Source organism: Pristiophorus japonicus, chromosome 15 (assembly GCF_044704955.1).
Source record: "Pristiophorus japonicus isolate sPriJap1 chromosome 15, sPriJap1.hap1, whole genome shotgun sequence".
Lineage (NCBI taxonomy): Eukaryota > Metazoa > Chordata > Chondrichthyes > Pristiophoridae > Pristiophorus > Pristiophorus japonicus.
The window spans coordinates 3,347,622-3,419,710 of NC_091991.1; the positions used below are offsets into that span (position 1 = coordinate 3,347,622).

At 46.5% G+C, this 72,089-nt stretch overlaps 1 protein-coding gene across 1 annotated transcript; it reads right to left on the reverse strand.

Annotated features, from left to right (window-relative positions):
• Positions 1–991: 991 nt before the first annotated feature.
• LOC139281342 (epiphycan-like) lies at positions 992–45,900 on the reverse strand. Its single transcript, XM_070901499.1, has 6 exons — positions 45,694–45,900; positions 17,282–17,426; positions 14,532–14,690; positions 10,958–11,160; positions 4,718–4,813; positions 992–1,237 (listed from the first exon to the last, which is right to left on the reverse strand). Exons 1-6 carry the CDS (start codon positions 45,898–45,900, stop codon positions 1,070–1,072), a joined length of 978 nt encoding a protein of 325 aa, XP_070757600.1. The 3' UTR covers positions 992–1,069.
• Positions 45,901–72,089: the final 26,189 nt, after the last annotated feature.

Sequence of the window (72,089 nt, forward strand, 5' to 3'; positions counted from 1 at the left end):
CGGTATCAGATGGAGGTGAGACACTCACCACAGAATACCCAGCCTCTGGCCCGCTCTTGTTGCCACAGTATTTATTTAGCACCCTGGTACTGAAGCCGTGCTGTGTTTCCCCCCCCTTCCACCACCCCCACTCCCGATCCTGTGGATTTCCCATCCCCAAACACTATTTGCCCATTGCAGCTTTGCCACTCTGGGCCAAACAGCAGTCTATTCCAGATGAAAAGAAAGTAGTTAAGTGAGGCCTAAAAGTTAAACAAAATGTGTTATACTTTAATTTACATAAATAAATGAATGCACTGTACTTAACATTTTAAGCCGGGTTACACATTAGTAACTGGTGTGCGGTACTTTTCAAAAATGCAATACCATAAAAATGGTTATTGCAGACAGAATCTTACTTGGCTCTAGCTTGATTGCCCCTCCTTAATCAACATCTAGTTATAAATAACTTTTTTAAATTTGTCCTGACTGATGGCATACAACAAGATTCAATTTTCTTTTTATAATAAGAGAGTTTTAAAATAAAACATTAATGACGCATTTATTCGTGCTGCAAGTACAGTTATGAATCATGGTTACAAGGCAGGTTGAAATAACTGGGTCCATCGGACTCTAACACACAAATGCTTCAAAGGAATGGAAAGGCAAATGAGATTGTTCTGTTTATAGAGTCAGGCTTAAAACATGGAAGAAGTTGAAAATGCATTGATATATCGCTTAACGAGCAACGAGAATTTATTAACCACATCATATTTATTTTATTATTTGGGAAGGTCAGTACAGATTGGATTCCAAAGTAGTTGTTTCTTTTTAAAACATTTACAACTTTTCTTTTCTCTTACTTTTTATTACCTAGCATTTCAAATAGAATTATTTTGAATAGCGTTCTTCTTTCACTATGATTATTCAGTTGTTTACGAGAGTGTAGGAAATACCGTGAATGTAGTGTTTGAACAGATTCCTTGAAAGAAACAGGATTTGCCGTTGAAAATCCTAAGCACAATAATAAAAGACCTTTGCCTGCTGACATACGGTGTTTTATGTGTGCAGTTAGCAGAATTGCAAATCTTTAATAATTGCCATGGGGCACCTGGGGGAGACAGATATAGGCATCAGGAGTTTTGCTTAGATTTATGGGATTTCCATCCAGGCGAATGAGTTCCAGAGCCTTGCGAACATAGTGTATGTCCTTTGAATTACAGAAAGTGTCATTGTCAATCTGCTGAACATTGTTGTTCTGTAAACATGAAAATAAAACAAATTGGCATGTTAGTTTAATAGGATAGAAGCAATGTTATATTTCCACCTTTGTGTTTAAATCCATTGATGGCCTTGCCCTTCACTATGTCTGCAACTTCCTCCAGCCCTATAACCCCTGTCTGCTGCCCCCACCCACCTCTTTACCATACTCTCTGTTCCTCTGACACTGGTTTCCTGTGGAACCTCCCTCTCTTTGCCCCACAATTGGCATCCGTGCTTAGGTCCCATTCTCTGGAATTCCCTCCCGAGGCATACAACTGTACAAGACAGGACAGGAGAAGGCTAGCTCGTGCACGAGCATGTCCCATACTATCATGGTGCAGCTGATGCACACCAAGACCACCCCCCGTGTCACCCCTCCTGACCCCACCCCCCACACCCCGCGCACCAACCAAAAAAAAACTTTATGCCAATTTAGCGAAAGAAACTTGGGAAATGTCTCCATGACACCAACCACCCCCAAGTGCCAAGAGGCTACAGTGACTGGAGATACATCATCCAATGCCCCACCTACCTGCTGTATGTAGTTATGTCGGTTACACTCAGGAACTTGTCCAGGTTGCTTTTAGATGTTCACCATGAATCTCCACTCGCTGTGCGAGCTGGTAACATGTTCCCAAATAAACCCCTCCACCTCTCTCTCTTTCTTTAAGACCCTCTTCAAAGTTCACCTCTTTGACCCAGCTTTTGGACACCTGTCCTAATTTTTCCTTCTTTGGCTGGCCAACTGTTTTCCCCTACACCTCCAAGAAGCACCTTGAAACATTTTTCCATGTCACTGTTCAACCTGACAGGCAGACTAAGGGGCCGAAATTGGTGAAACACAAGTTCCGCCCGTTTTTCGGCGATCCCCGGACGGTGAGTCATTTTTTACCACCTGGTACCGCTGGGGCTGAGTGGGTGGGAATTTCATCCCACTTTTCTCAGCGGTGAGCGGAGCAGAGCGCAGCGGGCGGCGGAGGAGGCCTTTTGACTCGGGAATCTTCGGCTCCCGAGTTGTGCTCATGCTCACATCTGTCAAGCTCCTCCCCATGAGAGGCACCGACGAGAGGCCAGAGACTGCACTTTTGGGCGATAAGCAGGCGGCAGTGGGCGGTATGTCGATGAATTTCAGGTCCTTAGTATTAAGCATCTGAGATTTGTGATGGATTTAGAGTGCCTTTATACTGCAATTATAAATTGTAACTGCATCGAGTGGTTAGGATATGGAATTCACTGCCTGAAAGGATGTATGTAATGTATGTACATGTGAGCATGCTCACAGGTTTCTGGAGCTGTTGCACTGTGAGTGGCTTAGCCCGTCACGTGATGTTCACAAGACTCAATAAAACCTCATTTAATTGAGTTCAGGTTCTCCACAATGTGAGCCTAGTGGTTACCACTGCTCCTGGGCCCCGTCGCCCCCCCCCCTCCCCGCTCCTGGGCCGTGACCGACCCTACCTCACCGCCCCCCCCCCCCCCCCCCACTCCCGGGCCATGACCCCGCCGCTCTCAGGCCACGACCCCGCCGCTCCCTGGCCACGACCCCGCCACTCCTGGGCCCTGAGCCCCCATTCCTGGGCCATGACAGCCCCACTCCTGGGCCCCGACCCCCCTGCTCCTGGGCCACGACCCTGCCACTCCCAGGCCACGACCCTGCCACTCCCGGGTCACGATCCTGGGCCCTGACTCCCCCCCCGCTCCTGGGCCCCGACCCTGCCGCTCCTCACCTTCGACCCCGCCGCTCCTGGGCCTCGACCCCGCCGCTCCTGGGCCCCGACCCCGCCGCTCGTGGGCCATGACCCCTCTGCTCCTGGGCCATGACCCCACCGCTCCTGGGCCCCGACCCCTCCGCTCCTGGGCCATGACCCCGCCGCTCCTGGGCCCCGACCCCGCCGCTCCTCGACTCTGTGTCGGAGTTGAGAAGCGATGGCCCAGGAGCGGCGCAGCATTTAACAACAGAGGGATCAGGGCCCAGGGATGGCACAGCAGAGCTTGGTCTCCAGTTGTCCTGGTTAACCCTTGCCACTGGACCAAGGCCTTGCTCTGTCAAGCCCGTGTGGTGGCTGCTGTGCAACGGCCACTCCATGTTAAAAGAATTCACACACAGGCATCTTCTACCCTTCAAAATGTAGTTCGGGATCTGGAATGTCGGGTCCCTCATTGAAGCACCTGTGAACTCATCTTTTTTTGATGTGGAACCGGGTCATCCTCAACAAGAGGAACTGCCTAATACTATACTAATATACTAGGATGAACTGGTTGGATTGTTAAACCTTTGCTAATAAACCAGCTAGTTCATTACAGCAAATGTGTAGCTATGAATTCTTAAGCAAATAACCCATGAAGCAAATACACTACAGTGGTGGAGGCAGATTCAATTGTGGTTTTCAAAAGGGAGTTGAATAAATACCGAAAGGGGAAAGGGCGGGGGAATGGGCCCAGCTGAAATGTTCTTGCAGAAAGCCGGCACGGGCTCGACAAGCCAAATGGCTTCCTTCTATGCTGTAACCATTCTATGATTCTATAATTGTTGGATTCCAGCAAGGCAGAATTGCATTTGCATCGCTTGGCTCCTCTCTGGCTGAACCAGAACAGTCTTGCACAGTTGTGTGCTGCTTGGGCACTGTGATATATTCTTACGACATCACTAACAAATACACTCTACAAGATGGCTCTTACACAGAAACTGTCATCATATGACTTTTCCACATGACCTTTTTATTATTTACATCAGTAGTGGCTACTACAGTAGTCCACTAGATGGAACAGTAGGCCACTAGGGGGAGCTCTATAACAGGTACTCGCATAAGCAGAACTTTCTCCCAACAGATAAAATATATATGTGGGTTTGCAATTGGGGAAGGGAAGAAATGCCACTCGCTGAACATTTACATTGAGGCTGGTTAAGTTTAGAAAGTGTCCAGATTATCCAACCAATGAGCAACAAGCCCTACAAACCTCCGCGATCTCTGCGCTCCTCCAATACTGGCATCTTGCACAACCTGGTTTTAATCACTCCACCATTGGTAGCCGTGCTTTCAGCTGCTTGGGCCCTTGGCATCAAGGAGCCCTAGTAAAATTGAAGTCAGTGGGAATCAGGGGGAAAACTCTCCACTGGCTAGAGTTATACTCAATACAAAGGAAGATGATTGTGGTTGTTGGAGGCCAATCATCTCAGTCCCAGGTCATCACTCCAGTTGACATACTGCATTGGGAGAATTGTTGGTCACTGAGATCTACTTTAATGAAGGAACGCTGAGCGGTCTTGAGCAGAGAGGGCATTTTCTCTCTTTCTGTATGTACATTGCCATGTGGATTCACACTGGGCTATACAATATTTCGCAAAAAAAATATATAGACCAAACCAATTAGCTCTTCAGATTTGGCATCTGTCCCTAGTTGTGTTATTTTTGGAGCGGCCAGTGACAGCAGGTTAATCACAATAAATATGCAACATGGAGGATGTGTCTTTTACCTGTAGGTTAATCGAACGAAGACTCTCGGGCAGAGGAAGTGGGACATAACTCAGCGCATTTCCAGCCAGATATAGATACTCAAGGTTGCTCATATCCTATCAAGGAGGAGGAAAAAGGAACAGTCAGAAATCAATACCCAATATCATCAGTTAGCACAGCGCTGTGGTAAAATGGCTGTGGCGGTTATCCATGTTTACAATTGGTACAGAGAGGAAAGAACGTTCCCAGGTGTATGATTGTTAATGCTTAGCTCTTACTTGTGGAGTTTTCACCAAACATCAATTTTGCTGTACAAATTCATGAAAGTGAAGGAAAAGGTTATTTGAGGCTTTTTAAATTATTTTTATCTGTCCTGAAGTGGAGAGCTGCCATATAGTGCTACCTAGAGTGATACAGCCTAGAGTCAGCAGACAAATGGAGGGTAATTTTGATTGAAGCTCATCCAAAACGCTGCCGTGTCCTAACTCGTACCGAGTCCCGTTCACCCACCCGCCCTGTGCTCGCTGACCTACATTGGCTCCCGGTTAAGCAACACCTCGATTTCAAAATTCTCATCCTTGATTTCAAATCCCTCCATGGCCTCGCCCCTCCCTATCTCTGCATACTCCTCCAGTCCCACAACCTCCCGAGATGTCTGCGCTCCTGTAATTCTGCCCTTTTGAGCATCCCTGATTATAATCGCTCAACCATCGGTGGCCGTGCCTTCTGTTACCTGGGCCCCAAGCTCTGGAACTCACTGCCTAAACCTCTCCGCCTCTCTACCTTTCTTTCCTCTTTCAAGACGCTTCTTAACATAAGCATAACAAAAACAGATTATCTGGTCATTGACATCAATAGAAATAAAAATCAGGGAAGAGATATAAAACGGGTTGCTGATTCGCACAAATCAGTGGGCTGCGTTGTACCCATCAGTGACCTCCGGCATTTGCCCCTCCAGTGAGGTTGTGGAGATCACCCTAATTTGCATTATTCAGGTGGATGCCAGTGCCATTATCGGCACCTGTCAGAGGAGGTAAAACATACAAATGCAGCTGGAGGAGCTTCTTCAAAAGAAGCAGCCTCACTCCCCAAAGATTTACGAGAATGATCAGCCACGATCTTATTGAATGGCGGTGCAGGCTCGAAGGGCCGAATGGCCTACTCCTGCACCTATTTTCTATGTTTCCATGAGAACGGTTCCAGGGATGAGCGACTTCAGTTCCGTGGAGAGACTGGAGAAGCTGGGGTTGTTCTCCTTGGAGCAGAGAAGGTTGAGAGGAGATTTGATGGAGGCTTTCAAAATCTGGAACAGAGTAGAGAGAGAGAAACTGTTCCCATTGGCAGAAGCGTCAAAACCAGAGGACACAGATTTAAGGCGATTGGCAGAAGAACCAAAGGCGATACGAGAAAAAACTTTTTTACACAGCGAGTGGTTAGGATCTGGAATGCGCTGCCTGAGAAGGTGGTGGAGGCAGAATCAATCGCGGCTTTCAAAAGGGAATTGGATAAGTACCTGAAGGAAATACATTGGCCAAGGGGAAAGGAAGGGGGAGTGGGACTGGCTGAAGCGCTCTTGCAGGGAGCTGGTACGGGCTCGACGGGCCGAATGTGGCCTCCTCCTGTGCTGTAACCGTTCTGTGACTCTCTGAGATGGGGCCTGAAGAAACTTCAGAAATGTTTGAGATTTTCAGGGATCCAGACTATGACCCCGAGGTGCACCCCCACCCCCACCTCCCCATCTCCCCACACCTCCCCCACCTCCCCACCTCCACCCCCCCACCTCCCCACCCCCACCTCTCACCCCCACCTCCCCACCCCCCCCCCAGCCCCACCTCCCCACCACCTCCTCCCCAGCCCCACCTCCCCAGCCCCACCCCCACCTCCCCATCTCCCCACCTCCCTCCCCCCTCTACCTCCCCACCTCCCCAGCTCCACCCCCCCACCCCCACCTCCCCACCCCCACCCCCCCATCTCCCCACCTCCCCAGCCCCACCCCCCCACCTCCCCACATCCCCAGCCCCACATCCCCATCTCCCCACCTCCCCACCCCCCACCTCCCCATCCCCCCCCAGCCCCACCTCCCCACCTCCCCAGCCCCACCTCCCCACCCCCCCCGACCTCCCCACCCCCACCTCCCCATCTCCCCACCTCCCCACCCCCACCTCTCACCCCCACCTCCCCATCTCCCCATCTCCCCACCCCCCCCCAGCCCCACCTCCCCACCCCCACCTCCCCATCTCCCCACCTCCCCACCCCCACCTCCCCACCTCCACGTCCCCATCTCTCCCCCCCCACCCCCCCACCTCCCCAACCCCACCTCTCCATCTCCCCACCCCCACCTCTCCATCTCCCCACCCCCACCTCTCACCCCCACCCCCACCTCCCCATCTCCCCACCTCCCCACCCCCACCTCCCCACCCCCACCTCCCCCCTCTACCTCCCCACCTCCCCACCCCCACCTCCCCATCTCCCCACCTCCCCCCTCTACCTCCCCACCTCCCCACCCCCACCTCCTCACACCTCCCCAACCCCACCTCTCCATCTCCCCAGCCCCACCTCCACCCCCCCACCTCCCCAACCCCACCTCTCCATCTCCCCACCTCCCCACCCCCCCCAGCCCCACCTCCCCAGCCCAACCTCCCCACCCCCCCGACCCCATCTCCCCACCTCCACCTCTCACCCCCACCTCCACCTCCCCACCCCCACCTCCCCACCTCCCCACCCCCCACCTCCACCCCCACCTCCCCATCTCCCCACCTCCCCACCCCCACCTCTCACCCCCACCTCCCCATCTCTCACCCCCCACCTCCACCCCCACCTCCCCATCTCCCCACCTCCCCACCCCCACCTCTCACCCCCACCTCCCCATCTCTCCACCCCCACCTCCCCATCTCTCCACCTCTCCACCCCCACCTCTCACCCCCACCTCCCCACCTCCCCACCCCCCCCCCCCCCCAGCTCCACCTCTCCACCTCCCTGGATGTCAGGCTGGATATGAAAGAAAGAAAGACTTTAATTTATATAGCATCTTTCACGACCACCGGACATCTCAATGCGCTTTACAGCCAATGAAGTACTTTTTGGTGTGCAGTCACTGTTGTAATATGGGACACGCAGCAGCCAACTTGCGCACAGCAAGCTCCCACAAACAGCACTGTGATAATGACCAGATAATCTGTTTTTGTGATGTTGATTTAGGGATAAATATTGGCCAGGACACCGGGGATAACTCCCTGCTCTTCTTCGAAATAGTGCCCTGGGATCTTTTACGTCCACCTGAGAGAGCAGATGGGGCCTCATCCGAAAGACGGCACCTCCGACAGTGCAGCACTCCCTCAGCTTAGATTTATGTGCTCAAGTTCGCGAAGTGGGACTTGAACCCATAACCTTGTGACTCAGAGGCGAGTGTGTACCCCTTGAGCCACAGCTGACAGAACTCCTGGCCCATGAGCCCCCTTTGTTGGCCTTGCGCCCCGCGACATAGGGGGCAAGCAGAGGCTGTGCCCCAAACACGTCTCACGGAAACAAGCAGGGAAGGCTGGGACATGAGGTATCCGGGTCCTGGCCTAATGTATGGCCCTTCTACCACACCATCAACAGATTTACCGCATGGGGACTGCAGATTTTCAGTCCCGATGGTCTCTGAATTTTAAAATAACTTTGTTTTGGCTTTTAAAGGAAATGTCCATCTTCAGTAAAACAACACGAAATCTATGGCCAAATCTCACAGAGTTTTCATCGGCACAATGCTACCTGTAGATGTCATTTTCTTGCCAGACACTTTCAAAAGCTGCCGTTGTTAAACAGCGTGGAAAACATAAGAAAAATCAAGATAATCCTTCAACCAACACCACTAAAAACAGATCCATGGTCATTTATCTCATTGATGTGCACAATGTAGCTGCTGCATTTCCCGTCAATTTTCTTGGCTGTGAAACACCTTGGGGCATTCTGAGGTTGTAAATTAAGTTCTTTCTTTGGGTGACGGTTCAGCTGGCCTCAAAAGTGAAGTATTTGTAGCATTTCCCAGCCCACCGGGATCGTAATAACATTGGGTAAGCTGTACATTGCTGTATATTTTTATTTTAAATAATCTTCATGGCTAAACAGTGAAGTAATAGCAAACTGGTCTTAAGCAAAATGCGTATACTGTTGGCTAGGTTTACTCACCCCACATCCTGGGCTGGGAGACAGACAGGCGAGTCGGGCGTGTGGGCAAGAGACTCTGTGGCAGCCTTATCCCTGACCCGCTTCACGAATAGGATTATTGGTTATTTGACTTGGGGGGGATTTTAATTTTAAGCTACATATTTCTGACATGGGGGTAATTTTGACTTTGGGTGCTACAGGTACGACGTCTCAAATCCGACTGTCTGAAAATCGTAATTGTCCGAAAACCGGACATTTTTGAGAAAATCCCATTTGATATTCAGTAAAATAAAATCCGGAATTATTGTCCAAAAACCGGCAGACCGGACTAGTTATCGGCTTCGCCGCTATGTTTTAAATGGCGTGCGATTGGTCCGAGCCTTGCCGAATGACCCTCGACCCGGCCTGACCCGACCCGACCTGACCCGCGACTTTATTCTACTTCATGTATTGCTTGTTTCTCTTATCCATTCAAATAATCCTAAGATAGGCTGCTGATTTTATTGATTATCTTGTCCGAAATCTGGAAAAATCCGAAAACGGTCACGGTCTCGGTCCCGAGGTTACCGGATTTGGAAGCTGTACCCGTGATGTTAATCGGGCGATAGCGATTCCACTGCCCGCGATACATCTGCCCCGATTTTTAGTTGCGTTGTTGCCAATCGGGAGATGTGTAATGGGCGACTGAATCAATATCACCCGTTATTTCATAATCACTCAAAGTCAAAGCTATCCCCGTGAACACAGGTTCAGGACCATCTTTATATGAAGAGAATTTTGAGCGTAAATATTTATTATGAAGTAAAAAAAAACTTAAAGCAGTTGAAGAAAAGTCCTTAATATTTATCGTTCCGCATTAAGGAATAAAAAACAAAATGGCCGCTAAGCGACTCCAGAGTCATCTGTGATTGGGCAATAATTGTGACATCGTTTACGTCGGCAAATCGCATTATAAGTGTGGAATTCATAATGGGAAAGTTGGTAAAAACATGACAACACAAAGTTATGTGGTGCAGACAAGAAGTGTGAGCAGATGAAATACTTTTTTTTAATAAGATATATATAGATGAGATGTTTAAGAGCATAAGAACATAAGAATTAGGAGCAGGAGTAGGCCATTTGGCCCCTCGAGCCTGCTCCGCCATTCAATGAGATCATGGCTGATCTTCTACCTCAACTCCTCTTACCTGCACTATCCCCATATCCCTTGATTCCCTTAATATCCAAAAATCTATCGATCTCTGTCTTGAATATACTCAACAACTGAGCCTCCACAGCCCTCTGGGGCAGAGAATTCCAAAGATTCACCACCCTCTGAGTGAAGAAGTTTCTCCTCATCTCATACTAAGTGGCTGACCCCTTATCCTGAGACTGTGACCCCTGGTTCTAGACTCCCCAGCCCGGGGAAACATCCTCCCTGCATCTACCCTGTCAAGCCCTGTAACAATGTTGTATGCCGTTGTATGTTTCAATGAGGTCTTCTGCATAAAAGAAGTTCAATCAACCTACATATTGCAAAAGCAAAATACTGCGGATGCTGGAATCTGAAATAAAGACAGAAAATGCTGAAAACCTCAACGGGTTGGGCAGCATCTGTGGAGAGAAGCAGAGTTAACGTTTCAGGTCTGTGACCCTTCGTCAGAACTGGCGAGATTCTTAAGGAGCACTGAAAGGAGGAGGGGAGGAAAGAACAAAAGGGAAGGTCTGTGATAGGGTGGAAGGTTTGAGAGGCAAAAGGAATGATGGGCCGACTTGAGATGCTAATGGCAGAAGTTTGAAAAAGATTAGTCTAGATAGAGTGTGAATGGCGGAATAATTAGCAGCTGCCACGGGAAACAGAGAGAAAAATACATAAGATCAGGGTGTGGGGGCAGGAGGGGGTTAAAAAAAGCCGGAAAGGGAGCAAAATCTGGACAGAGGTTACGGCTCTGAAATTGTTGAACTCGATGTTGAGTCCAGAAGGCTGTAAAGTGCCTAATCAAAAGATGAGGTGCTGTTCAACTTACATATTAATTAATGGGACCTTGCATTAGTATTTGAAGGTTGACCGTAAATATCTATGTAAACATTTAAAAAAATGATGCACTAAGGTGTATAATACTGGCACTTACTTTGAATGCCTCTTTCTTTATCCCATTGCTGTGCAGCTTGTTGTGACTTGCGTCAATGTTGATCATGGTTTTGGGGAGCTCAGGAAGCTGCACGAGTTCATTTGAAGCCACCATCAGATCCACCAGTTCAGGTAGCTGCCTCAGAGCATCCTCGTCAATGGAAGAAATCCTATTACCTGTCACGTCAATCCTCTTCAGGTGATCTATGGTGATAATAAACGACACAATTAAAATACTTTGCAAAATAAAGCTTCATTACATAAGAACATCAGAAATAGGAGCAGGAGTCGACCATTTGGCCCCTCGAGCCTGCTCCGCCATTCAATAAGATCATGGCTGATCCAATCCTGGCCTCAACTCCACTTCCCTGCCCGCTCCCCATAACCCTTGATTCACTTATCGTTCAAAAATCTTTCTATTTACACCTTAAATATATTCAATGACCCAACCTCCACAGCTCTCTGAGGTAGAGAATTCCAAAGATTCTGAGCAGAAATTCCACCTCATCTCTGCTTTAAATGGGCAACCTCTTATTCTGAAACTGTGCCCCCTAGTTCTAGATTCCCCAATGAGGGGAAACATCCTCTCTGCATCTACCCTGTAAAGCCCCCTTAGAATCTTATACGTTTCAATAAGTTCGCCTTTCAGTCTTCTAATTATTTCTTTATAGAAACATAGAGACTAGGTGCAGGACTAGGCCATTCAGCCCTTCGAGCCTGCACCGCCATTCAATATGATCATGGCTGATCATACAACTCCAGTACCCCATTCCTGCTTTCTCTCCATACCCCCTGATCCCTTTAGCTGGAAAGAAATAACAAATACAGCGGTCTCCGTTTAATATCTATCCGGTTTTAACCAATCCCTGACCAAAGTGATCAGTTTTAAATGTGCTGAATTGAACTCAGTGTAACACAAAGATAATATGGCTTCCATACTGTACATACACAATACTGTGCACACTGGGACAGATAATACACTCCCAACACAGAACTGCCCCAATCACTGCTCCTGAGTACTGCATGCTCCCGTGGCGAATGAATTGACCTTACATGGTAATGTGAGTTCTGCCCATTTCAGTATTTCTGTGGCGCTCCTGGGGAAAGGTCCCATAAGAACAGGAGGAGGCCATTCAGCCCCTCAAGCCTGTTCCACCATTCAATTGGATCGTGGCTGATCTATGTCTGAACTCCCTAATCCTTAATACCCTTGCCCAAAATCCACTAATCTTAGTTTTGACATTTTCAATTGACCCCCAGCCTCAACAGTTTCTGAAAGGAGAGAGTTCCAGATTTCCACTGCCCTTTGTGCGAAGGAATACTTTGCGATATCACCCTGAATGCCCGAGCTGTAATTTTAAAGTTACTCCCTCTGTTTCTGGAATCCCCCACCAGAGGAAATAGTTTCTCTGTATCTACCCTATCAAAGGAAGAAGTAGCCATTGGAGGCTATCGCAAGAGGTGGGCATTTAAATAAGTGTGGCCCGATTACAAGGAGGGCAGCCCAGGACCAGCGGAAAATTTTAACAACAGACTCCATAAAGGTCCCATAGGATCATAAGAACATAAGAAATAGGAACAGGAGTAGGCCATATGGCCTCTCGAGCCTGCTCCGCCATTCAATAAGATCATGGCTGATCTGATCATGGTCTCAGCTCCGCTTCCCTGTCTGCTCCCCATAATTCCTTATCCCCTTATCGTTTAAGAAACTGCCTATTTCTGGCTTAAATTTATTCAATGTCCCGGCTTCCACAGCTTTCTGAGGCAACGAATTCCACACATTTACAACCCTCTGAGAGAAGAAATTTCTCCTCATCTCTGTTTTAAATGGGTGGCCCCTTATTCTAAGATCATGCCCCCTAGTTCTAGTCTCCCCCATCAGTGGAAACATCCTCTCTGCATCCACCTTGTCAAGCCCCCTCATAATCTTATACGTTTTTCAATAAGATCACCTGAATTTCAATGAGTAGAGTCCCAACCTACTCAACCTGTCCTCATAAGTCAACCCCCTCATCCCTGGAATCAACCGAGTGAACCTTCTCTGAACTGTCTCCAAAGCATGTATATCTTTTCGTAAATATGGAAATCAAAACTGCACGCAGTATTCCAGGTGTGGCCTCACCAATACCTTATATAGCTGTAGCAAGACTTCCCTGCTTTTATACTCCATCCCCTTTGCAATAAAAGCCAAGATACCATTGGCCTACCTGATCATTTGCTGTACCTGCATACTATCCTTTTGTGTTTCATGCACAAGTACCCCCAGGTCCCTCTGTACTGCGGCACTTTGCAATCTTTCTCCATTTAAATAATAACTTGCTCTTCGATTTTTTTTCTGCCAAAGTGCATGACCTCACACCTTCCAACATTATACTCCATCTGCCAAGTTTTTGCCCACTCACTTAGCCTGTCTGTCCTTTTGCAGATTTTTTGTGTCCTCCTCACACATTGCTTTTCTTCCCATCTTTGTATCATCAGCAAACTTGGCTACGTTACACTCAGTCCCTTCTTCCAAGTCGTTAATATAGATTGTAAATAATTGGGGTCCCAGCACTGATCCCTGCGGCACCCCACTAGTTACTGGTTGCCAACCAGAGAATGAACCATTTATCCCAACTCTCTGTTAGTTAGCCAATCCTCTATCCATGCTAATATATTACCCCCAACCCCGTGAACTTTTATCTTGTGCAGTAACCTTTTATGTGGCATCTTGTCAAATGCCTTCTGGAAATCCAAATACACCACATCCACTGGTTCCCTTTTATCCACCCTGTTCGTTACATCCTCAAAGAATTCCAGCAAATTTGTCAAACATGACTTCCCCTTCATAAATCCATGCTGACTCTGCCTGAATGAATTTTGCTTTTCCAAATGTCCTACGACTGCTTCTTTAATAATGGACTCCAACATTTTCCCAACCACAGATGTTAGGCTAACAGGTCTATAGTTTCCTGCTTTTTGTCTGCCTCCTTTTTTAAATAGGGGCGTTACATTTGCAGTTTTCCAATCTGCTGGGACCTCCCCAGAATCCAGGGAATTTTGGTAAATTACAACCAATGCATCCACTATCCCTGCCGCTACTTCTCTAGGATGCAAGCCATCAGGTCCAGGGGATTTTGCTGGGCGAGGTACATAGGAACAGGAGTAGCCCATTCAGCCCCTCGATTGCCTGTTTCACCATTCAATTAGATAATGGTTGATTTGCATCTTAAGAACATAAGAAATAGGAACAGGAGTCGGCCATTTGGCCCCCTCAAGCCTGCTCCGCCATTCAATATCATGGCTGATCTGATCCTGGCCTCAACTCCACTTCCCTGCGCGCTCCCCATAACCCATCACCGTAACTCCATTTACTAAAGACATCAGTCGTGGCCAACAATATGGGTCCCTGCACTCAAAACTTTGAAGCACCTTGGCTACCTGGCATCGCATTATTACTCCCATGGTATTATAACCAATGCAAAGCAAGCTGCAAGCACAAAGAAATGAGAAAACAGAATAAGAAAACACATAATCAGACATTAACATTGCTATGTCTTCCATAATAATGAGCTTGAAATTCCACATTGTCATACTTAGCCCAGAAAAATCTCCTTTCTTTATGTTGGTGAGCTTGTTAAAACGTGCGTAGAAGTAAGTGGTGTCCTTGGGAAGAGGAGGTATGCTTTCGATATCTGTATCATCACAGTAGACAGACCCACTCAGGCAAGTACACAAAAGGCAGGTTGGAAGCCCTAAGAGGTGAAATGAGAAGATAAATATTGGCTTGTTGAAGTTGCATTCTGATGATTCAACGATAATATTTAAGCACATTTTACCGTGTTTGTTTTGCCATTACCCTCGTAGGAACAAGAGGTGGCCATTCAGTCTGTTCTGCCATTCAGTGAAATCGTGGCTGATCTGTATCCAAACTCCATCCACCTGCCTTGGCTCCGTATCCTTTTTATACACTAGTCTAGCAAAATTCTGCCGACCTCAGATTTAAGAACATAAGAAATAGGAGCAGGACTTGAAATTCCTCCACCCACAATTGTAAAACTTAGGCAGTTACACCGGGCTCACAACCAACGGTGCCCGCCATGCTAAACTCCTGTCAGCACTAACCCCGCTGGTGTTTGTGGGATCAGTGGCAGGACACCTTTCGATTGCCCGAGGGGGTTGGAGAGGAAATCACCAGATTCTTTTGCTTCTTTGGCCTTGTTTTTTAAAAATTCTGTTTTGTTTTGCTTCACCCAGGATATTACATGCATGCCGGTGTGTATGTGTGGGGGGAGCTGGGGTGGGAGGGGTGGGGGGATGGGTGGGGAGGTTGGGGAAGTGACCTGTCATGATGCTCCAAGCATTGTGAGTGGGGCGTAGGTGTCATTTCCATATGCATGTTCCTCTGTTTATTTGCAAGGGTCATGCAGGCACAAATGCCACTTTGGGACACATTTCTGGCCATGATTGGTGGAAGTTCCACCAACCACCTACGTGCCTGCCCTTGGTGGGCGTGGTCTTGCTCAGGCCCCTCCCTGACCCCCATCCAGAGTCTAATTAGCTTCCAATCAAAGGACCGATCTGCGGTATTTAAAATTCTTTGGGGGTGGGGAGGGAAGAGTTCAGGCTGCTTATCTGGCCTGAACCCCACATGTACCCTGGTATGCCTCCACTCAAGTGATATACCACCCTCTGCCTCAGGCAGTGAGTTCCAGACCTCCACCACCCTCTAGGTGAAAAAGGTTCTCCTCAACTTCCCTCTAATCCTTCTACCAATTACTTTAAATCTATTCCCCCTGGTTGTTGACCCCACTGTTATGGGGAAATAGGTCCTTCCTATCCACTCTATTTAGGCCCCTCATAATTTTATGCACCTCAATTAGGTCAACCCTCAGCCTCCTCTGTCCAAAGAAAACAACCCTAGCCGATCCAATCTTTCCTCATAGCTAAAATTATTTAGTCCTGGCAACATCCTCGTTAATCTCCTCTGTACCCTCTCCAGGGCAATCACATCCTTCCTGTAATGTGGTGACCAGAACTGCAGGCAGTCCATGTCCATGTCAGGATGGTGTGTGACTGGGAGGGGAACGTGGAGGTGGTGGTGTTCCCGTGCACCTGCTGCCCTTGTCCTTCTAGGTGGTGGAGGTCGCGGGTTTGAGAGGTGCATACACTTAAATTAGATTCGCCCATAAATAGGCAGGTGCGTTGTAAACCACTATCCCTGCCTGCAAGGAATAGGGAGGATGTAAAAATGGGTGGAGCACATCCCCAGCCCACCTTCTGTCCCAGTTCAGCAGAGGGAGGGTGGGGAGCCCCAGTGGTTAGTTCTAACCATACTGCTCTGTGCCTATCTTGTGCTCTTGTCAATGACTGGTGCGTAATACCTAAAGAATAACAACATTTTAGAATGCAACAGAAAACGCAGCCAAATATCAGACCAACAGTGCATTCTTGAACAGGTTGCTATAAAGGTAGATAAAGAAGTTTCCTTAACTTACCTCAAACATTTCTTTTTACAGTAGCCGGCATCTGTATAATACACTGACAGATCACAAATACTGAGTGTGTAAAGGGTGAAAAGATTTCCCTGCCTCTCGCTGTTGGTTTTGCAGTGCTTTAGAAGAGTACCACATGCATAAGGGTGACTATTTATGACACACCTTTCAGTATTATACAAGTTTCTTATATAACTCTAAATTATTTAGAATAATCTTTACTAAAGGTGATGCTGCATTAATAAGAAGATGATCGTTTTCTTCTTTAAACAATGGAATTTTGGAAAAGGTGGAGAATATCAGTGGAAACGTCTGCATATTTCAGAATTGGCACAAATTTCACAGATCCATATTCCAACCGCACGGGCTGCAAATCTCCAAGTACTATTTTTAAAATGTTGTGCAATGTGGAATGTTAGATTTGGATTCTACTTGATCGGCATGTCATGAACATACCTCAAGGCTGGAATATTTTAATGTAATTTAACCTAGTGTCTGCCCTGCGGTTAGATTATAAGACACTGGAAAGTCACACACTATGGCGGAGCATTCAGAGGAAACGTTCCTTTGCAAAGCCAACATTACAATGAGAGGCTTACAAAGGGGCCTTTGTTACCTCCAACAAACGCTCTGAAAATAAACCGTCACTCAGAAATCGTAGCACACAAAAGCATCGTGAGAAATAACAAATTTGTTTTAAAGCATACTAGTTTAAAAAAAATGATTGTTATATATTTACAATTTTGTAAAAAGAATACTGAGAATATAAGTTGTGGCAATCGTCCAAAAATTCCATCAAGTGCAAATAGACGCAATGCTGAATAGAATCTCACACTGTTGCTGTTACAAACCTTCCTTCGTGTCGGGGCCAAGAAGACCAGGCACACTGGGAGCACCAGGATCCAAAGGTTCATGGGGAATCAGCTCCTCCTCGTAGTCACTGTCATAGTTAACAAGCACTCTGTTCCCAGAAGGTGTCAGCCTGCCAATCTCAATCTATGAGACCAAAAAAAGGCGCCGTGCATAAGTTTTTAAAAAATAAACATCATTTCATGTTGACCTAAATGTATACCTAGACAGTGGCAATCAAGGCAAACCCAATTCAGTCCGTGCAATTTATGCACCTGCGAATATGCTCACAGGATTCGTAGAGCTTTTAAGTTATTGAGTTCACAAGACTCAATAAAACCCCAGCTAGTTGGGCTCGGGGGATCCACGATGAGGCAGGTGGTTGTGAACCTGGTGGATCAACTGGCAATGTGTAGTGTGATTATTAAACCTTTGCCATTAAGAACTAGTTGGTTTATTAGCAATGTGTTGCTATGAATTCTTAAGCAAAGAACCCATGAACCAAAGAACCGATTGTACAGTAAGGGGACAGTAGGTCTAGTGAGAAGGAGGAACTGAAGGACTGTGTTAGGGAAATTGATGGGATTGAAGGCCGATAAATCCCCGGAGCCTGATAGTCTGCATCCCAGAGTATTTAAGGAAGTGGCCATAGAAATAGTGGATGCATTGGTGATCATTTTCTATCGACTCTGGATCAGTTCATATGGACTGGAGGGTATCTAATGTAACATCACTTTTTAAAAAAGGAGGGAGAGAGAAAACGGGTAATTATAGACCGGTTAGCCTGACATCGGTGGTGGGGAAAATGTTGGAATCAATCATTAAGGATGAAATTGCAGCTCATTTGGAAAGCAGTGACAGGATCAGTCCAAGTCAGCATGGATTTATGAAAGGGAAATCATGCTTGACAAATCTTTTGGAATTTTTTGAGGATGTAACTAGTAGAGTGGACAAGGGAGAACCAGTGGATGTGGTGTATTTGGACTTCAAAAGGCTTCTGACAAGGTCCTGCACAAGAGATTGGTGTGCAAAATCAAAGCGCATGGTATTGGGGGTAATGTACTGACGTGGATAGAGAACTGGTTGGCAAACAGGAAGCAGAGAGTCGGGATAAACGAGTCCTTTTCAGAATGGCAGGCAGTGACTAGTGAAGTACCGCAGGGCTCAATGCTGGGACCCCAGCTCTTTACAATATACATTAATGATTTAGATGAAGGAATTGAGTGTAATATCTCTAAGTTTACGGATGACACTAAACTGGGTGGTGGTGTGAGCTGTGAGGAGGACGCTAAGAGGCTGCAGGGTGACTTGGACAGGTTAGGTGCGTGGGCAAATGCATGGCAGATGCAGTATAATGTGGATAAATGTGAGGTTATCCATTTTGGGGGCAAAAACACAAAGGCAGAATATTATCTGAATGGCGGCAGATTAAGAAAAGGGGAGGTGCAACGAGACCTGGGTGTCATGATTCATCAGTCACTGAAAGTTGGCATGCAGGTACAGCAGGCGGTGAAGAAGGCAAATGGCATGTTGGCCTTCATAGCTAGGTGATTTGAGTATAGGAGCAGGGAGGTCTTACTGTAGTTGTACAGGGCCTTAGTGAGGCCTCACTTGGAGTATTGTGTACAGTTTTGATCTCCTAATCTGAGGAAGGACGTTCTTGCTATTGAGGGAGTGCAGCGAAGGTTCACCAGACTGATTCCCGGGATGGCTGGACTGACATATGAGGAGAGACTGGATCAACTGGGCCTTTATTCACTGGAGTTTAGAAGGATGAGAGGGGATCTCATAGAAACATATTAGATTCTGACTGGACTGGACAGGTTAGATGTGGGAAGAATGTTCCCGATGTTGGGGAAGTCCAGAACCAGGGGACATAGTCTTAGGATAAGGGGTAGGCCATTTAGGACTGAGATGAGGAGAAACTTCTTCACTCAGAGAGTTGTTAACCTGTGGAATTCCCTGCCGCAGAGAGTTGTTGATGCCAGTTCATTAGATATATTCAAGAGGGAGTTAGATATGGCCCTTACGGCTAAGGGGATCAAGGAGTATGGAGAGAAAGCAGGAAAGGAGTACTGAGGGAATGATCAGCCATGATCTTATTGAATGGCGGTGCAGGCTCGAAGGGCTGAATGGCCTTCTCCTGCACCTATTTTCGATGTTTCTATGAAGCAAATACATTACATTCTCTGTACCACATTCTACCACATGAGGGCGCTGAAGTCTGATGACCTTAAAGGTTCTTGACAAATTACTGTAAAACTGCATCAAACCTACCAATTTGTGTCCAAATTCTATTCAAACATTAATGATTCAACCCCTGCCGTATAACTTAGGGGAGCAGGAGCCTAGTGGTTACGTTACAGAACTAGTAATTCAGAAGCCTGGACTATTGATCTGGAGACAGGATTTCAAATTCCACAATGGCAGCTGGGGAATTTAAATTCAGTTAATTAAATCAATCTGGAATTAAAAAGCTAGTATTAGTAATGGTGACCATGGGCCCAAGTTTTGGCTGGAGTTGCTCCTATTTTTTTGGAGCAACTAGTTTAATTTGGAGTATTTTAGAAATCGCAATTCTCGGCATTTAGTTTGCTCCAGTTATAGTGAGTTAGTTTAGTTTCGTTTTAGTTCACTTTTTTTTCCAGAAGGGGGCGTTACCAGCCACTTACGCCTGTTTTTCAAGTTTAGGCAGTGAAAAGTTACTCCAAACTAACTTAGAACGGAGTAAGTGTCGACTTTTGTATGCTCAGAAAAACCTTGCGTACACTTTAGAAATTAGGCGCAGGTAGCCAGAGATTGGGGGGGAGGGGGAAGGGAAGTTAGAGGGAAGTTAGGGGATTTTCCAAAGCATTAAACACTTCACTTTTAGCAATAAAGAGCCATCATCAATAGTAAATGATAAATAAATCAATAAATCAATAAATCAAAAAAAAATCAATCAATAAATAAGTAAATAAAAAATTATTACTGCAGCACCTATCCGTTCAGGAGCACTGGGAGCTCTCCAACAGCACACGCAGCCCTGCCTGACGAAGAGCTGGTCAGGCAGGCCCCGCCACCGGAGAGGAGTTTGTGCGGACCCCTGCCGCTGAGGAGAAATTCGGGCAGGGCCCGCCACCGGGGGGAGGTGTTTGGTCGGGGCCCGCCACAGGGGAGGAGTTCAGGCGGGCCCCGCCACCGAAGAGCTGGTCGGGCTGCCCCATCGCGGAGGAGGTGTTCGGGTGGGCTGGCGAGGAGGCCTGGAGGTAAGGGCAGTGACGATGTGGCGAGGCCCGAGGTCGGGCAGCGGCGAGGCGAGGGATGATGAGGCAGGCAGGCCACTCGGCCAGAGATACAGTCGCCCGGAGACAGGGCGCGCTGGGAGGGCCAGGAGCTACTGCGCACACACGCAGACTCCACTGCGCACACGTGCAGCTGCCGGCACTGTTTTCGGCGCAGGGCTGTAGCTCCGCCCCCAGTTGCTTGTGCTGCGTCGCACTGACTGCTGAACCGGCCTGCTGAACACAGAGAATTGCGAGGTAAGTTTTTGACAAGCTTTTAATTCTACAAAATAGGCGGGCCTCTCGGAGGTGCGTCGTTCTGCCGGACAGCCGAAATTTGGGCCCAAAGAAACTACCGGATTGTCGTAAAAACCCAACTGGTTCACAAATCTCCCTTTGGGCAGGAAATCTGCCACCCTTACCCAGTCTGGCCACCACCTTCTCAAGGGGCAATTCGGGATGTGCAATAAATGCTGGCCTTGCCAGCGACTTGCACATCCCAGGAATGAATTTTTAAAAATGTACATTTGTTGAAAAATGCTATGATTTTCATCTATTTTTTATTCCCTTTCATTCGTCATTTCAATAAATTGTTGCCGTAACTTTTTGGTGGACCACAGATGTGAATTTTCGGAATGTACCAAAACGCCTTTTGATAATGTTATTTCTAAGTATGTCTTTCCCTAGACAGATTAGGAATTCAAACTATTGTAATTCCTCTTCTTGTGTTACATTTTAGGATACCTGCAGCTCTGCATTTCTTCTCATTGAAACACAGCACTATACCTGCAGGGAGATTGATGAGGGGATATTTTACGAATATATGCTCCGAGCATAAACAGTTACTCACCACGATCAGGAATTTGGATGTGGCATCAGAGATTACACGGGATTTCATAGGCGGTAAATGCTTAGGGGGCCCGCACTCCCCATATCCACTCCTTGCCAGGAGCATTAATGCGTAAAGCATACCCAGTAATCTCTAAAAGATTCACTTTTCTCCGTTGTTTCACCTACCTTTTTTTTTCTCCTCTCACTTTTCTAAACTCAGTTGCTGAAGTTGTGGACTTACGCTGGTTCCAAGTGTGGATACAAAGGGGGTCAACAGCTTTCTGGGGTCCGTGCCCCTGTGTAGCTATTCGGCCGTGGAGCGGGAGGGGGGCCTCCCTGTCAGGTTTGAACATAAGAAATAGGAGCAGGAGTAGGTCATGTGGCCCCTCGAGCCTGTTCCGCCATTCAATAAGATCATGGCTGATCTGATCTTGGCCTCAACTCCACTTCCCTGCCCACTCCCCGTAATCCTTGACTCCCCTATCGCTCAAAAATCTGTCTATCACCACCTTAAATATTTTCATCCCGTCCCGTCCTGACTCAAAGTCTGCACACGTGCACTTTTCAGTGTGGGTCGTTTATTAGATAAAGATGGGGGCTGGGTGCCCAGGCCAATTTGTTTATGTTTAAATTCCCCTCACTAGTGCGGAAAGCTGTGAACAATTGTCGTTGCTGTGCCTGAGATCAGATGGCCCAGCACAGGCCAGCTTTTGAACCCAGCATCTCTTTGATCTTATGGCTCAGTCCCACAACAGAGGGATAGTTCTACAACTAAGCCATTGTGAAGCTCTCTTAAAATGTAATTTTGTACACTTATCATTGTTTTAAAAAAGAAAATTAGAAAACTAGAAATTAATTTGCCAATGCCCCTGTTAATTGTTCTGATGCCCTGCAGAAAACTTTCACACGTTGAAACTTTGCAGCTGTTAGATGACATAATTCTCAGAAAATATATTAAAATATTTCTTAACGTGCCAATCTTTCAATAATTTTGCAACTTAACCTAATACATACATCATCTGCACAATTATACATACAATCTGCACAAAGAGCTGTAATCTACAGGGCTACGGACCTAGAGCTGGAAGGTAGGATTAGGCTGGGTTGCTCTTTTTCGACCAGCATGGACACGATGGGCCGAATGGCCTCCTTCTGTGTCATAATTTGTCTATGATTCTTTGATTCTATCATCAGCAGGCTCTCATGTTGGATCTTAAAGAACAGGAGGAGGCCATTCAGCCCCATTGAGCCTGTTCCGCTGTCCAATGAGATCGCGGCTGATCTGCACCTCAACTCCATTTACCCGCCTTTGCTCCGTATCCCTTGATACCCTGACCCAACGAAATTCTCTTGATTTCAATCTTGAAAGCTCCAATTCTCACCCAGCATCCACAGATTTTTTGGGGAGAGAATTCCAAATTTCTGCTACGCTTTTGTGTGACAAAGTGCTTCCTGATTTCGCTCCTGAACGGCCTAACTCTAATTTTAAGATGATGGCCTCTTGTGCTTGATTCCCCGATCAGAGAAAATTGTCCCTCCCCCATCTACCTTATTGAATCCTGTTAAAATTTGAAACATCTCCATCAGATCGTCCCTCAGCCTTCTATACTCAAGGGATTACAAACTGTTTATGCCACTTCTCCTTAAAAATTAACCTCTGAAGCCCTTTTGTTTCTTTTTATCATTTTGGATATATATTTGAAAAGGAAAGATTTTCAAGGCTCAGAGGGGAAAGAGTGGGTGAGTGGGACTAATGGGATCGCTCTACCAAAGAGCCAGCACGGGTATGATGGGCCGAACGGCCTCCTTCTATGCTGTATCATTCTACGACTTTTGACTGGTTGCAGCACGATAACCGTTTTTATTTTTCCAGGGCACTATTTTCAAATTTTTCAGGGGGAAAATAAAGGTTAATGATCCAAATTTTGTCGAAGAGCATGACTCCAATCAAAACGGCAGCAGCATCCAACTTCCTCTGCAGGTGATTGGATGGAACCTGATTCGGGTGGTGGGAGGGACAGAAAAGCAGCCAGTCATGGCACACTTGCAATAATGTGCCTCTCAAGTTCGTAAGTAGCTACAAAATCTGACTAAATGGTACAGCGAACAAAGTGTAGTCATCCAAACGGGAAAAAAAGGAAAGACTTGCATTTATATAGCGCCTTTCACAACCACCGGATGTCTCAAAGCGCTTGACAGCCAATGAAGTACTTTTGGAGTGTAGTCATTGTTGTAATGTGGGAAACGCGGCAGCCAATTTGCGCACAGCAAGCTCCCACACACAGCAATGTGATAATGACCAGATAATCTGTGTTTTTTGTTATGTTGATTGAGGGATAAATATTGGCCCAGGACATCAGGGATATCTCCCCTGCTCTTCTTCAAAATAGTGCCATGGGATCTTTTACATCCACCTGAGAGAGCAGATGGGGCCTCGGTTTAACATCTCATCTGAAAGACGGCACCTCCGACAGTGCAGCACTCCCTCAGCACTGCACTGGGAGTGTCAGCCTAGATTTATGTGTTTGAGTCTCTGGAGTGGGACTCGAACCCACAATCTCTGACTCAGAGGCGAGGGTGTTACCCACTGAGCCACAGCTGACAATAAAACATAGAAGTGGATTAAAGTCTTGATTTATCACAGCAATAACTTGCATTTATATAGTGCCTTTAACATAGTAAAACATCCCAAGGTGCTTCAACCACGATGACCAATCTTACCAAAAAGCAAGTTGCGTACCTTAAATTTTCTCAGTAAAATGCTTCGCTGGTATTTAAATGTTGAATATTATTATTTTGGTGACCTTGGAACTACCAGTGCAAAAGTCGGTCGAAATTGGGTTTTTTACACTGCCCGTTACCGTCAGCAGTAAGCAGCGTCCACGCCTCCGGAGAAATTTGATAGGCTTTTTGGTGGAGGCGCCAAGAGGTAACGCTGTGCCGTCTAACGCCACCCACATGGTGATGTCATCCAGCGTGTACCGCCCCCTTGTGGCCACTGTCGCGATATTTGGTTTCAATGGCGGCTTTAACGGCAGGCGTTCTTACAGCCTGAAAAAAGTGGTGAGTACATCATAGGAAGGTTTTTTCTTTCTTTGTATCTGCATTTTTCCTTTAGTTGTAAAAGTGTGTGCGTGGGTCGGAGAAGTTTTTTCTTCCTGTTTCTTCGCCTAGCGTGCTGGAAGCATTCCGTTGGGAAATTGAGCTAGCCTCCTTTTAGCGCAGCTCTCTCATCTTTGGGTGTAAAAACTCAATTTGGCAGTTTGAGCCTGCGCCTAACACCCGGCGGTAAAGTCAGTGCTCAGCTGGTGACTGCGCCCCAAAAACGGCCATGACCAATTTCGAGCCCAGACTTTCCAAACAGGCCGCCTCTGTGCCCGTGACTACGGCTCGATCTCGGACTTGCACCGTCTCCCTTCAGGACCAGAAAGCTGGGCTGAATATCCCTTGGTTGCTGTCGTCAGTTTGATTCCCTGCACGGTGCATAACTCGATTACCTCATGGTCATCTCCAGGTTCCAGGATGTGTAGGGAGCCACTGTGTGTGTGCACGCAAAGGATGTTAGAAAATGGGTAAGATCCTTGGCATCATTCCAGGATATGAGATTTGAAAATTGCCATTTGCAACCTCAGCAGCTGCTGGGTACTTAAAATAAATATGTATATACTTTTACAATTTATTTTCTGCAAATTAATTTTTTACTCAACCTCGTTTTTCAAGCCTCTCAGAATCAGTGCAGACAGTTCTGATGAAGGGCCATCGACCTGAAACGTTAACTCTGTTTCTCTCTCCACAGATGCTGCCCGACCCGCTGAGATTTCCAGCATTTTCTGTTTTTATTTCAGATTCCAGCATCTGCGGTATTTTGCTTTTGTTTCAGGTTTTTTTCTCTTTCCTTTTGATCGAGTGAATCATTTAAAGATCTGCTTCCCAAACAAACATAACCTACTTAGAAAAGTCTGTTTTGAAAAAGTAATCTTTAAATATTTTTTTATAACACCTCATATGTATATTCTGCACAGTTAATAAAAGCTAGATATATTGATTATTGAAATGTAGATGTACCTGGGATGAAAATACCCCATAATTAATATTATCCAGGGGTATTCAACATTTAGGAAGGATAGACAGAGAGGAAAAGGAGGCGGAGTGGCGTTGCTGGTTAAAGAGGAAACTAATGCAATAGAAAGGAGGGACATTAGCCTGGATGATGTGGAATCTGTATGGGTGGAGCTGTGGAATAGTAAAGAGCAGAAAACGCTAGTGGGAGTTGTGTACAGACCACCAAACAGTAGTAGTGAGGTTGGGGACAGCATCAAACAAGAAATAAGGGATGTGTGCAATAAAGGTACAGCTGTTATCATGGGCGACTTTAATCGACATATTGATTGGGCTAACCTAACTGGTAGCAATGCGGTGGAGGAGGATTTCCTGGAGTGTATTAGGGAAGGTTTTCGAGACCAATATGTCGAGGAACCAACTAGAGAGCTGACCATCCTAGACTGGGTGGTGTGTAATGCGAAGGGACTAATTAGCAATCTATTTTGTGCGAGGCCCCTTGGGGAAGAGTGACCATAATATGGTAGAATTCTTTATTAAGATGGAGAGTGACACAGTTAATTCGGAAACTAGGGTTCTGAACTTAAGGAAAGGTAACTTTGACGCTATGAGGCGTGAATTGGCTAGAATAGGCTGGCAAAGGGTACTCAAAAGGTTGATGGTGGATAAGTAATGGCAAATATTTAAAGATCACATGGATGAACTTCAGCAATTGTACATCCCTGTCTGGAGGAAAAATAAAATGGGGAAGGTGGCTCAACCGTGGCTAACAAGGGAAATTAAGGATAGTGTTAAAACCAAGGAAGAGGCATATAAATTGGCCAGAAAAAGCAACAAACCTGAGGACTGGGAGAAATTTAGAATTCAGCAGAGGAGGACAAAGGGTTTAATTAAGAGGGGGAAATAGAGTACGAGAGGAAGCTTGCAGGGAACATAAAAACTGACTGCAAAAGCTTCTATACGTATGTGAAGAGAAAAAGATTAGTGAAGACTAATGTAGGTCCCTTGCAGTCAGATTCAGGTGAATTTATAATGGGGAACAAAGAAATAGCAGACCAGTTGAACAAATACTTTGGTTCTGTCTTCACGAAGGAAGACACAAATAACCTTCCGGAAATACTAGGGGACCGAGGGTCTAGTGAGAAGGAGGAACTGAAGGATATCCTTATTAGGCGGGAAATTGTGTTCGGGAAATTGATGGGATTGAAGGCCGATAAATCCCCGGGGCCTGATAGTCTGCATCCCAGAGTACTTAAGGAAGTGGCCCTAGAAATAGTGGATGCATTGGTGATTATTTTCCAACAGTCTATCGACTCTGGATCAGTTCTTATGGACTGGAGGGTAGCTAATGTAACACCACTTTTTAAAAAAGGAGAGAGAAAACGGGTAATTATAGACCTGTTAGCCTGACATCAGTAGTGGGAAAATGTTGGAATCAATCATTAAGGATGAAATAACAGCGCATTTGGAAAGCACTGCCAGGATCGGTCCAAGTCGGCATAGATTTATGAAAGGGAAATCATGCTTGACGAATTGTCTGGAGTTTTTTGAGGATGTAACTGGTAAAGTGGACAAGGAGAACCAGTGGATATAGTGTATTTGGACTTTCAAAAGGCTTTTGACAAGGTCCCGCACAAGAGATTGGTGTGCAAAATCAAAGCACTTGGTGTTGGGGTAATGTACTGACGTGGATAGAGAACTGGTTGGCAGACAGGAAGCAGAGAGTCGGGATAAACGGGTCCTTTTCAGAATGGCAGGGCTCAATGCTGGGACCCCAGCTCTTTACAATATATATTATCGATTTAGATGAAGGAATTGAGTGTAATATTTCCAAGTTTGCAGATGACACTAAACTGGGTGGCGGTGTGAGCTGTGAGGAGGACGCTAAGAGGCTGCAGGGTGACTTGGACAGTTTAGGTGAGTGGGCAAATGCATGGCAGATGCAGTATAATGTGGATAAATGTGAGGTTATCCATTGGGGGCAAAAACACGAAGGCAGAATATTATCTGAATGGCGGAAGATTAGGAAAAGGGGAGGTGCAACGAGACCTGGGTATCATGGTTCATCAGTCATTGAAAGTTGGCATGCAGGTACAGCAGGCGGTGAAGAAGGCAAATGGTACATTGGCCTTCATAGCTAGGTGATTTGAGTACAGGAGAATGGAGGTCTTACTGCAGTTGTACAGGGCCTTGGTGAGGCCTCACCTTGAATATTGTATACAGTTTTGATCTCCTAATCTGAGGAAGGACATTCTTGCTATTGAGTGAGTGCAGCCAAGGTTCACCAGACTGATTCCAGGCATGGCTGGACTGTCATATGAGGAGAGACTGGATCAACTGGGCCTTTATTCACTGGAGTTTAGAAGGATCAGAGGGATTCTCATAGAATTCTGAAGGGACTGGACAGATTAGATGCAGGAAGAATGTTCCCAATGTTGGGGAAATCCAGAACCAGGGGATATAGTCTTAGGATAAGGGGTAGGCCATTTAGGACTGAGATGAGGAGAAACTTCTTCACTCAGAGAGTTGTTAACCTGTGGAATTCCCTGTCGCAGAGAGTGGTTGAGGCTAGTTCATTGGATATATTCAAGAGGGAGTTAGATGTGGCCCTTACGGCTAAAGAGATCAAGGGGTATGGAGAGAAAGCAGGAAAGAGGTACTGAGGGAATGATCAGCCATGATCTTATTGAATGGTGGTGCAGGCTCGAAGGGCCGAATGGCCTACTCCTGCACCTATTTTCTATGTTTCTATATATCCCCATTTCAAGGTTATGCTGCTCATAAACATTAACTCCAGGGCCTGGACTAAAGTCTTTTCTGTTTTCGGGGCAAAAACGGAGGCGGGGTGGGAAAGATAGCGGCCGTGAATAGTTTGCGCCTCAGTAATTAAGTTTGGGCATCTGGGCCCTGTGTCAGGGGTGCAGCGCTAAGGGAGGCGTCGCACACCCCTCGTGGCGCAAGGATGGGAAACTCCCGAGCTAAGAGCCAGGCCGGGAGAGCTCCCACAGAGGCCTGCGGTGGGTGGGGGGGAGCGGGGAAACCCCCTAAAAAATCAGCAAAACATTCCTAAAACATTGCCCACATCACCACAACACAAATCTCACAAAAATTAAAAACAAAAAGCTCTTGCACTTACTTCTACAGCACCTTCCCGTCCTCACTGTCCCCGGCATGGCTGGACTGCTCTGGTTTCCCAGGGGTCATTGCGGGTGCACTTATAGGCGGACGGATCAGGCAAGAGTCAAAACTACTGCCGGTGTCGCAACCAGAGGTGGTGCTGCTCCGCGCGCGTTGTCGCAAAACCCGACCCGAGAATTGCCGGGGGGACGCTGGAGACCTCACCGCCGCCTTTCACACCGCTCTGGGCCGAAACCCCGAGCGCAAAGGACCCGAACATCCAGTCCCAGGTGTTTTGTGGCGTTCAAAATTCACTTTTCTTCACACTGACTACACTTCAAAAGTATTTCATTGGTTGTAAAGCACCTTGAAACGTCTTGAGGTCATGAAAGGCGCTATACAAATACAAGTCTTTTTTTAATGATTGGCTTTTTAATAAGGCTTAGCTCTCTCAGCTGGATGGAGAAGATCCCGCGACACTATTTCAAAGAAGAGCAGGGGAGTTATCCCCGGTGTCCTGGGGCCATTATTTATCCCTCAATCAACATAACAAAAACAGATTATCACAGGGCTGTTTGTGGAAGCTTGCTGTGCGCAAATTGGCTGCTGCGTTTCGTACATTACAACAGTGACTACACTCCCAAAGTACGCCATTGGCTATAAAGCACTTTAAGATGTCCAATGGTTGTGAAATGGTTCCAAAAGACAGCATCAACTGTCCAAACAGAAACTACGATTGTTATCATACAGAAAAATGCATAATTCTGATCACCATGGGGATGTTCACTCATCAGTTCACTCGTAGACCTACTAAGATCTGCAGATCGACTAAGGACCAAGGACTCAGTTTTAAACCCATGCCTTACAGACAGACATATGGAGATCGGGCGGGAAAATGGAGTTGAGGTCGATGATCAGCCATGATCTTATTGAATGGCGGAGCAGGCTCGAGGGGCCAAATGGCCAACTCCTGCTCCTATTTCTTATATTCTTCCATTCTTATCTTTAAATGCCCGAAGGAATGCATTGCTGTGGATGACACCAACACTTAAGTATCCAATTCCTGTTTGTATATATTATATATGGTACAACAATTAATCAATAAAACTCTGATGTTACTTGTCAAAGCACAGAGGCTAACCAATTCACATGATTGGACCACAGGAGTCCACAGTCTATCCCACGGCAAAAAACTAAACAGCAACGTATTTATATAGCACTTTTAGCGTAGTAAAACTTCCCAAGGTACTTCACAGGAGCGTTGTCAAACAAAATTTGACACCGAGCCACATCAGGAGAAATTAGGTCGGTTTTAAGGAGCGTCTGAAGGCATGGTCGCCGATGGTTGAGAGATTAAAATCGGGGATGCGCGAGAGGCCAGATTTAGAGGAGTGCAGACATCTCGGGGGGGTTGTGGGGCTGGAGGAGGTTACTGATATAGAAAGGGGCGAGGCCATGGAGGGATTTCAAAACAAGGATGAGAATTTTCAAATCGAGATGTTGCTTAACCGGGAGCCAATGTAGGTCAGCGAGCACAGGGGGTGATGGGTGAGCGGGACTGGGTGCGAGTTAGGACATGGGGCAGTGAGCACAGGGGGTGATGGGTGAGCGGGACTTGGTGCGAGTTAGGACATGGGGCAGTGAGCACAGGGGGTGATGGGTGAGCGGGACTTGGTGCGAGTTAGGACACGGGGCAGTGAGCACAGGGGGTGATGGGTGAGCGGGACTTGGTGCGAGTTAGGACACGGGGCAGTGAGCACAGGGGGTGATGGGTGAGCGGGACTTGGTGCGAGTTAGGACACGGGGCAGCCAAGTTTTGGCTGTCCTCAAGTTTACGGAGTGTGGAAGTTGAGAGGCCAGCCAGAAGAGCGTTGGAATAGTCAAGTCTAGAGGTAACAAAGGCATGAATGAGGGTTTCAGGGACAGAAGAACTGAGGCAGGGGTGGAGACGGGCAGTGTTCCGAAGGTGGAAATAGGCAGTCTCAGTAAAGTTACTGGTGAAAAAGTGCAGCAGAGCCTGCGACTGGAGAGCAACGTGCTGGAGCTGTGACTGGGGAGGGCCTGGGATACAGTGCCTATACTACATAGCCAAACGCACAGGTTGCACTAAGCTCAATGTGCTCAACTACACCGCGAAAACCAGGCAGAGAGGACCTGAGAGAGGGAGGGAGGGGGTTAGTGGGAGCATGAGTGTGTGTGTGTGCTAGGCCCATGCAGCAGAACCTGGTCTCCAATCGCCTTGGGTGCCCTTGCCATTGGACCAAGACCTAGCTCTGTCAAGTTTGTGTGGTAACTGGTGTGCAACGGCCACCCCACGTTAAAACAATTCACGTACAGGCATCTTCAACCCTCTAAAATGTCACCTTAGAACTCATATTAATGTGGAAGCAAGTCATCCTCAACTCCGGGGGAATTGCCTAAGGATACTGGGGTAGATTTTCCTAGACCTGTATCTGACGCCATTCTGAATTGCCTGTGCATAACGAACACATGACAATGGGGAAGGGGCATGCACTTATAGGGGAGCGCCTTTACGTCCATTTAAATGAATGGATGAGCACACACGCCTGTCCACCCAATCTTCCCCTATCACCTGTGCACAGGTGATCCAATTGACCTGAGTGCAGCATCAGGAAAATACACTCTGCTGTATTCTGCACATTCTGGAATGCAGTCCAAGTCAGTGACGCTTTTTAAAATGCGGTCGAGCTTTTCCCTTGCAGTTCATGCTGACACGACAGAGGTTTTGAATGGCTACCTAGTGTCATAAGACAATGCTGAATCTCCGATAGTACACTTGTATGGTCGACACTGACGTCGGAAGTGCGGATATAGCCCTGGCTGGATTAACGGGTCTTAAAACACATCAGGCTGATGGGCCCAGGGGCTTTCACCCGAGAGTGCGCAAATAAATGGGAGCTGTGCTCGGTGAGCTCCTTGCTCATATATTTAACAGCTCACTGGGGCCTGGGATCGTTCCCAGGGATGGGACGGTGGTCCATGTGCTGCCAATATTATAAAAGGGTCAACAGGTCACAGCTAGGAAATTACGTGCCCATTAGCTTGATTTCAGTTTTGACAAGTTGTAGATGGAATCATTAGAACTACACTTTATGACCGCATTTACAGAGAGGGAGCTTTTAGGAGATTCTCAACGTGGCTCTGGTAAAGAAGGCCAGGCCTCATCAATCTGGTTTAATTTTTTTGAGGAAGTTTTTTTGGTGTGTGGGTGTAGATAATCCGATTGATAGTCTATTCCCTGATCTTCAAAGAGCTTTTGACAGTTCTGTATTTGAGTTGGTCAGAGAATGGAGGATCAGGGACATAAGTGTATGTCACATAAACATCTTCTTCTTAGGTGATCCCTCGAAGCGAGGATGACTTGCTTCCACACCAAAAAGGGACGAGTTCACAGGTGTTTCAATGAAGGACCTAATATTCCAGATCCTGAACTACATCCTGAAGGGTGGAAGATGCCTGTGCGTGGATTTTTTTAATGTGGGGTGACCGTTGCACACCAGCCACCACACGGGCTTGACAGAGCTAGGTCTTGGTCCAGTGCTGAGGATTAACCAGGATGACTGGAGACCAGCTCTGCTGCACATATCGCAGTGTGGGCTGGCCCGTGCTGCCCCTGGGCCCTCGCCTCTCCTGGGCCCTGATCACGTCGCTCTACAATCTCTCGCCGCTCCTTCGCCCCAACCTCACCGCTCCTCTGCTGCTTGCCGCCTCTCCTGCCCATGCTCCAATCACTGACCTAGATTTGGTGACGTCTAATCCAGACCTCCTTCTCCAAGTCGTCGCCCTCCTGCACCAGCTCGCGCTGATCCCTGAAGTGGCCTCCAAGCTGCTCCCAGGCCGCCGCATAAGCGGGGGTTATTTTTTACTGAATAAGATAAGAGTCCTGTGGAATTGGTGAGCAGCTTTTGGGGTTTGGGATTTTAAGAGTAGGGGGGGTTATGCTTGAAACGTATAAAACACTAGTTAGGCCACAGTTAGAGTATTGCGTGCAGTTCTACGAATGACCATCTGGTCCATCCAGCCTGTCCCACACAATGGTGATACCTCGTGTATCACAACATACACTCTCCACCCCACCCCAAACCATCTGATCTCCTGGGAGAGGCAAAAAAAAACAGATTAAAAAACCCAGGCCAATTTGGGAAAAAAATCGAAATTCCTCTCCGACTCATCTAGGCGATCGAAACGAGTCCAGGAGATCACTCTGGCCATTAAATTCCCTGCAGTACCTGCCCTTCTGTAGGAGTTCATCTCTGCCACAGCCAGAAACAAATCCAGCTTTTGCTCGAAGGAATTCAGTGAGTCTGCATCCACCACATGAAACGGCAGCTTGTTCCCGAGGCCTACTGCTCTCTGGGAAAAGAACCATCTCCTGATGTCTAACCTAGATCTAGCCTTAAACAACTTAAATTTGTGCTCCCTGGTCCCACCTAATCTATTTAGATGAAATAAACGGTCAGCTGGAACACCGTCTATTCCCTTCATTATCTTATAAACCTCAATCATATCGCCCTAAGTCTACGCTGCTCTAAGGTAAAGAGTCCCAACTCTTTTAACCTATCTTGATAACTAAGATGCTTTAGACTTGGAATTAGTCTAGTGGCCCTCTTCTGCCCCCTTTCCAGAGCCTTAATATCATCCACCATATGAGGAGACCAAAACCGGACTCAGTATTCAAAGTGTGGCCTGACTAAGGTCTTGTACAAGGACAAAACAGTGCGCCTCGTCTTATACTCAGCTGTCCTGTGGATACACCCCAACACCCTATTTGCTCCAGCTATCGCTGCACAGCATTGCTCGTGTACCTTTAAGGATGTATGCACTATAATGCCCAAATCTCTTTCTATCTCTACTATCTTTAATGCCTTTCCCTGGTGGGTGTATGAATGTTGAGCATTTACCCTGCCCACATGCATAACCCTGCACTTATCTAAGCTATATATCATTTTCCAGCCATGAGCCCAGTCTCCCAACACATTCAGATCAGATGAGCCTCTTTTGCAATTCTCGCACTCGCACAGATCTTGGTATCATCTGCAAATTTGCAAATTGTGCCACCAACCCCTGAATCCAGATCATTAATAAAAACAGTAAAAAGCAACGGTCCCAACACCGATCCCTGCGAGACACCACTGATGACCGGTCTCCAAATAGATCCAAATCCACCTATAACTTTGCCTGTGTCCTACCAGCCAGTTCTGTATCCAGCTCAATATATTTCCACTAATACCAGAGGCTCCGATCTTGTAGAGATGCCTCTTGTGCAGTACCTTGTCAAAAGCTTTTTGGAAATCTAAGTAGGCAATGTCTACTGGGCTTCCCTCATCCACCAACTTTGTAACTTCTTCAAAAAATACAATTAAATTTGTGAGACATGACCTCTTTTTTATGAAGCCATGTTGTGTGTCCCTAATATGTCCCTCCCTTTCCAAGTATTCACATATTGCATCCCTTATGATTCTTTCAAGCATCTTCCCTAACACTCATCCCATCATCATAGTCAGTCCCTCGAATCGAGGATGACTTGCTTTCACGTCAAAAAGTTCACAGGTGTTTCAATGAAGGACCTAAAATTCCAGGTCCGAACTAAATCTTGGATGCCTGTGTTTGGATTTTTTTTAACGTATGGTGACTGTTGCACACCAGCCACCACACGGGCTTGACAGAGCTAGGTCTTGGTTCAATAGCAAGGATTAACCAAGATGGCTGGACCTAGTGCGCACACATGCTGCTCCTATGCCCGCGCCTCTCCTGGACCTCGATCACATCCCTCTACAATCTCTCGCCGCTCCTTCACCCCGACCTCGCCGCTCCTGCTGTACCTGCCCACGCTCCAATCACCAACCTGGATCTTGATGACATCCCTTTTCACTGCCGTTGCTCTCCTGCTCCAGCACGTGCTGCTCCCTGGAGTGGTACGCCTCCACGCTGCTCCTTGCGCTCCCCAGCCTGCTCCGATGGTGCTCTCAGGCCGGGGGCCGCACAGACTGCTGATGTTAAACTGATGGGCCTATTGTTACCCAGGTCTGTCTTGTCAACTTTCTTTAAAATGGGGACTACATTAGCCTCCTTCCAATCTGTTGGAACCATTCCAGAGTGCAGTGAGCTATTAAACATACAGGCCAGGGGGTCACACAGCACATGTCCCATCTCCCGGAGGACCCTCACACAGCACATGTCCCATCTCCCGGAGGACCCTCGCACAGCACATGTCCCATCTCTCGGAGGGGCTCACACAGCACATGTCCCATCTCCCAGAGGACCCTCGCACAGCACATGTCCCATCTCTCGGAGGGGCTCACACAGCACATGTCCCATTTCCCGGAGGACCCTCACACAGCACATGTCCCATCTCCCAGAGGACCCTCGCACAGCACATGTCCCATCTCCCAGAGGACCCTCACACAGCACATGTCCCATCTCTCGGAGGGGCTCACACAGCACATGTCCCATCTCCCGGAGGGGCTCACACAGCACATGTCCCATCTCCCGGAGGACCCTCACACAGCACATGTCCTATCTCCCGGAGGACCCTCACACAGCACATGTCCCATCTCCCGGAGGGGCTCACACAGCATATGTCCCATCTCCCGGAGGACCCTCACACAGCACATGTCCCATCTCCCGGAGGGGCTCACACAGCACATGTCCCATCTCCTGGAGGACCATCGCACAGCACATGTCCCATCTCTCGGAGGGGCTCACACAGCACATGTCCCATCTCCCAGAGGACCCTCGCACAGCACATGTGCCATCTCCCGGAGGACCCTCACACAGCACATGTCCCATCTCCCAGAGGACCCTCGCACAGCACATGTCCCATCTCCCGGAGGACCCTCACACAGCACATGTCCCATCTCCCGGAGGACCCTAACACAGCATATGTCCCATCTCCCGGAGGACCCTCACACAGCACATGTCCCATCTCCCGGAGGGGCTCACACAGCACATGTCCCATCTCCCGGAGGACCCTAACACAGCATATGTCCCATCTCCCGGAGGACCCTCACACAGCACATGTCCCATCTCCCGGAGGGGCTCACACAGCACATGTCCCATCTCCCGGAGGACCCTAACACAGCATATGTCCCATCTCCCGGAGGACCCTCACACAGCACATGTCCCATCTCCCGGAGGGGCTCACACAGCACATGTCCCATCTCCCGGAGGACCCTCGCACAGCACATGTCCCATCTCCTGGAGGGGCTCGCAGCACATGTCCCATCTCCCGGAGGACCCTCGCAGCACATGTCCCATCTCCCAGAGAGGCTCACACAGCTCATGTCCCATCTCCCGGAGGACCCTCACACAGCACATGTTCCATCTCCCGGAGGACCCTCACACAGCACATGTCCCATCTCCCGGAGGGGCTCACACAGCACATGTCCCATCTCCCGGAGGACCCTCACACAGCACATGTCCCATCTCCCGGAGGACCCTCACACAGCACATGTCCCATCTCCCGGAGGACCCTCACACAGCACATGTCCCATCTCCCGGAGGGGCTCACACAGCACATGTCCCATCTCCCGGAGGGGCTCACACAGCACATGTCCCATCTCCCGGAGGTCCCTCACACAGCACATGTCCCATCTCCCGGAGGGGCTCACACAGCACATGTCCCATCTCCCGGAGGACCCTCACACAGCACATGTCCCATCTCCCGGAGGACCCTCACACAGCACATGTCCCATCTCCCAGTGGGGCTTGCACAGCACATGTCCCAACTCCCGGAGGACCCTCAGGTGGATATCATCCGGCCCGGCTGTTCTATCTATTTTTAAGTTCCTAATTATTTCTAAAACAATATGCTTATCTATGTTAATGTTACTAGTAGTATTACTAAATTCTAATATCTGAGCATCATCTTCAAGGATGATTACTGGTGCAAAGTACTCATTTAATATTCCCACCATATTCAGAGTCCTTTGTAACCTGCCCTTGAACACCCTTCAGTGGCTCAATACAGACTTTGATAGTTCTCTGACTCTTCACATAACTGAAAAAGCTCTTCCCATGACTGCCACAGTTGTCTACAATCCTTTTTTCCATTAGCCTTTTTGCTGATCTAAATAGCAGCCTTAGTTTTCTTTAGTTGTTCTTTGTATTCAGCCCTATTTATTTGAGTGTTAAATTTATTTAATTTATGAAAACATTTCTGTTTACATCTTATTTGCCTTTGTACATACCCAGTCAGTCAGCTTGGCTTTTTCTTACCACATTTCCTTTTTTTGATTTTGGCTACATGTTTGTTTTCCACACTGACTCTTAAAAACTTTCCATTTATGTTCAACATCGGTCTCATCACCACCGAGGAGGGCTAGCCAATTTACCGCTTCCAAATTATCTGCCATTTTGGAGAAGTTTGCACTTCTGAAATCTGGTCCGAGTTGCAGGTTTTCAGTACCTTTAGTTCTACTAGCCAATTGGAACCGTATAATGTTGTGATTACTATTGTCCAGATGTTCCCCCACATGGAGGCCTGATACGAGGTCAGCCTCACTACCAAACACCAGATCCAATATATGATTTTCCCCAGTTACTTCATTAATATGTTGAGTCAGGAAACAGTCTTGTATATTTTCAATAAGTTCTGATCACCACATTACAGGAAAGATGTGATTGCAATAGAGAGGGTACAGAGGTGATTTACGAGGATGTTGCCTGGACTGGAGAATTTTAGCTATGAGGAAAGATTGGATGGGTTTATTTCTTTGGAACAGAGGTGGCTGAGGGGAGACCTTATTGAGGTGTATAAAATTATGAAGGGCCTAGCTAGATTGGATAGGAAGGACCTATTTCCCTTAGCAGAGGGGTCAACAATCAGGAGGCATAGATTTAAAGTAATTGGTAGAAGGTTTGGAGGGGATTTGAGGGGAAATGTCTTCACCCAGAGGATTGTGGGGGTCTGGAACTCACTGCCTGTAAAAGTGGTAGAGGCAGAAACCCTCACCACATTTAAAAAGTACTTGGATAAGCGCTTGAAGTGCCATAATCTATAAGGCTATGGATCAAGAGCTGGAAAGTGGGATTAGGCTGGATAGCTCTTGTCAGCCGGCATGGACCTGATGGGCCAAATCGCCTCTTTATGTGCTGAAAATTTCTATGATACTGTCTGGGGACCATAGTTCTGCAAGGATCGCTGTTAGGACTGTTGGTCTTCATCATCCAATGATCCGGTCGAAGGCACGGTGAAGCTGTTGGCAAATCTTCGGTCGATATAAAGATTTATGCGGATGTTAGGTGAGAAAAACAAGCATATCTAGTTATGATGGGGAAATGGGCCTGTGACTGGCAGATGCCATTTATTATAGATAAATGTAGTGCTTTGGACAAGGGTAGGGTGAATGCGGAGGATGTGCATACCATGCAGTATTGCAACCTTAAGACTGTCAGATGAGAGAAAGACCTAGGTGTTATCGTACGTGAATCTCCAAAGGTACTCGACCAATGGCGTGAGGCTATAGCAAAAGCAGATAGAGTGACAGGATATTTAACCCGAGTGATCAAATACAAAACAAAAAATATTATCTCCTCCCTTTATAAGAACTTAGTTCGGCCTCATCTGGAGTACTGTGTCCAGTTTTGGCCTCCTCATATTGTGGGTGATACAGAGGATAGAAACATAGAAACATAGAAAATAGGTGCAGGAGTAGACCATTCGGCCCTTCGAGCCTGCACCACCATTCAATATGATCATGGCAGATCATTTTTGCAATTTTAGTACCCCATTCCTGCTTTCTCTCCATACCCTTGATCCATTTAGCCGTAAGGGCCACATCTAACTCCCTCTTGAATATATCCAATGAACTGGCCTCAACAACTTTCTGTGGTAGAGAATTCCAAAGGTTCACAATTCTCTGAGTGAAGAAGTTTCTCCTCATCTTGGTCCTAAATGGCTTACCCCTTATCCTTAGACTGTGACCCCTGGTTCTGGACTTCCCCAACATCGGGAACATTCTTCCTGCATCTAATCTGTCCAATACCATCGGAATTTTATATGTTTCTGTGAGATCCCCTCTCATTCTTCTAAATTCCAGTGAATATAAGCTGATTCGATCAAGTCTTTCTTCATATGTTAGTCCTGCCATCCCGGGAATCAGTCTGGTGAACCTTCGCTGCACTCTCTCAATAGCAAGAACGTCCTTCCTCAGATTAGGAGACCAAAGCTGTACACAATATTCAAGATGTGGTCTCACCAAGGCCCTGTGCAACTGCAGTAAGTCCTCCCTGCTCCTATACTCAAATCCTCTCACTATGAAGGCCAACATACCATTTGCCTTCTTCACCACCTGCTGTATCTGCATGCCAACTTTCAATAACTGATGTACCATGACACCCAGGTCTCGTTGCACCTCCCCTTTTCCTAATCTGTCACCATTCAGATACTATTCTGCCTTCCTGTTTTTGCCACAAAAGTGGATAACCTCACATTTATCCACATTATACTGCATCTGCCATGTATTTGCCCACTCACCTAACCTGTCCAAGTCACCCTGCAGCCTCTTAGTATCCTCCTCACAGCTCACACCGCCACCCAGCTTAGTGTCATCTGCAAACTTGGAGATATTACATTCAATTCCTTTGTCTAAATCATTAATGTATATTGTAAATAGCTGGGATCCCAGCACTGAACCTTGCGGTACCCAACTAGTCATTGCCTGCCATTCTGAAAAGGACCCGTTTATTCTTTGCTTCCTGTCTGCCAACCAGTTCTCTATCCACGTCAGTACATTACCTCCAATACCATGTACTTTAATTTTGCACACGAATCTCTTGTGTGGGACCTTGTCAAAAGCCTTTTGAAAGTCCAAATACACCACATCCACTGGTTCTCCCCTGTCCACTCTACTAGTTATATCCTCAAAAAATTCTAGAAGATTTGTCAAGCATGATTTCCCTTTCATAAATCCATGCTGACTTGGACCGATCCTGTCACTGCTTTCCAAATGCGCTGCTATTACATCTTTAATAATTGATTCCAACATTTTACCCACTACTGATGTCAGGCTAACCGGTCTATAATTCCCTGTTTTCTCTCTCCCTCCTTTTTAAAAAAGTGGGGTTATATTAGCTACCCTCCAGTCCAGAGGAACTGATCCAGAGTCAATAGACTGTTGGAAAATGACCACCAATGCATCCACTATTTCTAGGGCCACTTCCTTAAGTACTCTGGGATGTAGACTATCAGGCCCTGGGGATTTATCGGCCTTCAATCCCATCAATTTCCCTAACACAATTTCCTGACTAAAAAGGATTTCCTTCAGTTCCTCATTCTCGCTAGACCCTCGGTCCCCTAGTATTTCCGGAAAGTTATTTGTGTCTTCCTTCATGAAGACAGAACCAAAGTATTTGTTCAGTTGGTCTGCCATTTCTTTGTTCCCCATTATAAATTCACCTGATTCTGACTGCAAGGGATCTACACTTGTCTTCGCTAATCTTTTTCTCTTCACATATCTATAGAAGGTTTTGCAGTCAGTTTTTATGTTCCCAGCAAGCTTACTCTCGTATTCTATTTTCCCCCTCCTAATTAAACCCTTTGTCCTCCTCTGCTGAATTCTAAATTTCTCTCAGTCCTCAGGTTTGCTGCTTTTTCTAGCCAAGTTATATGCCTCTTCCTTGGATTTAACACTATCCCTAATTTCTCTTGTTAGCCACGGTTGAGCTACCTTCCCCGTTTTATTTTTACACCAGACAGGGATGTACAATTGTTGAAGTTCATCCATGTGGATGAGGCCTAGACTGATATCTAGGTTAAAGGCCCATGATAGGCTTAGTGAGCTGGGGCACCTTGCGCTACAAAAGCATGGACTTTGAGGAAATGTGGTCAAAAGGACCGTTCTATAGATTTAATTTTCTTCTCAGCGAGTTGTTGACCTATGCAGTCAGAATGCATTCACTGCAAAGATTCAAAAGGGAGCTGAACGGATAAAAGGTAGGTGGGGCATTGAGGGACATGTCCCCCAGTCTCTTTGGTCTCATGGAAGTTGATTGATTGCCTTTGGGAGTCAGAGAGGAATCTCCCAAAGTTTTTCCCCCTAGATTGGCCGAGGATCATTTACTCTTGGTACTCTCTCAGTAATTGTGTGTCTGGCTGGTGGGGAGGGGTATGGACGTGGATGGGGGTCTGGGTATGCATAAGTTGCACCATGACCACATGGGGGAGACTTTGCTCACTGACCCACATCTGCTCCCGGTCCAACAACAATGTGCCTTCAACTGCCTGGGCCCTAAAGCTTGGGAATTCCTTCCCTAAATCTCTCTGCCTCTCTATCTCTCTCTCCTCCGTTAAGACGCTCTTTAAAACCTTCCTCTTTGACCGAGCTTTTGGCCACTTGTCCTAATATCTCCCTTAGTGGCTCTGTGTCAAATGTTGTCTGATTGCACTCCTGTGAAGCACCTTGGGATGTTTTACTACATCATATAAATGCAAGTTATTGTTGGTCTGCTCCTCTGTTATTTTTGTATGTTTGTATCTGAACCCATTGCTACGTTATTGCCATGTAATACACTAAAGACTCTGGGGTAAATTTTACAATGCTCCATAATGCCAGTGACATTTAAATAGCTGGATAGTGTGCCTGAGATTTCCCAATACGGCTGGAAGATCAAAAGAAACACACTTGCAGTTTCCTGACCAGTTCGATCAGAGCCATACTCTGAGCCAGGATTGCACATTCATAAAGTTGTCGCGAGTTATCCTACTTCACAAGTTAATCAACCTGTAATTTTTTTTCCCAAGGGAACTTTTTGCAATGGAAGCAGTTATCTTGATCCAGCAGCAATCTAGAATGAGGAATGTCACTTTTCGTTACGTTTGGTTCCTGGTGAGATAAATCCAAGGCTTGCACTCGGCTCCTGCTTAGCACAAGGAAAGACCGCACCCCAAGCTGATGGCAAGGTCTTCATCATCCCGTTTCAAAAGAGAATATTCAGCGATCGCGATTGCTGATGGAATGTTCCTTCAGCCCTAACCTGACAGAGACACCCAGAACACAACAGTTATAGTAGGTCATGAATGGGCAGCACATAGTGCAGGATATTGGGCCAGATTGTGCTGGAGCAGGGCATCATGCCCCGTTAGGTAGATTTACAATTGCACGTTTAGGTTTTTAAATGCCCACAAAGTTGCCGGGGCGGCGAGGGCAACGGGGCATCTGGGACCTCAATGAGCGATGGGACCAACAGTCTATCTCCTTAACCAAAAAGAAAGACTTACCTTTCACGACTACCGGACATCTTGAAGCACTTTACAGCCAATGAAGTACATTTTTTGGAGTGTAGTCACTGTTGTAATGTGGGAAACATGGTAGCCAATTTGGGCACAGCAAGCTCCCACAAACAGCAATGTGATAAAGACCAGATCATCTGTTTTTTGTTATGTTAATTGATCAAGGGATATATATTGGCCAGGACACCAGGCATAACGTCCACTTGAGAGAGCAATGCCTTATCCGAAAGGCAGCACCTCTGATAGTGCAGCACTGTACTGGAGTGTCAGCCTAGATTGTTATGTGCGCAAGTCCCTGGAGTGGGACTTGAACCCACAACCTTCTGACTCCGAGGCGTGAGTGCTGCCCACTGAGCCACAGCTGACACACCAATGACATTTATGGATTAAATAAACAGAGGAAGGATTGAGAAGGCTGACACTCCCAGTGCAGTGCTGAGGGGGCGTTGCACTGTTGGAGGTGCTGTCTTTCGGATGAGACGTGAAGCTAAGCCCTCGTCTGCTCTCTCTGGTGGATGTAAAATATCCCATGGCACTATTTCAAAGAAGAGCAGGGAAGTTATCCCCGGTGTCTTGGCCAATATTTATCCTTAATCAACATCACTAAAACAGATTATCTGGTCATGGTTTTTGGGAGCTTGCTGTGCACAAATTGGCTGCTACGTTTCCTATATTACAACAGCGGCTACACTTCACAAGTACTTCGTTGGCTGTAAAGTGCTTTGGGACATCCTGAGGTTACGAAAGACGCTATATAAATGCAAGTCTTTTCTTTTTATTAGTTATGCATTTAGTCAGGTAATTAGAAAGTATTTATAACATTTTCGCTCTGGAAACTTACTGTGTTTTTAACATACGTGATTAGCAAAAGGGGGGAACTTCACTGTCATTTTGGTTTTTTGAATGGTATGCTTGAGACCCAATGGTTTATTATTTTGTTGGTTTGTATTCCAAAGTTTATAATTTCCCACCACATTGCTGACTTTATTCAGTCTCATAAGTTGTGTCCTATCCCAGTATTGCCTAGGTTTAGGATTTGGGCTGTTTATAGTGAAGTTAGAAAGGAATATTGGAAGTCAGCGTAACTTGTGGTCATGTAGGAATAAACTTAGACACCATCATTTGTTGATTAGCATACCATGGCTGAATATCATGACACATTTTGACATGGAAATTGACGCAGATTAAATTTGAAATGGTGGAGGGATTAATTTTAAATACAGCTGAAAATGGATGGCCACCTTATCATCTATGAGTCATTTGTTTGGAGGTTTGTGGCTGTTCTTTGGCAGTGAGGGTCCTGGGTCAGTGGTTTGTTGATTTTCAGAGGTATATGTGTGTATTTGAGTAACTTGAGTTATGTTGCTCTGAGACATATATGAGGTTAGTTGTTTTGCTCGATATCCAGAGAATTTTTCTGCCATTTCTCTTTAACCCCATTCCTCAGTGGTTCAGGATCTTGAAATATATATCAATTTCAAAGTGTGATATGTAATTTTAAAAAAAAATCTTAATTGTGGCACACAGCGTCTTAATGTGTTTTATATATTGTGTGAAGAGCCTTGAGATGTTTCACCATTTGTTTTATCATTCGTTTTGCTCTGAGTGCGCTCTGCATTGCTATGTTATGGCTGTGATTGATGTAAACATCTTTTTAAATGCATCTTGCTAGCCAGTATTGTCACGTAATGTTGATGCATGACAGAAGAAGTTGCAGTGTTTGCCAATGAGCATGTAATCATGGCCATGTTTATTGCACAAATTAGAACATTTTATAATTAACTTTCCAAATCAATCACTAACGCTTCCATTGCCGTCGCACTGATTTAGTTGGAATAATGATAACTTGCAACTTGGAAGCACCAAGCACTCTATCCCTCTAGCCCCAAAAGAAGTTTGTAAATTGCAACCTGTAACGTTTATCAAACATCTCAGGCAGCCACCTGTCAGAAGTGGACAGCTCATTCTAATTTCTTTTCTCAGGTACGTAGTTCATGGTAAGCATTTGCTATTTCCTGGCGCGTGTTTGAAACTGTAGGAATTTGGGCTGGGGAAGGCTAGTTGATAGCATGTGAGGCAGGTACAGCTGGCTGCTTGTAATGTCTGAATGCAGAAATCAAGCGCAGGCAGCGGAAGGAGCGTGCGGCAAACCAGTCCCACCCACCCTATCCCTCAACGACCGTCTGTCCCACCTGTGACAGAGACTGTAATTCCCGTATTGGGCTGTTCAGCCACCTGAGAACCCATTTTTAGAGAGGAAGCAAGTCTTCCTTGATTCCGAGGGACTGCCTATGATGATGATGTAATGCCCGGGTTCCCCATGCGTGGCTGTGAGTTGGACTCACATCCCACGCACGGTTCATCAGCATTGAGCCCCATCACTGTGGTCACGAAGTCCGTATTCCAGAAGCAACCTGTTGAAGTCAGGGCAGCAGATTACCAGCTAAGGCAAGTGTGCCAATAAGCACACGAGTCATTACTAGGGCTCTCAGCAGTCTGCTCAGTGTTGGGATAGGTTTTTAAAATAACTCGAGGTACAGCACCTCATCTTTCGATTAAGCACATTACAGCCTTCTGGACTCAACATCAAGTTCAACAATTTCAGACCAGAACCTTGGCCCCCATTTTGTTCCCTTTCTTTGCTTTTTTTACAAAAACTTTGACCCCCCCATTTTTTATTTTTATTTTGTTTCTCTCTGTGGCAGCTGGTAATTATTCTGCCATTCACACCCCATTTAGACTCACCTTTTGTTTCCTAACCTGTGCCATTACCATCTCAATTTGGCCCATCATCCCCTTTGTTTCTCAAATCTCTTCTGCCTTCCACCCTATCACAGACCCTCATCTTTCCTTCTCTTTTGTTCTCTCCACCCTCCACTCCCCCTTTCACTGCCCCAGGACTTCCTTAAGAATCTGTTACATTTCGAACACTCTCCAGTTCTGACGAAGGGTCATCGACCCGAAACGTTAACTTTGTTTCTCTTCACTGATGCTGCCTGACCCATTGAGATTTCCAGCATTTTCTGTCTTTATTTTAAAATAACATAATGGCTAAAATAGTCTAAACTGATTTTTACATTATATTATTACATTATATAATTGTTCGAAAGCACCTTTGGTCCTTTCTTGACAGTTAAAGTGTTTGCTATGCAGTAGCAGTGCCACGTGATGTACTATTTACTTTTTTGTGATATCATGGCTATTAATTTATCGTGAATAGAAATAAAAATGTTGTAATTCACACACAATGCATGGGAGTTAGTAAGACGCAGCTTCAAGTGACATTTTTAAAGCAACATGAGAGGGGGCATAGTTTCAGAATAAGGGGTCGCCCATTTAGAACTGAGATGAGGAGGAATTTCTTCTCTCAGAGGATTGTAAATCTGCGGAACTCTCTGCCCCAAAGAGCTGTGGAGGCTGGGTCATTGAATATATTTAAGATGGAGATTTTTGAGTGATAAGGGAATAAAGGGTTATGGGGAGCGGGCAGGGAAGTGAAGCTGAGTCCATGATCAGATCAGCCATGATCTTATTGAATGGCGGAGCAGGTTCGAGGGGCCGAATGGTCGACTCCTGCTCCTATTTCTTATGTTCTTATTCAGTTGAAACTAGCCCTTAACACTGAATGGCCTATTTGGCCCAAACCATCTCTCCCTTAGGGGATACGTAACCACTAGAACCCAGGCCAAGCTGATAAACAACACCAAACACAGGGCAATTTATAAAATGTTACCTACAAGCTATTGCCAGGAGCAGTGTCTAGAAGACGTAGGTTTATTAGACATAGAGGGACAGAGTCCTCTTATTAAATTGTAGGAAGGTAATCTTTTCAAAATTTAAAAAAATGAGCATGTCACTTGACTATTTGTCTTGGAAAAGTTAAAACCATTACCTGTGGCTCGTTAATAGTCAGCTCCTCCTCGTAGTCATAGAAGTTCAATGCATCTTGATTCATATAGGCAAATTCTTCCAAAAGATCACCGGGTAATACTTGTATTTGTCTCAATTTCTTTGCTGGTTTCTCATTTTTCATCGGGGCAGCAATAGCTGCTTCCAGGGTTAGAAGTCCCAACAATACTATATAAGTAAAGGTATTCATTCTTGAATTCTTGAAGAAATAAATAGTTGCATTAATACTACTATGAATGGCAGTGCACTTTTGGTATTAAGTTACAGGAGTAATAAAACTGCTTATAACTTGTGCAGAAAAAAACCTCTCTCAGTTCCTTTAGGTGTATCAAGATTATAGTCTTGTGATAATAAAGTAGTTGCCCTTTACAATTATAAAAACAAGACTACAATTATACCTAATGTATAAAACTTATCTAATGCAAAGCAAATATAATTAAAATGCTCGTTTCTTCAAGCAAGCGAGTTCCATCTCAAATAATGCATTCTTGTATATATACATGTCACATTATTTTCAGCCAGTTAAGACTGGCTTTTTCTTGCTGTATTTCCATTTACAGACAGACTTTGCTATATGAAAGCAGATCTGTGTATGGAGTTCCTCTAATCACGACTATGCGAAATTCCTATGGGGGCAGAGGACTGCTGTGCAGCCCATGGGTCTCACACTGGTTTCCTTTGCAGGCCTCTTCACATAAACTCTTCAGCCAAAGGGTAAAATATTGAGACAGACGAGTTACAGTGGGGCATTGTGACTCTTATTAGCCAATATGCTTAATGCGGACTTGGGGACTGTGAATGGAGTCAAACTGAACACCTTAAAGACTGCCATCAAGGCAGCTTTTAGCTCAATGAACTCGTGAGGCTAACTTCAGTTTCAGAAATAGTTTAAAAAATAATTAAAACAAAATGTGAAGCAGACAACCAGCGATTTCAGAACGTTCCACCTTTTCCCACGGAAGCATTCGTTTTACTCACATGACGGAATTTGCAAACTGAAGAGTTGTGATCATAGGATGTTTCGAACGCGGCATGCAAGATTAATTTGTCAGTATCTATCTAGGTCCTATTATACTTGGCTGAGTGGAGCTCCTGGCATTCTCTCTGTCAGCTCAAAAGGGAACAGCTTTCTCTTTGTTGCCCTCTTTGTCCCTGCATAGAATTTAGTAAAAAGATTTTCAACCACGATCTATTGGAAATTAAAACAGTTGGTTTTTTCCCCCCCTCGATAGATGAGCGAATGAGTTCAGTATCAGCGTTGCGTCTGCCACACAAAAGCATGGTTGTAGTGGATTCCTTACCACACCATCACTCTGGCAGTGTGGTGAAGAATTCTACACCAAGAATAGCTTGTCAAATTTGGCACTTGACACTTGAGCACTTAATGGTTGGTCTGTAGTTTTACATTGATGAAAACCCAAAAAAGCAAAGACATTTGAGAGCTGTAAATGAATCCAAAGCCCAAATACTCACCCTCAGCTGCTAGCCTCTGAAATGGTCCACAGTGGTAAGATGTACAGCAGTGATGATGGAATTCAGGGCTGGAAGAGGGAGGTACATTTATGTGATCCAGGGGCTGCCCTTGGATGAAGTGGAGCTGGCTCTTTACCTACAGTGTGTGCTGCTGCAGCCGCTGAGTGGTCTTTGGGACCAAGTGTTTACTTTCACGTAACCTAATACTACCTCTGCAAGTGTCCCGGCAAAACAAAACCACACACAGCACCCTAAGATTTCAAAATGGGTTGCGTCCTATGCTAATAAAAAAGCTTTCTCAGAGCTTGCAGTGTTACACAAGCAAGTCCTTCTGCGCTAAAGCTGGAAGACCAGTACACGAGGGACTTATTCTGCGATTGAATCCTCAATCCAAAATGGATAGGATTTTTACTGATGACTGCACATCTGCCCGCTGGTGTGTTACACTGAGAAGCAGCGCCTTCAGTCCGACATCCTCCACTGTCATTCAGATATTTACCCAAATGTTCTTATCCTGTATTATTTTAAGTAAACTTCTATTGCATTCTGACGTCGTTTTGATGTTAACTGCATCTTATACCAAAATTAACTTAAGTCGAGACAGGGACATTCCTGCCGTATGGATGTTGCTTCGTTGCTGGTTTGTTATTTTTAGACTGCGCACATGTTGCTTTGTGATGATTTAACAATTTCTGGCTACATAGGTGGCAGGTATGCTTTAATATCTTTTGTATATGGCTGACACTCCAGGGCAGTACTGAGGGAGTGCTGCACTGTCAAAGGTGGCGTCTTTCGGATGAGGCCCCGTCTGCTCGCTCAGGTGGACGTAAAAGATCCCATGGCACTATTCCGAAGAAGAGCAGGGGAGTTCTCCCCGGTGTCCTGGGGCAAATATTTATCCCACAATCAATATAACAAAAACAGATTATCAGGTCATTGTCACATTGCTGTTTGTGGGAGTTTGCTGTGTGGAAACTGGCTGCTGCGTTTCCCACATGACAACAGTGGCTACACTTCAAAAAGTACTTCATTGGCTGTAAAGTGCTTTGAGACGTCCGGTGGTCATGAAAGGCGCTATAGAAATCCAGGTCTTTCTTTCTTTAAGTGTTAACTGTTGAAGGCCTGGAGCAGCCGGGAGGGGAGAACCACCCGCCGATATCAGCGGACGGCCGAGTTGCACAACTGACTTCCCGCCCCCCGAGCTGCGAGCTGGGGGTAGACCGCTGGCTGCAGGCGGGTCTGTCCCCGACGGTAGGTAGGAAGATGGGGGAAAAAATGGTTAGTACACTTTATGTAATTTTTTCCTTTCGAGGGACTTAACTGGATGGAGTCCCCTGAAGGTTTTCAGATGTTTAAAAAAAAACATTTTTATGCTTTTGCTTTTCAGGTCTTCGACCCTCCTTGGGCCCAACTCCATCCTTGGCGGCACTTGGGCAGCAAGCACCCCTGCCGCCGAGAATGAGATCTCCCGTCCGCTGCCGCCCAGATTGGTGCCATAAGTTCCTTATTTTCTGCCCACTGACCTTCGAGGGACCTCTCCAATAAAACTCCTGCCCAAAGTACCGTCAGGGACCTCGATGGCCATTGGTGGTCCCTTGAGCGGGCGGGGGCCTTCATCAAATTCGGCCCCTTGGATTTATATAGCGCCATTCACGACCACCGGATGTCTCAAGGTGCTTTCTTTATGCCAATCAGTGACATCAAGTAATTTTGAAAAGTTATTAAATCCGCCACCACACTTTTCACATTGACGTAACGACCTCTTTGTTAAAGATCCTTCATAGACTTTTCAAATGTGAATGACCAGGCGTTGGTGCGAGTAGCCAATGCAAAATCTAAATTAATTCACATGAACATGATTTTAGATTAACATTGTCTTATTTCACGAATTTATTTTATAAAGGACCTATATAATATTGTTCCAGTTACAGCTGCCGAGACTGCCACACGTCAGGATTTGCCGTTGGGTGTAAAGGCTGTTTAACAAAAGCAATTGTTCTCGGGGGGGGGGGGGGGGGGGGGGAAGTGGGTGAGAATGTCAAGGTTGCAGTTATGGCCCATCCCTCACTTCCCTGAGAAGGTAGTGGGGCTTCTTCTTGACTGATAACTTTGATAATATTGTGTACAGTTTTGAGGGGCGAGATTGCCCCGCGCCCCAGTTGGGGGCGATAACCAGCTGGGGCTGGGACTTTCTGCGTCCAGCGCACAATTCCCACCCCTGCCGCTGAACTGGGCTTACTGCTCCTCAAAGGAAATGGAGTGCAATCTCGCACGCTCCATTTCGTTTGGCGGAGCACTGCTGGGGCACTGAAGGAAGCGCTATGCGGATGCTCCAACACCCCTCCTCTTCGTTTAAAGGGGAGGTCCGCTGTGCATTCTGCATGGCCTCCGATGGCCCTCCGATGGGGCAGCGTGGGACCGGGCCCGCAGCCCAGGATCCAAGACGGAGTGCTGCGCTGCACGATTGCGGCCTGGACCGCACTAACACCGCCAGCGTAGAGCTGACCCAAGTGTCGGCAGTCAAAAAAAGATGGCGGCCCTGGGTGTTGGCGCCCTCCCTTTTAGAAGCGCCCAAGAGTGGATGTCGGCCAGCTCCACGACCCGCGGGGCAGATTCCCCCCCGCCTCCCGCCTCCCGGGGTGTTAAGGGGTCGACGCGAGGTGGTGAGGTGATGACGTCTTCGCCGGTTGCTCAGCCGCCTGGGTGCTAACCGCGACCCCCGGAGGTGATAACGGGGTTATAAAAAGAGCCAATTTCGTCCCCTTGGTCTCCTTGCCTAGGGAAGGATATACTTGCCATAGCGGGAGTGCAATGAAGGTTCAGCAGACTGATTCCTGGGATGGGGGGATTGTCCTATGAGGAGAGATTGAGTAGACTAGACCAATATTCTCCAGAGTTTAGAGGAATGAGAGGTTATTTCATTGAAATGTATAAACATCTTACAGGGCTTGACAGGGTAGATGCAGGGAGGATGTTTCCCCCGGGCTGGGGAGTCTAGAACCAGGGGTCACAGTCTCAGGATAAGGGGTCGGCCATTTAGGACTGAGATGAGGAGAAACTTCTTCACTCAGAGGGTGGTGAATCTTTGGAATTCTCTGCCCCAGAGGGCTGTGGGGGCTCAGTCTTTGAGTATATTCCAGACAGAGTTCGACATATTTTTGGATATTATAATAGGGCTGGATTTTCCAGTCCTTTGGGCTCCAGGTTTCGCCCCGGGATGGGAGTGAAAGGCAGCGTTCAGGTCTCCTGCGCCCCGCCTCGATCCTCCGGTCCCGTTTTGCAGCAGCGCCGGGAAGAGCTGCGGAGTTTGTGCTACGCCTCTCGTAGCGACCCTGGCAGTACTTTGGACTTTTGGCTGACCCTGCAATGACCGCCTGGGAAATCAGAGCGGTCCAGCATAGCCGGCGGCGGGGAGCGAGGTAAAATCCTCCGAGGGTAAGTGTGAGTGTTTGCTCTGTAAATTTTTGCGTACGATGTGCACACGCACCCAAAGAGGCCTCGCAAGTTCCGATTCTCGGCACGCGATGCGCATGCGCCATTTGTGATCCGTCAAAATGCCGAAATGTCTTTTGACAGATCGCACATATCCTCGGGAGAAGGGCCTTCGCGGGCAGAGAGTTAAACTATTTGCCCAACTCCTGCCCAGCGAATGGCCTTCAAATTCTTACGTGAGAGTTTTAAAAGATAGAAAAATTTAATTTTATCACTAATTTTTATATTAAAAATCCTATCCATTAAGGTAAGTTTATTTTTAAGAAAATAAGAATTAGGAACAGGAGTAGGCCATCTAGCCCCTCGAGCCTGCTCCGCCATTCAATAAGATCATGGCTGATCTGGCCGTGGACTCAGCTCCACTTACCCGCCCGCTCCCCATAACCCTTAATTCCCTTATTGGTTAAAAATCTATCTATCTGTGATTCAATGAGCTAGCCTCAACTGCTTCCTTGGGCAGAGAATTCCACAGATTCACAACCCTCTGGGAGAAGAAATTCCTTCTCAACTCGGTTTTAAATAGTCTCTCCCGTATTTTGAGGCTGTGCCCCCTAGTTCTAGTCTCCCCGACCAGTGGAAACAACCTCTCTGCCTCTATCTTGTCTATCCCTTTCATTATTTTAAATTTTTCTATAAGATCACCCCTCATCCTTCTGAACTCCAATGAGTAAAGACCCAGTCTACTCAATCTATCATCATAAGGTAACTCCCTCATCTCCGGAATCAGCCGAGTGAATCGTCTCTATACCCCCTCCAAAGCTAATATATCCTTCCTTAAGTAAGGTGACCAAAACTGCACGCAGTACTCCAGGTGCGGCCTCACCAATACCCTGTACAGTTGCAGCAGGACCTCCCTGCTTTTGTGCTCCATCCCTCTCGCAATGAAGGCCAACATTCCATTTGCCTTCCTGATTACCTGCTGCACCTGCAAACTAACTTTTTGGGATTCATGCACAAGGACCCCCAGGTCCCTCTGCACCGCAGCATGTTGTAATTTCTCCCCATTCAAATAATATTCCCTTTCACTGTTTTTTTTTCCAAGGTGGATGACCTCACATTTTCCAACATTGTATTCTATCTGCCAAACCTTAGCCCATTCGCTTAACCTATCTAAATCTATTTGCAGCCTATCTGTGTCCTCTACACAACCTGCTTTCCCACTAATCTTTGTGTCATCTGCAAATTTTGTTACACTACACTCTGTCCCCTCTTCCAGGTCATCTATATATATTGTAAACAGTTGTGGTCCCAGCACCAATCCCTGTGGCACACCACTAACCACCGATTTCCAATCCGAAAAGGACCCATTTATCCCGACTCGCTGCTTTCTGTTAGCCAGCCAATTCTCAATCCATGCTAATACATTTCCTCTGACTCCGCATACCTTAATCTTCTGCAGTAACCTTTTGTGTGGCACCTTATCGAATGCCTTTTGGAAATCTAAATACACCACATCCATCGGTACACCTCTATCCACCATGCTCGTTATATCCTCAAAGAATTCCAGCATATTAGTTATCATGATTTCCCCTTCATGAATCCATGTTGCGTCTGCTTGATTGTACTATTCCTATCTAGATGTCCCGCTATTTCTTCCTTAATGATAGCTTCAAGCATTTTCCCCACTACAGATGTTAAACTAACCGGCCTATAGTTACCTGCCTTTTGTCTGCCCCCTTTTTTAAACAGAGGCATTACATTAGCTGCTTTCCAATCCGATGGTACCTCCCCAGAGTCCAGAGAATTTTGGTAGATTATAACGAATGCATCTGCTATAACTTCCGCCATCTCCTTTAATACCCTGTGATGCATTTCATCAGGACCAGGGGACTTGTCTACCTTGAGTCCCATTAGCCTGTCCAGCACTACCCCCCCTAGTGATAGTGATTATCTCAAGGTCCTCCCTTCCCACATTCCCGTGACCAGCAATTATTGGCATGATTTTTGTGTCTTGCACTGTGAAGACCGAAGCAAGATAAATTGTTTAAGGTCTCAGCCATTTCCACATTTCCCATTATTAAATCCCCCTTCTCATCTTCTAAGGGACCAACATTTACTTTAGTCACTCTTTTTATATATCGGTAAAAGCTTTTACTATCTGTTTTTATGTTTTGCGCAAGTTTACTTTCGTAATCTATCTTTCCTTTCTTTATTAACCCTTATTAAAACATATTAAAAAAACACAAAACATTTTTTTTTCTTAAAACATTAAATTTAATTCAATTTCAATTAATTTTAAATATGTGAGGCATTTTTGTAAATTTATTGTGTTGTGTTTCTGTGTTTTTGGGAGTATTATCATTGCTAGTAATGGGAGCACGTACAAATGGAACTCACCATTATTATCAATGCGAGTACTCCCTGTTGATTGGTGGTTCATGCCCACAGGATCCCAGGTTGCGTTTACGTGGGCCCAGACACTGAGCTGTGAATGGAGGCCTCGGTCCGTAAGTATATGTTACTCTGGGACCATCAGCTACCTTCGTAAAAAAAAATTCAGCCGGAGGCGTCCGCCCGGCGGAAGCCTCCGACCACAATTTCTGGGCCATTATGTTCCTGCCAATGGCTAAGAAGCTTACCATTTAGTGTATACTTCCTTTCACTGTTCTTTTTCGAAAAAATTTAAAGCTTAACTTTTCTCTGCATTGAACTGCAGCTGCCTTCTATCTGCCCCTGCTGCTAAGCTGTCTGTGCCCCCCGCAGTCTCCTGTTCATTTCCTCGCAGTTTACCATGCTCCATAATGTGATACCATCAGCAAACAGTGATATAATTCTTCCTGTGCCTATGTCCCATTCAGTTATATAAATGGCAAACAAAAATAGGCTCCAGTACAGATGTTTGGGACTCACCACTACACACCTGACCAATCCGGAAAAAGACCCATCCACTTATTACCCTTAATCTCTGCTTTCTGTCCCTAATATAATTGAAGGTTACCACTGGCATCGGTGCTGTGAGGTGTTTATGATCCCAAGTGGTCTTTGGGAGAAGAAGGGTTATTGAAGAGTAGGGTGTGTAGACTGTCATGAGCCAATACAACTGCCATCAAAGCAATGCTCAGCAAATAACCGCTTCACTGGGGCAGCCATGCTGCTCAGAATCCAAATAGTATACTTCTAAGAGTAATAAGAATTTGACTGTAAGCTGAGAGGCTGTGACTGATGGGCTGAAGTGATACAAACACTTACTTGCCCAGAATTTGCGGTCAGCGGTTAATAAATGGTGCTCACCATTCACCACACTGACAACTGCCACGGACTTTTCCCAGGGTTTTGAACGGCAATTTGCTGTCATTGGGCGTCTAATCAAGCCCCATGCCCTCTACAGGGGATTTGTGGCATCTGCAAATAGGGAAAGAAACAGTGAGGCTCTTCAACCAATCAGATTGAAGAATCCTCACTGAGACACACAGAGTATAAACCAGGAAATATAAACCAGGAAGTATAAATTAGATTTCAATCATATACAGAAAGCAAAATAAAGATTGGGAAAGAAAGATGGGATCAAGAGAGAGAGATAAAAGAGGCAGGCAGAAAAAAATTAATTTAAATTTTACATGTCCAACACTAATTAAATTCTGAAGGAATGAGACTCTACACTTGTAAAATAAAATTTTCAGGGCCAGAGAGGTGGTTTGGCAATGATTATTACTTATCACATCGTTAAAAATTCCTGAATGCACCAGCCATAAATTTTTCTGCCATGTTTAGTGGGTAACTAGTGGGTAAGTAACACAATTTACCATTGCGTTGATTTCAGTGCTGAGCCTATCGGCAAGGACTGTCACATTGCAGCCTGTGGAAGAGCAGGGTATCTCTGATGGCAACACCACATTTCCGTGTTTAAATGCACATTTGCGGACACTGGCAGTTGCTATCTGATTTACTCTGTAATAATGGTGAGCACCGATAGCCTCATTGCTGTTCTCAACACAAAATCCAGACCATTGAGAAGCAACTTTAACATCCAGAAGGTTGTGGGTTCAAGTCACACTTCAGAGACTTGAGCACAAAAATCTAAGCTGACACTCCAGTGCAGTGCTGAGGGAGCGCTGCACAGTAGGAGGTGCTGTCTTTCAGACGAGATGTTAAACCGAAGCCCCGTCTGCCCTCTCAGGTTGACGTAACAGGACACATGGCACTATTACAAAGAAGAGCAGGGGAGTTCCCCTCGGTGTCCTGGGCCAATATTTATCCCTCAAACAACATCACTAAAACAGATTATCTGGTCATTATCACATTGCTGTTTGTGGGAGCTTGCTGTGCACAAATTGTCTGCTCGTTCCCACATTACAACAGCGACTCCACTTCAAAAAGTGCTTCATTGGCTGTGAAGCACTTTGGGATGTCCGGTGGTCGTGAAAGGTGCTATATAAATGCAAGTCTTTCTTTTCTTTCACACTGATCAGTGGGAGGATATGACTGTATTGCCACACCCCTGTGGGCTGTTGCGCTTTTGCCCGTGTCAGTAGTATAAAGTGAGCAGAATGTGAGAAAACCACACATCCGCACAGTGGCTGCAGCAAACCTGCTGATCCTGCTGTGACCCGTGTGAGGTGGCGGGTTCCTGCACTGTTAAGCCCGCCCAGCGATGTTCCCGACCAATTAAAAGGAAGCGGGCTGATGACATCATTGGCTGATGCCTCATCAGCCTATTACCTTAAAAGGGGCAGGGCCAACTTTACTTTGACAGTTGTGCTGTCAGTGTTCTGCAGCATTGAGGAGCTGCAAACACTGACAATTACTGCACAAAGGTGCAGGGCTGCACCCAGGCTCTCCCATGACTCCCTCCATATGCCTAAGGAGGGAGTCACAGCACACAGGGAGGTCTCTTCCCTTCTAATGGGTGGAAGAGATCTCCCCAGGAGATCAATGCAGCCTGGTTGCACATTGCACAGGGAAACCTGATTGAGGTGTATAAAATTATGAGGGGCCTGGACAGAGTGGATAGAAAGGATCTGTTTCCCTTGGCAGAGGGATCAACAACTAGTGGGCATAGATTTAAAGTAATTGGGGGGAGGTTTAGAGGAGATTTGAGAGGAAATGTCTTCACCCAGAGGGTGGTGGGGGTCTGGAACTCACTGCCTGAAAGGGTGGTAGAGGCAGAAACCTTCACCACATTTAAAAGATACCTGGATGTGCAATTAAAGTGCAGTAACCTACAGGGCTATGGACCAAGAACTGGAAAGTGGGATTAGGCTGGATAGCTCTTGGTCGGCCAGCACGGACACGATGGGCTGAAATGGCCTCCTTCCATGCTGTAAATTTCTATGATTCTATGCTGTTGGTGTTGGGGCTGGTCGTGGTGGGATTCTGAGGACCAAGGTGAAATTTTTTCAAGGGCACTGATGCTGATTGAATAGATGTCAGGTGATCTTGGGATGACAGAAGCGATCTGTCAGTGGTGAGAGAGGTTGTTCCAATGAGGTGACACTGGCTAGAGAGTTTGCTCCAAACACTAGCTAGCTGCAAAAATCTCAGTCTGTCTTCCAAAGGTCGTAAGCAGCAGCTTCTAACCATGGAAAGTGAACATCTGTGAAATGGGAGCTTTTCTAGACCATTTGCAGCTGTCAAGTCAGTAAACTATCCCATGCTGACACAGCACCTGACCTCCTTACCTGATGTGATCCCCGAGCAGAGGGGAGCCATTGCTGAACTCTAAAAATCTAAAAGTGAGCTTAAAATATTATTTATGTGTCTGTTAACAAACTCCTAATAATCTAACTTGCCTCCCCCGCCGCTGGTGTCGGGTCTGTTCAGCGTTGACAGACCCGACCCCTGGGAGACTAGCGTGGAGGTGGGTTGATAGCGGGGTCGCAACCCGCTGTCAATCATTTCAAATTTCACAGCTGACCGCCTCCGATCCCGTCCTCTCAGTGCCCGTCAGCTTCCGGCTTTCTTGTCCGTTCTCTATCTTTCTTTCAGTCTCTTTTCTCTCCATATCTGTTGCCTTGCTTTCGCTCAGTTTCAAGTCTGGCTTTTTCATGAACTCCTATTTATTTACCCTTAGTTTCATTTCAGAAGGACAATGGTTCTGTGAATGCCGCTTGGAAATGCGAGGGTAGAAATGCTGACCAGCACTGCCTCTGTACACACGCTCAATGTGCTCGAACCAGATTCTTCTCTTGTAGCCCAGGCATTGTCCCATTTGGGCTTTGGTGTCAGCTGTGGCTCAGTGGGCAGCACTCTCACCTCTGAGTCAGAAGGTCGTGGGTTCAAGTCCCACCCCAGAAACCTGAGCACATAATCTAGGCTGACACTCGAGTGCAGTGCTGAGGGAGCGCCACATTGTCGGAGGTGCCATCTCTCGGATGAGACGTTAAACCAAGGCCCTGTCTACCCTCACTCGCGTCCCTCAAAGGAATGCACCATTATGCTGACAGGAAAGTATGAAGCCAAGGGGAGAGAAATGTGGGCGGGGAAGATACCATTGGCACCATAGAATGCCATCTAACTTCCAACAGGCATAAAAAGAAAAGGAAATAATTTGCCAATTTGGAAGCCAGGTGCCCATCTGAAACAACAACAACTTTAACGCCTTTAAAGTAGTAAAACGTTCCAAGGCGCTTTACAGGAGCGTTATAAGAGAAAACAAATAAATTTGACACCGAGCCACATAAGAAGAAACTACGGCAGATGACCAAAAGCTTGGCCAAAGAGGGAGGTTTTAAGGAGCATATTAAAGTAGGAAAGAGAGGCGGAGAGGTTTGGGGAGGGAGTTCCAGAGCTTGGGGCCCAGGTAACAGAAGGCACGGCCACCGATGGTGGAGCGATTATAATCGGGGTGCTCAGGAGGGCAGAATTAGAGGAGTGCAGACATCTCGGGGGAGTTGTGAGGCTGAAGGAGATTACAGAGATAGGGAGGGGACAAGGGCCATGCAGGGATTTTTAAACAAGAATAGAATTTTGAAATCGAGGTGTTGCTTAACCTGGAGCCAATGTAGGTCAGCGAGCACAGGGGTGATGGGTGAGCGGGACTTGGTGCATGTTAGGACATGGGTCAGCGAGCACAGGGGAGATGGGTGAGCGGGACTCGGTGTGAGTTAGGACATGGGTCAGCGAGCACAGGGGAGATGGGTGAGCGGGACTTGGTGCATGTTAGGACATGGGTCAGCGAGCACAGGGGAGATGGGTGAGCGGGACTCGGTGTGAGTTAGGACACGGGTCAGCGAGCACAGGGGGTGATGGGTGAGTGGGACTGGGTGCGAGTTAGGACACGGGTCAGCGAGCACAGGGGGTGATGGGTGAGCGGGACTCGGTGCGAGTTAGGACACGGGCAGCTGAGTTTTGGATCACCTCAAGTTTACGTAGGGTCGTCTTCTCTTCTTCTTAGGCAGTCCCTCGGAGTTGAGGATGACTTGCTTCCACACTAATATGAGTTCTCAGGTGACTGATGAGTCCGATGCGGGACCTACAATCTCTGTCACAGTTGGGGCAGATGGTGGTTGGAGGGATGTGTGGGGGGGGGGGGTGCTTAGTTTGTTGTGTGCTCCTTCTGCTGTTTACTCCTGGCTTCCGTGTGCTGGCACGGCCTTGGACAACGTGGACCATTTTCCATACCTTGGGAGCCTACTATCAGCAAGGGCAGATGTCGATGACCAAGTCCAACAGCGCCTTCAGTGCACCAGCCCAGCCTTCGGTCACCTGAGGAAGAGAGTGTTTGAAGACCAGGACCTCAAACCCGGCACCAAGCTCACGGTCTACAGAGCAATAGTAATAGCCGCCCTCCTATATACTTCAGAGACATGGACGATGTACAGCAGGCAACTCAAAGCACTGGAGAAGTACCACCAACGCTGCCTCCGCAAAATCCTGCAAATCCATTGGCAGGATAGTCGCACCAAAGTCAGTGTCCTCGCTCAGGCCAACATCCCCAGCATCGAAGCACTGACCACGCCTACGTAGGGTTGAACATGGGAGGCCAGCCAGGAGTGCATTGGAATAGTCAAGTCTGGAGGTAACAAAGGCATGGATGAGGGCTTCAGCAGTGGATGAGCTGAGGCAGGGGCAGAGACGGACGATGTTACGGTGCCATTGGGCACCTTGTAAATGCGAATTGAGGTCCAAATTCCGGTTGCAGTTCCCACCCCTGGCCCCACCCCTTATATTTTGTTGGCCTTGTAGAGGCGGGAGGAGATTCCATCCCCTCCTCATGGGAACGATGCCTTGAACCCCCATATCCAGGTGCCAGCAAAGTTTGCAGATGTTTTGGCAGACTCCAGCAGGAGTTACAGCAGTAGTCTGCTGGAACAGCCATGAGATTTAAGCCCACTCCACACCCTCCTTCCCTCCCGCCCCCCCCCCCCCATGTTTGTTCACCAGATTCATTACACTGCCCAGGATCTCGTCAGATAGCGCAACATAGTGGGAACTGACCTCTGATGTCAAGCAAGGCACTTGGGCATGATTGATCTGGCTGTATGCCATATCTAAAGGGAAAATAGTGCAAGATGTAACACGCCAGAAATATACAACATAGTTTCTCTGGGCTGTGTGGCAACAGTCTACTAGAGCTGTCAAGAACACAAAAACTTCATCAGTTAACTGATAGAATGCTCAGTGACTTTTCTGGTGCACCTGATTATTTCTGGCTAAAGGCAGAGTATGTGATATTCTGAGGAACAGCATTAGGCAGCTTATCAAAGGGTAGCCACGTTTCTCTGAAAGGTAAGCCAAGAGAGAAATGTAGGCATGTGCAACAAGCCAAACATCAAATATTTACCTGGAAACCAGTCTCCTAATATTTACTTTCTGATCAATGTATTGCTGAGGAAAGAAGAAAGAACTTGCATTTATATAGCGCCTTTCACAACCACCGGATGTCTCAAAGCGCTTTAGAGCCAATGAAGTACTTTTGAAGTGTAGTCACTATTGTAATGTGGGAACTGTGGCAACCAATTTGCGCACAGCAAGCTCCCACAAACAGCAATGTGATAATGACCAGATAATCTGTTTTAGTGATGTTGATTGAGGGATAAATATTGGCCAGGACACCAGGGATAACTCCCCTGCTCTTCTTTGAAATAGTGCCATGGGATCTTTTACATCCACCTGAGAGAGCAGACGGGGCCTCGGTTTAACATCTCATCCAAAAGCCAGCACCCCCGACAGTGCAGCACTCCCTCAGTACTGCACTGGGAGTGTCAGCCTGGATTTTTGTACTCAAGTCTCTGAAGTGGGCACTTGAACCCACAACCTTCTAGACTCAGAGGCAAAAGTGCTACCCACTGAGCCACGGCTGACAATTAAATACAATTAGACCATCTAGTCGATTAAATAATTTTTGAAGTGTAGTCGCTGCAATGTAAGAATCGGGACGGCAACATTTGCTCACAGCAAGGTCCCACAAACACCAATGAAATAAATGATGAGTTTTTCTGTGTTAGTTATATTGGTTAAGGGATAAATATTGGTCAGGACACCGGGATAACTTACTTGCTCTTCTTCGAATAGTGACGTGGAATGTTTTACGTTTAACGTCTTGTGGAACCTGATTAACTGGGACCTGATTAATTTATAATTATAGAGTAGCTGTGTGCTGTGTACATGCTCACTAACAATGGAAAAGGTTGCAGCGTGGTTGGGGCCAAAGCACAGTCACAGGGTTAAGCGCTGTTCCGACCAGATAACAGGAACATGTTGCGAAACAGTGAACAGCAGAAGGAAGGGGCATGATGTGGTAATCACATGACCAAGGCGATTGCTATCTGTAATGGACAGCTGGGTCATAACCAGCAGCCAGTCTGGAGTCGACAAACTGACCCCAGTAACAGCAGGGGGGGTCAATCAGGGAATGGGAAGATCCCACGTTCACGACTATAACTGAAGCTGTAACACGCGGTAGACTGCGCTTTATTCTTAGCAACTGAGCCAATAAAGTTTGCCTGGATACTACCACCGGACTTGAGTCTCGTCAACTGCTAATAGAAGAGAACCTACAGTCTCATCCAAAAGACGGCACCTCCGACAGTGCAGCACTCCCCCAGCGCTCCACTGAAATGCCAGCCTGGATAATGTGCTCAAATCTCTGGAATGAGGCTTGAACCCCCGACCTTCTGACTCAGGGGTGAGCATGCTATTAACTGAACCAAGAACCAGAAACTTTAGTACAACAACAACAACTTGTAATTATATAGCACCTTTAATGTAGTGAAATGTGCCAAGGCACTGCACAGCAGTATTATGTGATAAAAATTTGATACCAAGTCGCATAAGTAAAAATTAGTGCAGTTGACCAAAAGAGGTCAAAGAGGTATGTGTTAAGGAGCGTCTTGAAGGAGAAGAGAGAGGTAGAGAGGCGGAGAGGTTTAGGGAGGGAGTTCCAGAGCTTGGGGCCCAGGCAACAGAAGGCACGGCCACCGATGGTGGAGCGATTATAATCAGGGATGCTCAGGAGGGCAGAATTAGAGGAGTGTAGATATCTCGGGGATTGTGGGGCTGGAGGAGATTACAGAGATAGGGAGGGGCGAGGACATGGAGGGATTTGAAAACAAGGATGAGAATTTTGAAATCAAGGCGTTGCTTAACTGGGAGTCAATGTAGGTCAGCGAGCACAGGGTGATGGGTGAGCGGGACTTGGTGTTCGCCTGCAAATCACAGACGATTATTTTTAGAACTTCTATCCAACCTATCACCTGGAATTTCCATGAGGGTGATTTGCGGAACCCCCCCCCTCCCCCCGCCAGAGAAACAGTGCAAATGGCTAAAAATGGCTGCTTACGCTTTTCTCCAAATGTCATGCCGATTTCCCACCTATGTTGCAGCAGGAGATTAGGAGAGCCCTGTGGAAATTCAGCTTCTACTGATAAAAAAAGGTACTTACTTCATCGTACTATAAACTTCGAGTGGGACTTGAATCCACAACCTCCTGACTCAGAGGCGAGTGTGCTACCTACTGAGCCACAGCTGACACTATTGCCAAGGTTGGATGCCAAGGTTGCAAACTGTCTAATTCAGTTTCAATCAGTGGACAGGGAGGGGGATGGAAACAGTGAGAGCAGAGTTTGTGACGGGGGCTGACGACAATGGATTTGGCCTTCCCAATGTTTAATTGGCGGAAATGATAGCTCATCCAGGTCGGATGAGCCTTCAGGCCGCACAGAAGCAATGGATTGGGGTGAGAGAGGTGGTGGTGAGGCAGAGCTGGGTGTCGTCAGTGTACCTGTGGAGCCTGACGCTGTGTTTTCAGATGATGTAGCCGAGGGGCAGCATGTAGATCTGAAATCGGAGGGTGCCGTGACTAGATTCTTGGGCGGGGCGGGGGGAGGTTGCCGGTGGTAATGGTGCAGGGGCGAGAAGGGAAGCCATTGCAGGAGATTCTCTGGCTATGACTGGATAGGTAGGAGTGGAACCAGGTGAGGGCAGTCCCGCCCAGCTGGAGAAAGGAGTTGGCGGAGGATGACATAGTCAACTGGGCCAAAGACTGCAGAGAGGTCGAGAAGGACAAGGAAGGATAATGCACCACAGACACGGTCACTGAGGGTGTAATTGGTGACTTTGATTAGGGCTGTTTCAGTGCTGTGGCAGGAGAGGTTCACACATGGAGTTGTGGGAAAGATGGGCATGGATTTGGGAGATGAAAACTCGTTCAAGGACCAGAGAAGCAATGGAGGTTGGAGGTGGGGTGGGTTAGTTTGCAAGGACAAAGGGGCCAAAATTTTGAGGTGGGGGTGATGATGGTAGACTTCAAAGGGGACAGTTTGTGAGGAGCAGGGACTGTTAACAATGTCAACTAGCATAGGGATCAGGAAGGGAACAGTTTAGTGCATCTCAGACCGAGAGAGCAGGAGATGGGTCTCGTGGACAAGGTGAGCTCAGAGAGGACATCGGCGAGAAACTTTGGCTAGGGAGGGGAGGAAGCTCAGGCACAGCTTGACTTGGTGGGCAAGGGAATTTGAGGGATCAACAGCAGAGGGGCCTCGATAGAGTGGATAGGAAGGATCAATTTCTCTTAGAGAGATCAATAATCACGGGCATAGATCTAAAGTAATTGGTTGGAGGTTTAGAGGGGATTTGAGGGGATTTTTCACCCAGAGGGTGGTGGGGGTCTGGAACTCACTGCCTGAAAGGGTGGTAGAGGCAGAAACCCTCACCACATTTAAAAAGTACTTGGATGTGCACCTGAAGTGCTGTAACCTGCAGGGCTACGGACCGAGAGCTGGAAAGTGGGATTGGGCTGGATAGCTCTTTGTCGGCCGGTGTGGACGCGATGGGTGAATGGCCTCCTTCTGTGCTGTAACTTTCTAAGATTCGATGATTCTATGTGGCATAGACAGCTGAACGGAAGGTTTCAATCCCCTGTGCTCCAGGAAACCTTGTACAACCGTGTTCCACTGTAACTCATATTTCTTTGAGATTTTGAGTTCCCTGGACATTATTCCTTAAAATATTTCCCACATTATAACAGTGACTACACTTCAAAAAGTATAAATTGGCTTTAGGACATCTGGTGGTTGTGAAAGGCGATATATAAATGCAAGTCTTTCATTCTAAATTAAAGTTCCCCTTACGCTGAGGATTTCCTTGCAATTAACTTGCATTGGTCATTACAGAGCATTTGATTATCCATCTGAAACATTCTTTTAATGGGCTCTGAGTGGATTAGCACACTAGCCTTTCACTCCTGGAAGCTGGATTTGAAAGCAGGCCCACCTTATGTAATCAATGCTCCCCTTCCTGCTGGCTGTAAGTGTCTTGTTTGAAATAAGTCTGGGCAGTCTTCAGCCAGTTCATGCTGGGCACGGTTACAGAACTGCCCACAATTTTGGTGCAAGTTATGTTAAACTGGCAACCTTAAAGCGGTAGGCAGAGCAAATGGAAAAATATATACTGGTGCAATTGTAGTTTTTTTAACTCAATTTCGAAGGCACATTGGATAGAAAATCACCGGTCCGAGGGGAGAGCGGTATACTTGAGTTTCTAACATAGAAACATAGAAACGTAGAAAAATAGGCGCAGGAGTAGGCCATTCGGCCCTTCGAGCCTGCACCACCATTCAATAAGATCATGGCTGATCATTCACCTCAGTATTCCTTTCCTGCTTTCTCTCCATAGCCCTTGATCCCTTTAGCTGTATGGGCCATATCCAACTCCCTCTTGAATATATCTAATGAACTGGCATCAACAACTTTCTGCGGAAGAGAATTCCACAGGTTAACAACTCTCTTGAGTGAACAAGTTTCTCCTCATCTCAGTCCTAAATGGCTTACCCCTTATCCTTAGACTGTGTTCCCTTTCTGGACACCCCCAACATTGGGAACATTCTTCCTGCATCTAACCTGTCCAGTCCCGTCAGAATTTTATATGTTTCTATGAGATCCCCTCATTCTTCTAAATTCCAGTGAATACAGGCCCGTCGATCCAGTCTCTCCTAATTTGTCAGTCCTGCCATCCCGGGAATCAGTCTGGTGGACCTTCACTGCACTCCCTCAATAGCAAGAACATCCTTCCTCAGATTAGGAGACCAAAACTTAACACAATATTCCAGGTGAGGTCTCACCAAGGCCCTGTACAACTGCATCAAAACCTCCCTTCTCCTATACTCAAATCTCCTAGCTATGAAGGCCAACATGCCATTTGCCTTCTTCACCGCCTGCTGTACCTGCATGCCAACCTTCAATGACTGATGTACCATGACACCCAGGTCTCGTTGCATCTCCCCTTTTCCTAATCTGCCGCCATTCAGATAATATTCTGCCTTCGTGTATTTACCAACAAAATGGATAACCTCACATTTATCCACATTATACTGCATCTGCCATGCACTTGCCCACTCACCTAACCTGTCCAAGTCACCCTGCAGCCTCTTAGCATCCTCCTCACAGCTCACACCGCCACCCAGCTTAGTGTCATCTGCAAACTTGGAGATATTACTCTCAATTCCTTCATCTAAATCATTGATGTATATTGTAAAGAGCTGGGGTCCCAGCACTGAACCCTGCGGCATCCCACTAGTCACTGCCTGCCTTTCTGAAAAGGACCCATTTATCCTGACTCTCTGCTTCCTGTCTGCCAACCAGTTCTCTATCCACGTCAGTACATTACCCCCAACAATACCATGTGCTTTAATTTTGCACACCAATCTCTTGTGTGGGACCTTGTCAAAAGCCTTTTGAAAGTCCAAATACATCACATCCACTGGTTCTCCCTTGTCCACTCTACTAGTTACATCCTCAAAAAATTCTAGAAGATTTGTTAAGCATGATTTCCCTTGCATAAATCCATGCTGTCTTGGACCGATCCTATCACTGCTTTCCAAATGCGTTGCTATTACATCTTTAATAATTGATTCCAACATTTTTCCCACTACCAATGTCAGGCTAACCGGTCTATAATTCCCCGTTTTCTCTCTCCCTCCTTTTTTAAAAAGTGATGTTACATTAGCTACCCTCCAGTCCATAGGAACTGATCCAGAGTCGATAGACTGTTGGAAAATGATCACCAATGCATCCACTATTTCTAGGGCCACTTCCTTAAGTACTCTGGGATGCAGACTATCAGGCCCTGAGGATTTATTGGCCTTCAATTCCATCAATTTCCCTAACACAATTTCCTGACTAATAAGGATTTCCTTCATTTCCTCCTTCTCGCTAGACCCTCGGTCCCCTAGTATTTCTGGAAGATTATTTGTGTCTTCCTTCGTGAAGACAGAACCAAAGTATTTGTTCAATTGGTCTGCTATTTCTTTGTTCCCCATTATAAATTCACCTGAATCTGACTGCAAGGGACCTACGTTTGTCTTCACTAATCTTTTTCGCTTCACATATCTATAGAAGTTTTTGCAGTCAGATTTTATGTTCCCAGCAAGCTTCCTTTCATTCTCTATTTCCCCCTCCTAATTAAACCCTTTGTCCTCTCTGCTGAATTCTAAATTTCTCCCAATCCTCAGGTTTGCTGCTTTTTCTGGCCAATTTATATGCCTTTTCCTTGGATTTAACACTATCCCTAATTTCCCTTGTTAGCCACGGTTGAGCCACCTTCCCCATTTTATTTTTACTCCAGACAGGAATGTACAATTGTTGCAGTTCATCCATGTGATCTTTAAATGTTTGCCATTGCCTATCCACCATCAACCCTTTAAGTATCATTCGCCAGTCTATTCTAGCCAATTCACGTCTCAAGCATTTGCAACATGCAACATGTGTCAGCCGTGGCTCAGTGAGTAGCACTCTCGCCTCCGAGTCAGAAGGTTTTGGGTTCAAGACCCATTCCAGGGACTTGAGCACAAATCTTGGTTGACCCTCCAGTGCAGTGCTGAGGGAGTGCTGCACTGTCGGAGGTGCCGTCTTTTGGATGAGACGTTAAACCGAGGCCCTGTCTGCTCTCTCAAGTGAATGTAAAAGATCCCGTGGCACTATTTTGAAGAAGATCAGCAGTGTTATCCCTGGTGTCCTGGAAAATATTTATCCCTCAATCAACATCACTGAAAAAAACAGATTATTAGGGCATTATTACATTGCTGTTTTTGGGAGTTTGCTGTGTGCAAATTGGCTGCAGTGTTTCCGACTCATAGGTGGTCCCTCGTGTCGAGGATGACTTGCATCCATGCCAAAAAGGGATGAGTTCCCAGGTGTTTCAATGAAGGACTTCATATTCCAGATCCCAAACTACAGCCTGAAGGGTGGAAGATGCCTGTACGTGGATTTTTTAACATATGTTGGCTGTTGCACACCAGCCACCACACGGGCTCGACAGAGCTAGGTCTTGGTCCAGTGGCAAGGGTTAACCAAGACGACTGGAGACGCTGCACGGACCTAGTGCGCTCACGTATCGCAGTGTGGGCTGGCCCGTGCTGCCCCTGGGCCCTCGCCTCTCCTGGGCCCCGAACCTACGCCTCTCCTGAGCCTTGATCATACCGCTCTGCAATCTCTCGCCCCACCTTCGCCCCCACTCCTGCTGTACCTGCCCACGCTCCAATCAGCGACCTGGGTTATGGTGATGTCCAATCCGGTCGCCCTCCTCCAAGATGTCGCTCTCCTGTACCAGCTCGCTCTGCTCCCTGAGGTGATATGCCACCACGCTGGTTCCAGGGTCGCTCGCCATTCCTATTATGGCCCCAACCTGACGCTGGTGTTCTCACGCAGGTCGGGGCCACCATGTTTCCTACATTCCAATAGTGACTACACTCCAAAAGTACTTCATTGACTGCAAAGCGCTTTGAGATGTCCCGTGGTCGTGAAAGGTGCTATAAAAGTGCAAGTCTTTCTTTTACAACGTTCTGTGGCAGGGGTGCCAAACACAAACTTTACCCCATTGTTGGGTTCGGTTAGGAGTATTTGTTTCTGGAGTTTGTCTGATCTGCCAATGATGGGTCTGCAGCCGTGTCACCCGCTCCTCAGTGGGCACAAATATTTAGCAATAAATAGCCTTTCAGGTGGGGAATAAAACACAGTTGAGCTTCAACCATTTCATTCATTTAAGAATTTTAACGTAACATGGCCCCTTGTAAATTTTTCTATTATCAATAATTCTGTACCGAGAGGGGAAAAAACAGCCGAGGACATTTGTTGGGATTTCAATCTTTGAACTTTAATGAAGTATAAGCAGAATCCACTTTTTGCTGAGAATTTTTTCTTAACGTTGATATTTTTTACCATACAAAAAAAGAATTGTAGCCACATAAATTTTTTAAATAAACTATATCTGAGAGATACCAGTAGAGGTCAGTACGTCAACAGTTATAAAGAGAACCGTCAAACTTTCAAGTTAGTTTTCGTCTGCAGAGTGGAATATAATAACAACTTATATTTGTATAGCACCTTTAACGTAATAAAACATCCCAAGGTGCTTCACAGCAGCGTTATAAGACAAAACAAATAAATTTGATCCCAAGCCACAAAAGAAGAAATTACGGCAGATGACCAAAAGCTTGATCAAAGAGGTGGGATTTAAGGAGCGGCTTAAAGGAGGAAAGAGAGGTAAAGAGGCGGAGAGGTTTAGGGAGGGAGTTCCAGAGCTTGGAGCCCAGACAGCTGAAGGCACAGCCACCAATGGTTGAGCGATTATAATCAGGGATGGTCAGGAGGGCAGAATTAGAGGAGTGATTTTGCCATCAGATACCTTGGAACGACACACTCGGTGATTTCCCGAGGTACATCTCCTGCAATCGTCACTGCATGTTGCACCCATCGGATCGCAAAATCCCCCGCCATCATTTATTTGTTGTACGAATAAGAACCAGTGTACAGGGGCTGGCGAATGCTTCCAGAAGCGGGGCAATGATAATGGTGAGTGGTGAAATCTGCCCCATCCTATAACAAAGTCATCAAAGCTTCAAACTCTTTCCTGATGCCAGCCCAACCTGACAGGCAAGAGAACAACTTGGATGGTATTGAATGTCTTCTTGAAGGGCCTTCCTTTTACATCCTTTGAAAGCTAACTCAAAAGATATTAGCCCAGCAGAATTTTCCACAAGCTATTCTTTCCTGAAGTCGATGAGCACTTTATAGATTTAATGTATTTGCTTCATGAGTTCCCTGCTTAAGAATTCATAAGATTATCATCATCATCATAGCCAGTCCCTTGGAATCGAGGAAGACTTGCTTCCACTCTTAAAATGAGTCCTTAGGCGGCTGAACAGTCCAATACGAGAGCCACAGTCCCTGTCACAGGTGGGACAGATAGTCGTTAATGGTAAGGGAGGGTGGGACAGGTTTGCCGTATGCTCTTTCCGCTGCCTGCGCTTGATTTCTGCATGCTCTCGGCGATGAAATATAAACATAGAAACATAGAAAATAGGTGCAGGAGTAGGCCATTAGGCCCTGAAAGCCTGTACCCCCATTCAATATGATCATAGCTGATCATGCAACCTCAGTACCCCATCCCAGACGTCTCTCCATGCCCCTGATCCCTTTAGCCATGAGGGCCACATCTAACTCCCTTTTGAATATGTCCAACGAACTGGACTCAACAACTTTCTGTGGCAGCGAATTCCACAGGTTCACAACTCTCTGGGTGAAAAAGTTTCTCATCATCTCGGTCCTATATGGCTTACCCCTTATCCTTAGACTGTGACCCCTGGTTCTGGACTTCCCCAACATTGGGAACATTCTTCCTGGATCTAACCTGTCCAGTCCCGTCAGAATTTTATACGTTTCTATGAGATCCCCTCTCATTCTTTTAAATTCCCAGTGAGTATAAGCCTAGCCGATCCAATCTTTCCTCATATGTCAGTCCTGCCATCCCGGAAATCAGTCTGGTGAACCTTAGCTGCACTCCCTCAATAGCAAGAACGTCCTTCCTCAGATTAGGAGACCAAAACAGAATACTCGAGGTGTGGTCTCACCAAGGCCCTGTACAACTGCAGTAAGACCTCCCTACTCCCTACTCCTATACAAGGAAGTGGCATACAAATTGGCCAGAAATAGCAGCGAACCTGGGGACTGGGAGAAATTTAGAACTCAGCAGAGGAGGACAAAGGGTTTGATTAGGGCAGGGAAAATGGAGTATGAGAAGAAGCTTGCAGGGAACATTAAGACGGATTGCAAAAGTTTCTATAGATATGTAAAGAGAAAAAGGTTAGTAAAGACAAATGTAGGTCCCCTGCAGTCAGAATCAGGGGAAGTCATAACGGGGAACAAAGAAATGGCGGACCAATTGAACAAGTACTTTGGTTCGGTATTCACGAAGGAGGACACGAACAACCTTCCGGTTATAAAAGGGGTCGGGGGATCTAGTAAGGAGGAGGAACTGAGGGAAATCCTTATTAGCCGGGAAATTGTGTTGGGGAAATTGATGGGATTGAAGGCCGATAAATCCCCAGGGCCTGATGGACTGCATCCCAGAGTACTTAAGGAGGTGGCCTTGGAAATAGTGGATGCGTTGACAGTCATTTTCCAACATTCCATTGACTCTGGATCAGTTCCTATGGAGTGGAGGGTAGCCAATGTAACCCCACTTTTTAAAAAAGGAGGGAGAGAGAAAACAGGGAATTATAGAACGGTCAGCCTGACATCGGTAGTGGGTAAAATGATGGAATCAATTATTAAGGATGTCATAGCAGTGCATTTGGAAAGAGGTGACATGATAGGTCCAAGTCAGCATGGATTTGTGAAAGGGAAATCATGCTTGACAAATCTTCTGGAATTTTTTGAGGATGTTTCCAGTAGAGTGGATAAGGGAGAACCAGTTGATGTGGTATATTTGGACTTTCAGAAGGCGTTCGACAAGGTCCCACACAAGAGATTGATGTGCAAAGTTAGAGCACATGGGATTGGGGGTAGTGTACTGACATGGATTGAGAACTGGTTGTCAGACAGGAAGCAAAGAGTAGGAGTAAATGGGTACTTTTCAGAATGGCAGGCAGTGACTAGTGGGGTACCGCAAGGTTCTGTGCTGGGGCCCCAGCTGTTTACACTGTACATTAATGATTTAGATGAGGGGATTAAATGTAGTATCTCCAAATTTGCGGATGACACTAAGTTGGGTGGCAGTGTGAGCTGCGAGGAGGATGCTGTGAGGCTGCAGAGCGACTTGGATAGGTTAGGTGAGTGGGCAAATGCGTGGCAGATGAAGTATAATGTGGATAAATGTGAGGTTATCCACTTTGGTGGTAAAAACAGAGAGACAGACTATTATCTGAATGGTGACAGATTAGGAAAAGGGGAGGTGCAAAGAGACCTGGGTGTCATGGTACATCAGTCATTGAAGGTTGGCATGCAGGTGCAGCAGGCGGTTAAGAAAGCAAATGGCATGTTGGCCTTCATAGCAAGGGGATTTGAGTACAGGGGCAGGGAGGTGTTGCTACAGTTGTACAGGGCATTGGTGAGGCCACACCTGGAGTATTGTGTACAGTTTTGGTCTCCTAACCTGAGGAAGGACATTCTTGCTATTGAGGGAGTGCAGCTAAGGTTCACCAGACTGATTCCCGGGATGGCGGGACTGACCTATCAAGAAAGACTGGATCAACTGGGCTTGTATTCACTGGAGTTCAGAAGAATGAGAGGGGACCTCATAGAAACATATAAAATTCTGACGGGGTTAGACAGGTTAGATGCAGGAAGAATGTTCCCAATGTTGGGGAAGTCCAGAACCAGGGGTCACAGTCTAAGGATAAGGGGTAAGCCATTTAGGACCGAGATGCGGAGGAACTTCTTCACCCAGAGAGTGGTGAACCTGTGGAATTCTCTACCACAGAAAGTTGTTGAGGCCAATTCACTAAATATATTCAAAAAGGAGTTAGATGAGGTCCTTACTGCTAGGGGGATCAAGGGGTATGGCGAGAAAGCAGGAATGGGGTACTGAAGTTGAATGTTCAGCCATGAACTCATTGAATGGCGGTGCAGGCTAGAAGGGCTGAATGGCCTACTCCTGCACCTATTTTCTATGTTTCTATGTTTCTATGTCTATACTCAAATTCTCTCGCTATGAAGGCCAGCATGCCATTTGCTTTCTTTACTGCCTGCTGTATCTCATGCCTACCTTCAATGACTGATGTACCATGACACCCAGGTCTCATTGCACCTGCCCTTTTACTAATCTGTCACCATTCAGATAATAATCTGCCTTCCTGTTTTTGCCATCAAAGTGGATAACCTCACATTTATCCACATTATACTGCATCTGCCATGTATTTGCCCACTCACCTAACCTGTCCAAGTCCCCCTGCAGCCTCTTATCATCCTCCTCGCAGCTCGCACTGCCACCCAGCTTAGTGTCATCTACAAACTTGGAGATATTACATTCATTTCCTTCGCCTAAATCATTAATGTATATTGTAAATAGCTGGGGTCCCAGCACTGAACCCTGTGGCACCCCACTAGTCACTGCCTGCCATTCTGAAAAGGACCCGTTTATTCCCACTCTTTGCTTCCTGTCAGCCAAGTATTTCTCTATCCACATCAATACATTACCCCCAATAACATTTCCCTTAATTTTGCACACTAATCTCTTGTGTGGGATCTTGTCAATAGCCTTTTGAAAGTCCAAATACACCACATCTACTGGTTCTCCTTTATCCACTCCACTAGTTACAGCCTCAAAAAACTCTCGATGTTTTGTCAAGCATGATTTCCTTTTCATAAATCCATGCTGACTTGGACTGATCCTGTCACTGCTTTCCAAATGCGCTGCTATTTCATCTTTAATAATTCACTCCAGCATTTTCCCCACCACCGATGTCAGACTAACCGATCTATAATTCCCTGTTTTCTCTCTCTCTCCTTTTTTAAAAAGTGGGGTTACATTAGCTATCCTCCAGTCCATAGGAACTGATCCAGCGTCCAAGGAATGTTGAAAAATGACCACCACTGCATCTAGTATTTCTAGGGCCACTTCCTTAAGTACTCTGGGATGCAAACTATCAGGCCCTGGGGATTTATCGGCCTTCAATCCCTTGGTCCTGATGAAATGCATCCCAGGGTATTAAAAGAGACGGCGGAAGTTATAGCAGATGCATTCGTTATAATCTACCAAAAT

Coding starts and splice junctions, on each gene's coding strand:
- LOC139281342 (XM_070901499.1), bottom strand. CDS start 45,900: ATGAATACCTTTACTTATATAGTATTGTTGGGACTTCTAACCCTGGAA. Junction 14,691..17,281: donor TGGCCCCGACACGAAGGAAG/GTTTGTAACAGC, acceptor TTCACCTCTTAG/GGCTTCCAACCTGCCTTTTG. Junction 4,814..10,957: donor TAAAGAAAGAGGCATTCAAA/GTAAGTGCCAGT, acceptor CCTCCTTGATAG/GATATGAGCAACCTTGAGTA.